At 49.5% G+C, this 70,763-nt stretch overlaps 1 protein-coding gene across 1 annotated transcript; it reads left to right on the forward strand.

The window, feature by feature from the left end:
* The first annotated feature begins 11,493 nt into the window (after positions 1–11,493).
* On the forward strand, positions 11,494–38,581 carry LOC129214685 (heparan sulfate glucosamine 3-O-sulfotransferase 3B1-like). The gene is made up of 2 exons (XM_054846725.1): positions 11,494–12,110; positions 37,611–38,581. The coding sequence occupies exons 1-2, from the start codon at positions 11,659–11,661 to the stop codon at positions 38,227–38,229; spliced, it is 1,071 nt and encodes a 356-aa protein (XP_054702700.1). The 5' UTR covers positions 11,494–11,658; the 3' UTR covers positions 38,230–38,581.
* The last annotated feature ends 32,182 nt before the right edge of the window (positions 38,582–70,763 follow it).

A 70,763-nucleotide genomic window follows, 5' to 3' on the forward strand; every position in this document is an offset into this window, starting at 1 on the left:
AGGAGCCCCCGGGTCCTGCGTGAACCCGCCTGCGGTACCGCGGCGTGACCGGCGTCCCAGCCAGCCGGGCAGCTCTGGGGCTCTGCGCTTTGCTCCAGCGTGGATGAGGAAACCCAATCCCTGCGCACACAGCTCTTTCCCTTCTCGTTTCCCCTGCTGGATTTTGTTTTTTTCTCGCTTCCTGTATCAATCTCCGATATAATCTGCCCCAGCAGAGTAACACATTCACACTCTCCTGGCTCCAGCAGCGTTTCCCACTCAGCCAGGCCACGGCGTTTCAAGGCTTACACAAAACACACGCGTCCTTTTCAGTTCCGACGATCCCGCGAGAGTAGGAATGGAAACGGAGTGATACGATTAGAAATCATTATCATTACAGATAGAGAGCGTGTTGTCCTGGTTGCTCTCCAGAGGTGATTAGATATTCCCCCTTCCTTGGAAATACAGGCTGTCTACAGAGCGCTTCGCTTTTAAAACAGAAATATCGGCACTGATTTCCTACCGAGGAGCTCTGCCGGAGGTGGTAACACTAGAAGCTCCGTTGCGGGCTGTCCCTGGTGGCATTTCTGGTCATGGTATTTCTTACCCAGGCGAAGAGCCGGCCCTGGCGAGGGCTCGTGGGATGCAGGATGCCACTCGTGCTGGCGGCGTGGCCTTGGGTCGGTCGTTCTCCTCGTGGTGCTGCTGTTTCTTCTTCCAGCCACGGAGAAGGTCGGTCCTGCAGGGCTTGGCCCCTGCCGGTGCGTGTCCAGCGCTTGGCCCTGCCAAAGACAACTCAGAGTCTGGTTCCAACGTTCATCGTCTCCCAAACAGCACGTCGTTAACTTGGAATCAAAGATGATGACTGAGTTGTGAGGTCAGAAGTGTCATCGGTGAGGACACTCCTCCATGAGAGTCCCTCAGACTGGGATTTACTGGGTGGTTCCGTCGATGTTTTTTAGTCCTCTCTGAAATAAACGTACTACAGACTTGTAGGGCTTCAACACAAAGCTTAGCAGGCTTTGGAGCTGCCTTCCAAACCCTTCTCTCCACTGAGCTCGCAGTATTTCTTCAACGCGAGACAGTTGCTGTGCTTGGTCTGGATTGCCGTGTGGCCGGGATGCCTGCCCCTCCGAAGAGCTGTTGTCAGCCCCACAGCAGTCAAATCCTTCCCGACCCAAGGAACAGGGGTTCTTTCGAGCACAGCATGTGTCCCAAAGCCATTTAGACCGCCGTCAGAAGGACACGTGTTTAAAAGAGCTGGCAGGAACATCCCTCACCAGCTCTGCCTTGAACGCTTTCTGTCACCTCTGCTTTTCTGCTTCCAGACTCTAACTGTTCGTGCTGAAGATTTTCCAGCCTGGGTCAGTGCCTCAGGCTGGGGTTTAGTTTCCAGTGTTTCAAAAAAGCACGGTTCGACTGTTTCACAGAACAAGGTTGGCAAAACGAGCTGTTTTCCCACAACGCGGAGACATTTTTCCTACTGCTCCTAACCAGTTCTGGCACCTCCAGGCCTTGGAGCGAGAACTGACGATTTGGCAGCCGGCTCGTGCGGGTTCAGGTTGGTGCATTTATCCGCTCTGGGAAGGTACCGCGTGTTTCCCCGAGTCCCGGAAAGGTTACTGCTCCCAAATGCGTGTTCAAGCATCGCTGCTGACACCTCCGGAGAGATGCTCGGAGCGTGGTGGGCACAGACCGTACGGGGGAGCTGCCGTAGGGAAGCACAAGCACTGAAAGGAGGTGCCTGAAAGGAGGATGCCTCATCCCCCCACCCCCCCGAGCTGGAAAAGTTGTCCTAAATTCATACCTGTATTACCATTTTTCTAGCAGCCCTGCTTCAGTGCCGCCCCTTGAGCGAGGCAGAGTGCGGTACCCGACGGGAGGTTTTCGCGTGTCTCAGGTGTGTGGTCCCAGGGGCGATTTGGTGCTTGAGGGCTTTTTCCCCTGGTTTTGCTGTCCAAGACGCACGTCAAGGTCCTTTCTGTCCCCTGCTCCCCTTTTTAACACTTTCTGTTGTAACTACGGCTTTCCTTTGATACAGCTTTTTCATGAAATGTGTGCTGTAAAATACATCGCTTGTACCCATCTAACCTGCAGCTGCAGCCAGAGTGTCTTTTCCTTAAACAGAAACACAGACTTTGGAGAATCGCCCTGAGTGATTGCAAACAGAAGGGCTCCGATCTCCCAGACTGACCAAACCATCCCTAACTGGGACCAGTAAGGACATCTTGCCCATCTTCCTCCTCCAAAAAGCAAGACGGAGGCAGAGGGAACGAGGCATCCCTGGGGGGTGGGGACCAGACTGTGGTGCCAGGGGAGGACCGAGCCCCAGCCAGGCGGGACGGGCTCGCTTCGTCTCGTCCGGAAGAACGAGAACTGGCTGCCCCGATGCGGACGGGCGCACGGCAGTCAGTGCTCACTCACGAGGAAGTGCCTGGCGTGGGGACTCGTCCTTTGTTTTCTGAGCAACGAGAAAGATCAGGATTTGTGCTGCTGAGAAAGGCTGGGAGATGTTTGGGATTATTTTTTTAATTTTTTTTTTTTTTTTTGGCCAGGGAGAGGAGCACTGTATCAAATTAAACTTGAAACAGAGATGCAAACGAGGTGATTAAGGCATTTCCGCCGTGCTTCCAGGGGAGCTGCTGGACGGCGTCCAAACCGGGGAAGGGAGCAGCCTGAGTTTATCAGCTGAACTCGGAGGTTCGTGCCGATACTCGCACCGCAGCCGAAGGGCTGGGTGACCCACACGCTGCCCCGTGGCCGTCTCTGCACCGAACCGCTCCCAGCCGGCGCAGAAGGGAAACCGAGGCATGCCGAGGGGAAACGGGATGCCTGGGGCCACGTAGTTGCTCAGCGGCAGAGAGAGGGATATTATTTCGGTCTCTTCTCCCCGGTCTGATGCCTCTGGCCGGCTGCTTGGGGCCACTGGCTGCTTGTTACGTGCGCTTGGCTTTCAGCAGGAACCAGGACTGGCAGGGGCTGGCGATATGTCAGGAGTGAGGCCGATTAACCCTCCTCGCTTCGAAAACGAGCAGTGGGAAGAGCGTAGCAGAAGCATCTGCAGGCAGACGCGGTGGCAGCTCTCCCCTGCGCTCCTCTCTCACAACACCGCGTGGGGTGCGGGTCCAGCCACCCACCGTGGGAGCCCCAGGGACCTCGGCCAGCCCAGGCGCTGCCTCCGGGACTTGCCAACAGATGCCAAATGTTTCCGTTTGGGGATGGGAAGGGGTCTGTCCCCTGCGCTGCCGCTCCGCTGCCCGGCAGGTCTGGTCCCCAGGAGTCACCCAGCATCTGCGGCGGCATTTGTGCTGCATCCCATGCTGCTGCTCGGGAGCAGCCTCGCTGGGCTTCCTGTGAGGACGGTACGGCGAGGACGCTCACCAGCTGCCCGTGCGTGAGGTGAGGAGCCATCACGCTGGAAGAAGCTCAACGGTGTGAACTGCCTGCAGGGCTCAGCCTTGCTGGGCTCTGTCCTTGGAGCTGTGACACGGTCTGACTCTGCAGCTCGGAGCTAACGCTGCTCCAGTGCCGCCGGCCCTTCGTACGCTTTGCTTATAGTGGGGACCGCAGGAGGGCCGTGCTGGACGGACAGACAGACCAGACGGACACGCAGCAATGTGGGCCGCTGGCAGGGACGTGCGGGCTGTGTCTCGCTTGGCCGCGATGGCAGTGAACTCCCTCTGTTGACTTATCCTGAAGTTGCACCCCTTAGTCCAGCGGTGTCCCTGTCTCTGGTAATAAATAGCACCTTCGGTAAACGTCTTCAGCCCTCGCTGAACCGCAGACCGGACTGATTATTGCTGCTTTTGTAGCCTTTACAGAGCTGTTTTTATTTATAATTGCACCCCGCTGGTGTGTTCATAATGATTTTCCCTGCTGCGTCCCATGCGGTCCGGTGCTACAAAGCCACATTTTCATAGTAGCTGTTGTTGGTTTTAATCGCTTGTTATTCGGATGATATATTAATAGCAGTATCTCTATGAGGCTTTGGAGTGTTTTCTTTTTCAAAACGTTTACAACAAAAGCTAAGTGTTAGCCCTAATGAAACGTGTGTTTCGTTTGGCTCCCTCCTCCAGCGATGAATCCAATTAACGAGCGCTGAGCGGAGAGCCCATCTCACCCCATCCCGCCCTGCCCGAGCCCCAAAACCTGCTCCTGGACCTCTGATTAAAAGGTGTTTTGAGACTCCAGCGGGAACAGAGCTGCCTGAAAGGCCCCGCGTGGTTGGAGGGGTGTGAGTTTGTAATTGCCTACATGTAGACCATAGAAGCCTGTAATAATCCAAAATAGACTTTGCAGATGTTCATTTGCGCCTTGCGATTCTCCTAAAACCCAAATAACCCGTTATACCTTATTTCACAGAGAGAAAGGGCAACGAGGCCGGGTGGTTTGATGCTCTTGGGATGAGAAAACAGGAATAAAAGCAGAGCAGCCCGTTGCCTCCTGAGCAGAACGCTCCGCTTGGAGTGCGTGGGGAGGAGCGGGGCGATGCTCTTTATTTTAGCCATTTATGGAGGGCGGGGGGAGGAAAAACCCAGCAAAACTTATCTGGAAGCGGTTTAAATGAAACATTTAACTAGCTGAGGCCGCTGCCTTTAATTTCATTCAGAAGGGGACTGTGAATGGACTCCTCGCCCACTTCAAAAGGCCGTGGCAGCGTGTCCGCTGCGGTGCGGGTCATTCATGGACACTACAGGAGATGTGAAAACATCTGCTGGGTCCATGCCTGCTCCTTTCAGTACAGTTACTCCCCTTGCTAATAATTGTCTGTGTTCTGTCATCTAGAAAGGGACTTTGTGTGCCTCCCAGGTATTCTAATGCTAATTTGTTTAGTTAAAAAGGAGAAGAGGCTAAACAGATGTGAACCATTTGGTTAGGTTGTAGTTCATTTGTTAGGAAGTGCAAAGGATTCTTGGCAGGATATTAAATATTACCTTGGCTGCTCACAAACACTTCATATTTCAAGAGAGGAAGGGAGGTAGGGACTGCACTCCATAAATCAGCCTTTTCAAAGAGACAGAAAAAGGCAAACATTTGATAAATCTGTGTCATTATACTTAGAGATCAAAGGGGGTTTTACATATGTATTTATGCAACTGGCAACCTAGGAGACAATAATAACAAACATAGATCTCTGACAGCTTTACAAAAATAAAAATTAGCCGGTTCTAATCTGTAATTATCTAGGAACTGTGCAAGGTAGGAGGTTGCTAGCAGTAGAGCTTTAAGTTGCTAATGTTGAGACGGTGAGCGAACGTTAAGTCATTCATAAGTACGTTAGGAAGTTCCATGGGCAAGAGATTGCAAAAGCCGCCGGGTTGTAACCGGGCATGCCCACTGCATGTGCAGACCTGGGTTTATATACCGAGCCCAAAACAGGCAGGCAGTGGTTACCAGAACCGAGAGGCACCAGGGAAAGCCGTGTTTCACCGCGCGCTCATTGCCTTTATGATTTTCCAGCAGGTGATCTACCAGGAATCTACCGGAAGGATCCCTGGAGATAGGAAGATTTCCATCCCTGGTCTCTCTCCCGCTTGCCAGTAAGTCACAGATCCGTGTCTGATAGCTTCCGTAGCCCGGCGCACCTCTGTGTTCGCCTGGATGAGCCCTGCCGCTATTCCCAAATCGGACTGACTCATTTCGTACAGCTACATAAGTACAGAACTGGAGCCAGAGACCCAGGTAAGGCAGGGAAGAAGCTTGAAAAGACCCCAGAAGAGGTTTGCAAGCAGCAGGAATAACAGGAGGACTAACGGGGGCTGCAGTGGGTATTGCTTTAATCCAGGACAGAATTGAGCGGAGGAATTGAAACCTCTCCAGAAGCAGCAAGGGCCGGCGCATCGCTCAAAAAACAAGGAGAAATCCAGTTGTGTGAAAATAATTCCGTGGACAAAGCAATGCAGCCACAGAAATTAGAGAAGGAGGAGTAGCATTATGTCATCTCGCCTTTCCTTTTGGCCAGTCACTGGCCTGATTTCCTATTCTCTTGTGCCGTTTTAAAATGACTTCAGCAACTTGGTTTCTGCTTGTTCCCATGGGAAACTTCCACAGTCTATAGATTTTGCTGGTAGGAAACTCTTCTTGACAGTCAGACTGTATTTTCCTTTACTCAATTCCATCACATCACTCCTACTTACGCCTCCTTGGAGCACCCTAAACGCTCTTCTCCATTGAAGTCGGTGGAGTTATGCAAGCAGTAAATTTGGCCCGTGGCACTTGGAGAAATAGATATTAAAACCCCAGGGACGAATTAGGGGGCGAGGGGAGGGAGGGCAGTGGGGGAAAGGAAATGGTTTCAGGTTGAGAGAAACAAGATCTCCTCTTACATCTGCACAGCGGTGCTGCCCGCTGTCCCGGCGGGAGCACGCCTGGGACTCGGCAGCAAAATGGTGCAAGAGGCAGCGACGTCCCTGGGGTGTCCCTGGGCGCTGGTGTGATTCCAAAGCCACATCTGAGGCCCGAGGGCAGTACATGGCACTTGGGCTTACGTGCAGCAGGATTGCGTGAAGCCCTGGGCGTTTTCCCTGCCAGTGGCTGACCTGTTTTGTGTTCCAGTGATGCCACCCGCAGTCACCCTGCTCCCTGTCACCCCCAGGGTGGCCCAGCCCCAGTGTTCGGCTGTTTGCAGCTGGGGTGGTCGCTGGCTGCTGCTCTGCAAGTTGTGTCTCCGCGGGTTAATACTAACCTATGCATTTTCCAGGACAAAATCCCAAATGCCACGAGTCCTTTCTCCCAGCTCTTACCTCACTATCGTGACATGAGTATGAGTCCAGCAGATGTGTGCAGTGATGGAGCTGCTGCGGTAGAAAAGGAGAGGAGGCTGCTGACAGACGCACGAGATTTATACACCGGCGATCCTCAGCTCCCCTCTGCTCCGGAATAGCCCACAGGGAGCACAAACAACACGCGTGGCAGAGAGGGAGAGAGGGGACAGCACCGAGGACTTCTTAGGGTGGAAGAAGTGGAATAAAGATATGTGAGATCTCTCTGCCTGGGACCCCGCAAGAGGGCAAGGGCTGGGGACATGGACCCATCTCAGAGTACTGCAGAAGACCAATAAGGACAAAACCCCCCATTTATATATTTTTTTTTATATATATATATGTATGTATGGAAGAGGACACACGTCAGCATGCAGAAGCCCCGCACTAAAGCCCTACATGTCAGTGTGCTGGGTGCTGTACGCTCCCCAAAAGGAGGTGGTGTTGGCTGGACACCTCTCTGGCCAGGGCACTGTATGCCACAGCACTCCAGGGTTACACACTCCAGAACACCTTATTTCCCCATGAACGTGCACTTGATTAGCATCATGAAATGGTGAATTACTTTTCTCCAAACAGAACTATGACCGTGTCAGGAAAACGGCATCCTGTCTGGATTGGGACCAGGAGCACCCTGGCTTGATTTTGGGTATCTGCTCCTATTCATTGCCCCCGCAGGATTGGCTCCTGCAGATCTTTAAAGAGCTGTGTGTGCCCTGTCACTGACACACAAGTCTTCATCCTTCAGAAGAAAGAAAGAAGATGCTGAGCATTTCAGAACTGGCCTGTTCAGTGGCAGGAAAATAGGACATACGGATTTTCTAGCTGGGAGGAGATAAAGCAACAAGGTGAAGCTCAGCATCAGGCCAACAGGACAGGATCAGCACTGGGAGATGCTGCCTTGTGTCAGACTCCAAGAAGATGCTGAGAAGCCCATGACTGCAGCTGCAGGGTGCGTGGCCTGGGAAGAGTCCTCCAGGGCGGGTGCTGGCAAGGTGAGCCCACAGACCTGACCCTTCCTCTGTCTTTGCCGGGGACTTTGACCATCTCAGCTTGAAGGTGTGCTGGGTTCTCTGTTTTCTGCCCTCTTTTAACAAGGGCGTTTTGCAGAGTTAGGCACCCTCTGGGCTCATCTCGGCAGTGCTCCGCCACCATGACTCCTTGTCAGGAGCTGTACCTCCCCAGTGCTGTCTGCGTGATAAATCAATCATCAAGAAATGGAATCCAGGGACTGTACCAACGCAGCTCAATTAGTTTATTGATTAACCAGCTAGCAAGACAGCTACTATTATGATTCAAGGGCTCTGTAGCAACAGCACAGAGCAAAGCCAGTCTTGCATTTCTGTTTGTGCCCATTTCTTTCCAGCGCCGGTTTCTTCCCAATGTAGCTCCCATTGCTCTGTTGTCCTCATCAGTGGGGCACGACACGCATGCCCCTGCCACGACTGCTGCGTGTGGGACGTTAAACCAATTGCAAGAGCCAAGAGCAAGTGTGCAAGCCTTGCTGGAGCCCTGCTCTGGAGGTGGCAGTGGGTATGGAGGAGACCTGTGCCCTGCCGAGCAGACGTGCAGGCTCCAGCGGGAGGCAGGTGGGTCAGTCTGGAGGATGGAGCCACAACTGGTTCCCAACCTGCTTGTCAAAACCTGCCTCACTTGCACCCCCTCCTCCAGGGAGAGCTCAGGCTAAGCGGGCTCAGCCCTCCTCCTGACCTACCTTTGCTCGGACGCTGTTTCTGATCACTTACCCGTTTGCCATTCCTGGGGAAAAATCTCCTGACGTCCAACTGTTGGAGATATGACTACAATAAAACCTATCTTGGGGCTATTTTTCTTAAAAAGCCAATCCAACTTTTACAAGCTACAGCTGACATATATTAAGGGCTTAAACCAAACTTTCTGTGACAATTTGTTGATGTTATCCTGGCTGGTGCTGGTGGACGTAAGGAACAAGAAGAATTATTCCATCTGAAGGGTTTTCCTCTTACTTCATGGGCATAGGAACGTGCAATGGAGCAACCTCTGTGCGGAAGCAGCAGGCTGTTTTGAGTTGTACAAAACACTGAGTAAAGAGGTGAGTAATTCTAGGTCCAGGAGAGCCAGCCTGTGTCACCTGTGGAACGATTGCTGCCTGCAGCTGTGATTCATGCGTTGCCTAGAAGTGTCCTCTGTACTTCTCTCCACAATTGCCAGTCTGGGGCAGCTGGCACAGCTTTACCAGCACGCAGAAGGAAGCTAGAAAGTGATTCCTCCTGCAACTGCATTTCCTCTCTGCTCGGTTCCTATCACCCTTCGTACCACAGAGAGCCCAGCAGTGCCGTCTACTTTATGTCACAGCAGAGAAGTGCTTTGGAATTGTTGGCTATTTGACTCTGTAGCTGAAGCACAGATCTCCTTGCGTCATCCCAAAATCTGCTTTGCAAATACCTAGTCCCAGGAACGATGGGGACCAGTGGCACTGGTACCAATGGGGCTTTGGGTGGCCCAAGCGCTATTCTTAGCTCTGTCTTAACCCGCTGAGTAACTTTTGGAGAAGTCACACACCTCTAAGGGTCTTATTTCCCCTCTTCACTCTGCCTAGTGTAATTAGTTTGTAAACTTTAGTTTGTAGCAGGGATTATTTTACAAGATGCTCGCACAACATCCAGGGTGATCAGAACAATTCACTCTTGCGCAACGCTTTTCGCAAATTGATGTAAAGCTGATATATGAAGAAGTCAGCGTCATGCCATTGCTTCTGACACACAAGAAAATCAAGGCCCTTGGTGGAGAAAAGATTTCCCTTTTGTTTGGTGGCAAAAGTTAAAAATAAAAAGTAGAGATTCCAGCAAAAACTGGCTCTGCCCTTAAAGCAACAGTGCTCTGAAAGCAGGCTAATTCAGTACCAAATTTTCATAGAATCATGGAATATCTCAAGTTGGAAGGGACCCATAAGGATCATTGAGTCGAACTCCCTGCATCTTTTATTTTCTGCATCTTTAAATAATAACATGGTTATTATTAAGCTGCACACACGCATCAAAGCTGCTAAGTTACATTCTTGCTGGATGAATGTTGACTAAGGTGCTTCCACAGAGTGTGCAAAATCCCCACCGGCTCCTTGGAAAGCGCTGGCACAATCTGGCCCTGGAAAGGAGGGTCCCAGAGCTGATGGTGGGAAGGATCTCATCAGCCAAACACCCTTAATTTGGCTTTCACAGGCTGTTGTGTTGTGTTTGGTCTCTACATGTTACTCCTGGTATGTGAAGTGTGACCAGATATTTGTACAGGCAGGGATTTCAGAAAATACAGTGCTGCAAAAGGTGTGGCTCATCAAAAAGCCAACGCACGTCGAAAGAATAGATAAATCCAAATATTTTGGGGAGGAGGAGGAAATGACTGAGATGCCCTCAACACCTTGATGTCCCGGTGCCCAACTGCAACTGGCAATTCCCTGCAGCTATGGGGGGGACGGGGAGCAGGAAATGCTGGGGACAGGCAGGAGCATGTGGATTTTCTCACTTCTCTATCTGTCCTGCAGCCTCCAGAGGAAGGATGCAGCCATCACGCCAGGCTGGGCAGCTGTAAACTCTCCAGGGATGTGCCCGCCAGTTGGGAAGGTTGCGTAGCCATCGTCCTAATCTAGTTGAGACACTAAAGGAACCGAGGGTAATGTGGATTAACAGGTATAATCCAGAATTGCATTATCTTGTCTTATGGTTCTCTTTCGTGTCTGTACAGCAGACAGACCTCTGAACCCTTGTCTTTAGTCTAGCAATTAAACTTACTATTTCATCATTAAATCTTGTTTAGGGATAAAGCCGAGCCCGATTAACATTCTTGAGCGGAAGCCCAGGGGGATGGACAATGCATGGGGTGTCTCAGCCAGAGACCACGGGAGCCAGAGTGCTCCCCATGTGAATCTGGGACCCCACAGGGTGGGGAGAGATGTCCCCATTAACGAACATTAACCAGAGCATCTTAAAGCCCAGCCGTGATCTCTAATTAAAACTCTCTCAAACGTCCTTTTCTTTGTGGTTTTACAGCGCTAGATGATGCTGGAGACCCACTTTGGTTAGGCAGAATTTACGCTTGGGTAATATAATGTATCAGACCTTGATAATATTCCACGGATAGATGCGCTGGCCAGGGGACTGTGACAGGGACACCTCTAGACAACACCTTTCATCCCAAAAATACTTTCCAGAAGTGGGGAGATCTGTTTCTCTCCAAATCCATGCTTTATCCTGGCCGATCATCTCCTGTTACCCGCATTTCCTTGGTGTTTTGGGTTTTTTTCATATGCAAATTCGCGTGGGAAATGTGATCTTTTAGATGTTCCAGATAGCGACTATCGGGAAAATGCATTTGGCTAGAAATAAAAGGGTTTTTAGGAAATCAGAGACGGCGTGCGGGATTGGACGGAACTGGAAGGCTTCGAATCACGATCGTAGAATCCTCATCGCCCTCCCCGTACGGGCCCGCGGGGCAACGCCGGGGCAAGGGAGGGCGATGGAACCGGTGCTCCGACGGTGCGAACCCCGGGACCGTGGTATATCGCTGCGCCCCCCCGACCCGCGCCCGCAGCCGCCTTATCAGCCAATGAACGCTTCCCTTTCCCTCCTTCACCCCACCCCCGAGCGCCAATCCGTTTTCTGATTGGTTCCTCCTCCCGGCTCATTATACGGCAGAGAGAGGTTGTGATAGGTTGAAGGCGCTGTCCGTCGGTTGGGGTTTTATTGCCCGCCCCCCCCCCCACCCCCCCGTTGCTGCCTTTGCCTGCGCTGCCGGCGGCGGGAGAGCGGCGCGGGGGAGGGCAGCGGGCGGCCAGGAGAAGAGTTATAGGGCCGTGCTGAGGCTCCGGGGTGTCCATGAGGCTCCGGGTAAAGCCGAGCCGAGCCGGGAGAGCTCCAGCCATGCATCCCGGTGAGCCCGCGGGCACATGGGGCAGCGCTTGAACCGCTGCCTCGATGTCCCCGTCGCGTTACCGCCGCTGAGGCGGAGGCTCCTGCTGATTTTCATCATGTTCTTCCTCTGGCTTTATATGTTTTACTCTTGCGCCGGCTCCTGCGCCGGGCTGGCGACACGCGGTTCTCTCGGACCGTCCCGTACCGTCCCGCCGCTTCCCCAGCTGCTACCGCCGGTCCCGGGGGAGCCGGGCGAGGAGAGCAGCCTGGAGGAGCAACGGGCAGCGCCCGACTCCGCCAGCCCCATCTCCAGCTTCTTCAACGGCTCCGGTACCAAGCGGCTGCCGCAGGCCATCATCATCGGCGTGAAGAAGGGGGGGACCCGGGCGCTGCTGGAGTTCCTGCGGGTGCACCCCGACGTCCGCGCCGTCGGCGCCGAACCCCACTTCTTCGACCGCAACTACGAGCGGGGACTCGCCTGGTACAGGTAACCGCCTCCCCGCCTGCACCGCGGGGGCTCCGAGGGGTTGGTGGGGGGGAGTAGGGAGGGGGTGGGGGGATTGAGCGGGTGGGGGTCCCCCGTCCTGCCCTGCCCGGCGCGGGGTGCGCCCCGACCCGGAGCCGCGGGAGGTGCCGGCGCTGGGGCTGCGCGGTGCGGGGGCTGCGGGGGGAGCGCCCGGGGCCGAGTGTGAATGTTCCGCTAAATACATCACACACACACACAACCACCCCCCCACCCCCCCCCCCGAAAAAACAGCCCCCTAATCATAAAAAAACCCAAAACCCAACCAAACCCTGCGCGGAACTTGCTTTCCCCGTTAGTCCAAGCGGCGGCAGGGGTTTTGCAGCCTTTATGCTAGCCAAACCGTATTTAATCTTTACATAAAGGTTAAATATTAATTTAATTTGGTTTTAACACTCTTATTTCGTTGTGCTTTCAGAGCTTTTGCCCGAGCGTCTATTTTTCCTTCAGCTTGGGGTGGTGCAGAGGGATGGCTGGCGGGTCCGAAACGCCCCTCGGGTCGGGGGACAGGGCGCTCCGGTGTAGTTTTCCCAGCAAACGCAGGTTTTTGGGGCTTTTTGATCCGTTCTGGGAACAAAACGGCAGCCCGGGACTGGCAGACGGCAGCTCCGCGTTAGAGATAAAACTTCCTCGATCGCTCCATACGCTCTTTCTCCCGTTAACTTTCTCCTACCACTGTAATCAGCTTTATAGCTGATAAATTGCTGGGGCTCGCGATTTCCAGCCCAGCGCCGGGGATAAGACGGTGGTGTGGTACGCGGTGGTGTAACGGGTGCTTTGGGGACGGGATGAAACTTTCTGGCCGGGGGAGGGGGGGGAATTATAAATTAGGGGATTGCATCCTCCGAGGGTGGATGTAGCTGGAATTTTGCGAGGAGCAAAAATTCCCTGGGCGTGATGTCTGGGTGCGGGTGGGCTTCAAGAGGCAGGAGGAGAAGTCGGGTGTTCCTCAGCCCTGGTGGGACACCGTGCGCGGGGCCGAACCGCATTTAAGTTTCTTTTCATCCTTTTTATGGTTAAAAGTTCCTTTATCAAGACTGTTGTGAATATGTCTTTCTGCTGAGTGTTTACAGGAATGCTAAAGGAGCAGAGATGGAAACTTTGAAGCTAGATTGGAGCTGTGAAGTTCTGAATTTTAACCTCTTTGTAGTCTTTGAAACTCCCACCCTGCCAGTCCGATTAGGTTTACGTCTCTCTTTTTTTTTTTTTTTTTTTTTTTTTTTTTTTAATGTTGCCATCCCTCAGCAGTTAGTGAAATGAATGCAGGATAAGATCTGGCAAGGAGGAAGTCTTTTCTGAAAGCACTTTCGTTTTATGAAAATCTGGAATTTTGGTGGAGGATGCAGCATGTGGTCCCATAGCGACCAAGATGAAATCTTTATAAATTCAGTTGGTTTAAAAAAAAAAAATTAATCTCACATTTTTGAAAGGAGAACTTGCGTATAACAGAGCAGAAGACCTGTCAGGATTTATTAGCAAAATGGTGTCGTACGTGTTGAACTCTGTTTTTAATTAGGCACCTAAATTAGACCATAAAATGGTTGATTAATCTTTTACAAGTACGAGGTGGAAGGGGAGAAGGAGAGAATAATGCTTATGATTACATTAATCTGTTATCCCAGATGCAGTGGGCAAAAGTCAATATTTAAAGGCTGCACATTATTTTTTAAATTTGGAGAAGCTGGCATCAAAGTTGCATGTAACTTCTTAAAGTTTCACCTTATCAGCTGCTTAATTTTAAGCAGCACGGGCCCTATCCCTGCAAACACACTGCTACAGTAGTAAATAGCAGCTTTGCAAAAGGGGAGTTTTAACTGAAATGCAACAAATCTTCAGGTCTGAACGGTGACGCTCCCAAGCAGCGAGTGTAAGTGATGCTGAAGGTCTCGAAATCACTCGGGTACGATTCACCCTGAGGATCGGAGCGTGTTTGTCTGGGACCCAGATCGATATGGCGGGGGAAGACTAAATAATGCAAAATAAACGGGGGAGGAGAATGCATTTGCTTAAATCAACAGAGAAGTTGTTTGGTAATGGTGCATTATTTCAAAGTTCAATTTGAATTAGATGTAGAAGTTTGTTCCTATAAATTTCAGCGTTAGAAATCAGATACTTTATAGCTCAAAACTCCCACTGCCTTCAGTGAATCTTGGTTTCCCAGCACTCCTCAAGAGCATGCTTATTTCTGCAAACCCTAATGAGGCTTTTATTTATTATCTTAATATCGATAAGGAGATGCGTTTGTATTTTTATTGTTAATGGCCCAATAAAATCAGATTAAAAATGCTGTGAAATATCTGCCATGCCAGCCGTCGCACAGAGAGCTGGGCAAGCCTTGTCTCTGTTTTTCGGATGCTTTTGCACAAATGGAGTGAACTTTGGAACAGAGGGAGTTACTCGTGTGCTCAGCACCCGGTCCTTGCTGTTTAAATCCAATTGCCTGGCTTTGAAAAGATGAAGATGCCATTTTTCACCCACGTCTCTTTGGAAAGGATATTTTATTCAGCTGGCTTCTGCCTAAATTTGGTCATATCTATTAGGAGTTTTTGTTTAAGTTGTTCCTGCCATATAATGAAGTGTTCCATGTAACGTTTTTTTCAGATTTCCAATGTAACGTTTTTTTTCAGATTTCTGAGAGGCAGAAGGCATCGCAAATTTGCTTATTTAGCTTGATGAAGGCTTGTATTTTGGGGTATTTGCAATTAATCATATTTATATTAACTACTGATCTCTGTCTAAAGTTTTCACCTATAGAAAATAACTTTTGAAGGAGGGAATACAAACTTTTTTTCGTGCTCCATTTTCTGTCAAGTGAAATGAATCTTTTTTTTTTTTTTTCCTTTGTGTGGAAGGCAAAACAGCATCAAGTGGTGCTGACCGCCATTCCTAAAAAGCAGAAGGAAAAGAGGGGAAAAAAAAAAATTGATTTTTCGATAGTGAGATAGCTAGGAATCTAATGGAAATAACTTCTGTACGCACATTGCGGGGCTTTCCCCCCAGTAATGAATACAGCATGTTAACTGCTTCAAGTGAAAATATGTACCATGACAGAGGAGAAACGGGATCCAGCCACTATTGCAAACTAATTTTAAGTAGCGCCTGGAATTTTTGGATAATAAAGAAGTTTCCTCTTCGCGGCAGTCGGGAGTTGGGCTCTGCAGCCTGTGCACACATGCGTCCGTCTGCCCGGATGATCAGCAGCCTGGCAGCCCCTTGGGAAGCTGCTGTTTTCTTACGGGTTCAGTCTGTGGGTTGGGGGGAAAAAAGTGTTTCTTGCAAGCCTAGAAAATCAGTTATGGAGATTATTAATTTTTATTTTTATTTTCCTTATTTAATGCAACAATGATGTGTTTTTAAATACGCTAGGGACTTGAAAGCCTTTTGTCCTGTAATTACTGTAAGGTAAGAAAAAAAAGATCATGTCATTAGCATTACATGTTTGGGTTTTTTTTCTTTTTTTTTATAATCGTAGGCCCAGTGGGCTGTAGTACCCGGTCCCTCCTGCCATGGGCTGAGCATTCCCAGCCCCACTCCGCATCACTGATTTATATTTCGAGTCTGTAGCCCTCTGCTAGGAAACGCTGTGCCATGGCTACGCCGGCTATAATCTCGGTTGCAGTGCTAGCCCGAGCTCCTCCGCCTCTACCAGCTCAGCGGGGAGATCTCTTTTTCTTTTTCTTTTTCTTTTTCCTTTTTCTTTTTTTTTTTTTAATTTTTTTGTTTGGAGGGGGAAATTCTGAAAATGCTGGGGCTCCATCTTCCCGCTATTGCCACGCTGCATTAATTCATTCTCCGTGCTGAGGCTGTGGGTGGTTTGTGTCGGCAGGATCAGGCCCAGTCGTCTGGTGGTGTGCAGTAAACGGCTCCGAACGTGCGTTTCTTAGACTCCCCAAAATAAGCACTGGGGACCTTCATGTGCAAAGTGCTGCTTCACGGCAATTCCTGAACTGGGAGAAACTTCCTCTGTTTTATTTTAATTTATTTATTTTTCCCCAGGAGCCTCTTTTTTGTCCCAAGGAGTGCGTGGGGGTACGAGCAGTGCGGTGCTGATGCTTGCAGCGGGCCAGGCTGGGAGCAGGGGAAGGATAAGGCGATAATGAGTAAAAGTTCTGGGGTGAAAGTCCTGCTGAACCGAGGGCAGATCGCGCCCCTGCGTTGGGCTGTTCTCTCTAAATCCTGATGTTTTGGTGGTGGCGAGGGTGTAATACCTGCCACTTAATTGCCACTGCGCTTCGCAGCCTCCCGAGCGGGGCACGGAGGTGTCGGCGCAGACGCAACCGGGTGCTTGCAAAACTCAACGTGTTGTTTCCACCGGGTGTCGCATGGTTCGTTGGCCTCAGGAAGTTTGGGAACGGTCTTGATTCTCCCAAGTGAGCTTTGGGTGCAAATGACCGTATCTGAGCAAAGACCGATTCCTCCAGCGCGTTCCCGTGAGCTGCGTTTGGTCGGAATGAGCATATCCTAAAGGACAGTTGTGTTCTCTGGGGTGGCTTTGACAAGCAGCTTTCTCATTGAGAGTTTTGTTTAAAAAAAAAAAAATTAAAAATCAACTATTGACCTTGCATTGTGTCACACTTAAGCGAGCGGGGACTTTTAACAGTCCCCTCGACACGCGCACAGGGTTCAGTGCCCCCTTGGCCCTTCCAGCGGCTCCCCGTGATGTTGCCCGAGCCGCTGTGCAAAGTTGGGAAGAAAATGGCCCCAAAAGAGAAGGGCTGGGCTGCTATAATCAGTCAGCAAGGCCCTTGTGTTTGCATGGGATCATTCCTTTAGATCTGAGGAGGGTTGAGTTGTTCAAACAGATGGCAAAGATTATTCGTGTTGCTGGGGTTTCAGCGCGCTGCTCCGTTTCAAGCATGTTGCCCGATATGACGCACGTGACAAGTTCTTCCCAGCACGACGCTGGGGGGGACGACATTGTCTGCCGTGATCGGGTTTCATGGCCTCACCTGTTGAGCTGCTGAACTTTGCAAAGTTGACCATGCATTGGGGGGGACTTATTTGGATGGTGGATCTGCCCGGCTAATCGCATTAGCGCAGCGCCGCGCGGCATGCCGGGGAACGTTGCGCTCCTTCTTGGCATGGAACGATGGGAATGAAAACCCACGGGCACGACTCTGGGTTTGGGATTTATTTTATTATTTTTTTTTTTCTTTTCAAGTGGGCCATGGCAAATGTCTGTAACACACACCGAGCTTTGGATACCTCAAGGCACTTCCAGTGAAGGCTTTGTTTTTAAAAGCATCCAGTGAGCCCCGGATGCGGTGGCTATAACAATTCTACCCAAGCTGCCGTTCTTTTGAGCTGTATTTCCGACCTGGCCTGATCCTGGACTTGTCTTGCCATCAGACCTCACTAGTGAAACTGCTCTGTCTGCCTGAGCCTGGATTTGGTGCTATTAATCCATCCCGAGTAGGAAGAAGTCTAATTTAGTGATCATTCAGCGTGAACGTTCATGTCTTCTGCTGGTGTGGCCATGGGTGATCAACGGGTTCAGAGGATAATGAATTGGCCGGGGCCGTGCAGGACGGTTAATGTATGGGCTCAAAGAACAACAAATAGCGGGGCACGTTATTTCAGCGGTGTAATTAGGGGGTCAGGGGCTATCGGCTGCTACCTGTTGTCACCACGTGGTGTGCGAGGAGGGGCTGGAGGAGAGGCTGCTGTTTTGGTTTGTGAAATGACTAAGTGCCGTGTTGGGTCCTGACTTGCTGCTGATGACTGTACCGGGGCTTGCCCATGCCGCTGCAATTTCAGGTCTTTCAGCAGCTCGCTGTGTGTTTCTTAATTAGATCGCGAGAAACGCCGTGTGTTTTTTCAAGGAGCTGAGCCCAGCGGCTGTCATCAGCGACCGCCGGGAGGCAACCGAGTAAATGGACCTTATCTTGACTTTCTTAATGGAAACGAGGGCTCCCATGATGAAACGTATTGATTATCAGCAGGCTCAGAGGGAAGGTGGGGTTAACTCAGGGCAGGGATTTACTCTTGGCCATTAGGGAGTTGCTCCTGGACTGGAGGTGGTTGCAAGGTGCCCACAAACGGGTCTGGAAGGGCATCGCATCGTGCCGCTGGTCAGGCGAGAGGAGGAAGCCGAGGTCAGGACCATGGTCCCGGTGTCTTGAGCATCTTTCTGCCTGGGGATGGTGGGGACTGCTCAGACGTGATGTGCGACAGAGCTTAGTTCATTCATAAATGTGAAGGGAAGGCGATAACCTCTCCTGGTGCCACATCGGCTTCAAGTGCTCCCCACAGTGGTTTTCCTCTGAAGACAGAGGAGGCAAATGGACTCAGTGCTGGTGATTTTGCACGCGGTGGTGTCGTACTGGGAGGGGTGAGGAAGCTGTGCGCTGCCTACCTTGGCTGCTGCCCTGCAAGACCTTGCAGCCCGGCTCTGCGACCGCGTGTGCTCCTGTCTCGGGGGTCATTCAAGAGGCTCAGAAACTTGGGTGGTTGGGGGTTTAGGTGATGCTGGTGGGAATGTTAGAGGAAAATAGGTGTAGAATTGCTGCTGGCAGAAGACCTCACGCTGATTTCTAGTAAACGAATAATTCACTTTCTAAAATTTCTTCCTTTAAAATATGTGAGCACGGCAGCGCCCTGTCACATGGTAGGTAGCAGGGAAAGAGGACTTTATTTAAAGAAAATAATGCCATGTTCTTCTAAATGCTTTACATCTGCATTAACCTCCTCAGAAACGCCCTGGAACTAGCCTGCTTTAAAATCTATTTTGTTTTTTCCTCTCCCTACAGAAAAGGGATGATCCCTACTGAGGGATGCTGTGACTTAGCGCTGGGCATTCATGGCACTTTATGGCAGCACAGGATTGACCCAGAATTTATTTTGCAGCCGGTCTCGGATGCAGGGCCACGCGTGGCTACCCCTGCTCTCGATGTGGCTTTACACTCCTGCAAATCCACCAAAGTGGCTTGTTTATAATAAAAATGAGCAGTTGTAGCTTCTCCCTTGAATTGGCACAGCCTCTCCCCTCTGGTGCGCGTTCCTGGCAGCGCGGCAGGCAACTCTTCCAGAAGAAAGTGAGAATTGTGCATGGGCTTTTATTTTATATGCTGATGTATAATATTATAGGTGGATGTTATATTTTTATACATCCCCTGCTGAATGTGAATGCAAGGCCAAATCCTTCATTGCCACAACCACGGTCCGGCAGTACTGAGTGCAGCTGGAGTGAAAACATTGGTTCTCTTTTGCAAAAAAATGTACTTTTCACGTGGGAAGTTGGCTCTGATGAGGAGACGAGCCTTCAGCAGCGTGCTGGTGGCCAGGACCAGACCAGGTCCCCAACCTTCACGGTGTTTAATGCAGTCCGAAGTCCTGCCTGGGGGAGGGCTCCAGGATCGGGCCCTCGGCACGTGTCCGTGTGACCGAGCGCTGAAAATGTTTCCTCAGGACCCCAAATCCGTGACAATGGTTAACTTGGATAAAGCAGCCAGACAAGCTTTATCTTAAAGCCCCAAGCTTGCAGCCTGTCTCAGGTATCGAATACGAACTTGTCTTAAAACTTGTCTACGGAGCACCGGCGAATGGCATGGGAAGGTGTTGGAAATCTTTAGACAACTGCTGATTTGGTGAAGAGTGATTAAACGCGGGAAAAGCAGAATAACTGGCATTACGCTGAGGTTAAACTGCATGAGTATTTTTGATTCGGAGCGGAGTCCGTCGGGCTGCAGTGGGCGGCTGAGCCCGGGTGATGCTGCAGCTCGGTGCAGAGATCTTCCCGTCACTAGGGGGAGGACAAAACCCCGGCATTTTATTAATAAAGTGCTTTGCTGCTTCATTCAGCTATTAAATATTTGTTTTAAAACTGGCAAGGCCTGCAGCTTCGGCATGCCTTCGGTTTGTTTTTTGTAAAGGTGTGTTAGACTTGGAATGGAAGCAGGAGGTGGTGAAGCAAACAGCAGGTGTGTCCCAGCCCTTGGGTCCCAGCAGTGGCTGGATGCGGTCCTCGGCACGGTTATACGCGGGGCTGGGGACACAGCTGCTAAGTGTGCATTGCAGAGGGACCCTGTGGCTTTGCTCTGCCCCGTGTCTCTGCACGTTGGGATGAAGGCGATGCCAAGATGCCGTGCCTCTCTGCTCTGAACCCCCTGCACCCGCCTCTGGTGCCACGTTTAGGGAATTGTGCCGGATCGGAGCCGGTACCTGCAAACACCCGGGCTGTCCCCATCTTCTGTTGGCGGGTTGGGATGGGGGAAGCTCCCGAAGGTCTCACCTGGGAGCAGCGGGACGGTGGGCTTTGGTGGGTGTCAGCAAACATCCCCAAGCATCTGCCTTGGCTTCTCCATGGCTGGAGTGAGCAAACTGAGCTGCCCAAGAGCCAAACAGCCTGAGCATTGCCCCTTCGCGAGGAAGGGCTTAGCAAAGTCTGTCTCCTCTCTTTCCCAGCACTTGAACTTGTTGCAGCTTAACACAAAGCTTGTAGGGTTTTTTGTTTGTTGTTCTTTGTTTTGTTTTTTCTTTCTAATTTCCCTCTCGAGCTGGTCTGGTAGCTAACAAGCCTTGGGCTGTCTGCATGGCGTTTTGAAAAGCAGAGGGAATAGCTAATAGGGGGGTGTTGAGCAGCGAACGAAGCCTTGGGAGAAGATATCGGCCTTGCCAAAGCAGAAGTGGAATAGCCGGTTAGGGTTTCAACCTGGGTTTGCAAGCCGAGAGGGGCCGGGAGCTGCTGTCTGCTCCGAAGCCTCTTAATTACAGGCTGGCGCTGCCCGGACAGCCGGACGCGCGGGAGGAGCTGCCTGCACCGCGCGAGTGTCTCGGCGCACACCGGCGCCTTGGCTGGCTGCCCTGGCTGCACCGTGGCTGCTGGCTCCCCCCAGAGACCATTGCAAGGTCACACTGCTAAATGCAGTGTAATAATTAATTAAGCTATATATAAACAGCAAGCTCATATGGTCCTAAAGCAGATTAAGAACCCAGCAGTTTCCTCTCGCCTGCCTTCCTCCCCATGGTCTTCTTCCTCAGTTCCTCTGTGGGTGAACCCTGTGGTTGTCGCATCCTCAGCCGTCCCAGCAAGGCTTACCAGTTGGGTTTAGCAGTTGCACAGCTGGGTCTGAGCCCAAAACCGATAGGAACACAGCAACGCCTGCTCCAGGGGACTCCCCAGCTCACCCAGTTCCCCCATCAAACCCAGTCCTCTTCTTGCTGGTGCTGGAGGAAAGGACACGTGCAGCATCTCTGCCTTCCCGGTGGGGATCGCTTCACTCTGTATCGGTGCCTGATGCTGGGAATAGCTTAGTGCTGGGAGTAGCTACTGGGGTTTGCCTTCGGCAACAGGCGTTGCAAGGCTCCTGTTGCTTCAAGGCTCAGTATAGTAATAGCTGAGCTGTGTAATTTCTTTAACCCCACTTCGGTGTGGGGCTTGCAGCATGGAGGTGGAAGAATAAGCTGGGCTGGGTTTCCTGGAACAGCTACAGCAACTTAAAGTTTGTAATGAGGCTTGAGACTAGAGCCAAACGAATACTTGCCTTGCGACTCCTGTGGACTTGAGATTTCTATGGTATCAAAACTGATGTTTATTTTTTTTTATTCTCTTGCATCTATCCAAAACTGGTCAAAACTCACTCACTGCAAACCCCAAAAGTGTAAAAAAAAAAAAAAAAAAAAAAGGGTATTAGGCTTAGTTTAAACTCCAAGTTACTTTTAATGTAGCTGCAGAAACACCCCAGGAAAATTAAAAATCATGTATTTTAATCAAGTGGAGGTGATGTGCACTGTCAGATGTCGGGGTACTTGAGGAAGGGCAGAGCAGCTTTCCATGCGTCCAGATCAGTCTGGGTTTTGCAGTCTGGACATGTGCATGCCACGAACCCATCAGCAAAGTCTCATCCTTGGGTTTGCACAGCAAAACCCTTGGAAAACCGGACAGACCCCATCACCGGCTCCAGGAGGATGCTTGCTCTGGGGTCTCTTCCTGGGGCCAGCTTCTCACGTATGTCTAGTTGCCCGAGGACAGCACCAGGGATGGGGGCTGGTGGGAAGAGGTGCCCGGGGTTGATGGGCTCCCTGCGAGAGGTTGTGTTTGGGTAACTTGGGTTGGCCATCTCCAGCTCCCTGGCTCTCCGAGGCAGAGCTGGCTTGTCTCCGTTTCCAAGTGCCAGGCTGTATCTACAGCCAGGAGATGGAGGCAGAGAGAAAAGGCTTTGTGAGGGCTCACAATGGAGTCCCGAATCAGTTCAGTCCCGGTTGGAGGGGGCCAGGCTGTCTCTTTGGGAACCCAAGGGTGTAGAGATCAAAGGTGCGGGTGAGTCAATTACAATTCACATTTGGTTCATCCATATGTTTGGGTATTTGAAAGGCTTCAATGGTAACCCATTTTATATCTCTTATGCCCATTGATTTGTTAATCTGACACTTGGTTTCATCTGAATAACAATAGCTCTTATTCAGAGTCCTCAGTGTTCAGGGAAAAGTCATTTCACTTGGGTTGTGCTCCAAGGCCTTAGCAGACCGGCCCACTGTGCTCTTTATGTAGAAGGGCTTGAAGGACCATGGGTTAATTCAGCCCCGTCTCTGGCTCTGGAAGGAAGTCGGCTCCTGATGGAAACAGGGTGGGATGCTGGAGGTCGGTGGTGGGTTTTGGCACGTGTGGTTTTGCTCCATGAGGTCCTTTCTGGTTGCCACCGTAGCCACGGACCTGCCATCACATCCTGCAGGGTGTGAAGAGGTGGGCAGGGTTATGAAGAAAGACAACCCAAGTAGTGAGAAGTGGAAAGCAAGCATGGAGAGCCCTCTTAAATACAGCCTGAGCAAGTGTGCTGGGCTAGATCAAATCATTGGTATGGTGATTTGAAGTCTCTAATTATGTGAATACCTTTTTAATTAGAAGCAGTGCTTTGCATCTGTTGTACTTGCAGCAGAGCATCTCCACCAGCTGAGTCTGCTCTTTAAAGAGCTCTTGACTGCATTTTGTTGACTGTTTATGGCCACGTCATGATCCCACGTAATGACTGGGGCAGGAGGGGAGTCTGCAGACAGACCTGCTCCTTCATGTTTCCTTAATTGGTGCCTGTCTCCCTCCTTTGCTGGGAATTTAACTTCTTCCCAAGGCTGGTGTGGTTCCTTCTGCTCTACCCTGAGTCCTGCAGCGTCTGTGAGGACCCACCTTTGGATGCAGTGGCACCATGCACCCGTAGCTCGATTGCCTCAATGGGCATGCTTCTTTTTTTGTCCTGGAACTTAATTTTCTTTTCTGTCTTTGATGATTGGTGTAGGGGGTAAAAAGGATGAGGAGAGACTGGGGAGGGTCATAGTGGCCTGATGGGAGATTTTGGGGGAAAAAACCTATTCTGGACCTATTCTGTGTCTGTCTCACTGCCCTGGTCTGTTTACCATGGAGCGATCTTAATTTCCAGTGCTACTCCTTTATGACCGTAAATCACAAGTTCATTAACAAATGAGTTGAGGTGACAATCCCATTTGTGTTAAAATGCATTTAGGGATCAGTACTGAGAGGATCACCGGTGTGTTAATTTGCCAGGCTTTTTGTTCCAGCGGGTGGCAAATATAGCTCATCCCAATGGGGGGGCACGCTGACCGGGCCAGTGTCCTGATTACCACCGGTTTGGGTCGTGGTCAGTGCCTCCCCTCCCTTGCTGAGAAGGAAGCAGAAGACCTTTGGAAATGAATTGGGGGGTGCTTAGCTTGGAATAAAGTCTAAACCAATTTTAAATTCTTGACCCACTTGATGGGATGCTCAGGGTATGGGACATGCGAGCTTGGCTGGGCACCTTCCCACGTAGCTGGTCCTCCTTTGATGAGTTTGTTCTTCAGTGGCATTACTGGCCACCGGAAAGGTGACCTGGTCAGAGGGGGCATCCCCTTATCTTTAAGACAGTCGAGGAGGAACCTTGGTGCTGCACGGTTATGTGGCTGGTTTGGGTGTTGCTGAAGAGGCAGGTGGAGTCATGCAGCTGGGGTTTGGCAGCAGTTTGCTGGCATCACTTGGCCTGTGTTAGGAACATGCATGCATTATCAAAAAGGGCAGGAAAAAAAAAGTAACTTTCTTTTTTCTGTATTGAAAATGGAAAGCTGGCTGCTTTCTGAGCTGTCGTTTCAAAGGCCTCTACTGTTCAGGTGACGCTGGATGCCTGTAGGATCCCTTTAGGTGCAGAAGGTGGATTCCTGGAGATCCTGCATGGCTCTTTTGAAGACCTGTAGATGTATATCTGCCTCCAAGGCTTGTTTCAAGCCTGCCCTGGCCCTGCCACCCCGAGAGCTCCCTTCCCACCTGCCGCAGAGGAGCTGGCGGGCTCCGGCTCAGCTGTCACGTGGAAGATGCTCCGAGGGCTGTCGGTGCCCGGAGGAAAGCGCTGCTGGGTGAATAAAGCCGTTTCCCTGCTCCTCCCCTGCTTTGCTGTCCCCACGGTGAGGAAGAGGGGCAGGAGCTGCTGGCACCCATCCCTTTTGGGGCTCTTAACGCAGCACAGTAGTTTAAGCCCCCCTTTGGCATGTCTTACCCCAAGGGTTGACGAATCGCCGGGGATGCTCCCCCTGCATCCGTCACAGACCAAGGGGTGGGAGCTGGGGTGTCGCTCAGGGCAGAAAGGGGCTCTGGGGCTTATCGAGAGGCTTTTTCCTCTAATCACAGCTGTAAAGCCCCAGCGCAGAAAGGCTGGGCTTGATTAGGAGAAATGTGTGTCAGAGTGGCAAGCACAGCCCTCCCTGTGCAAACGCTGGGCCGCTCACACAGGCATTTAACAAAAGGCGGCATTATCAGTGGGACTTGTTACCTGCCCGTGCAGGCACACAGATTAGGGCATTAATTTCTGTGTTGGGGTAAAACACAAAAGACCTCTCAGCGGGGCTGTGATTTATGAACATGGCAATCGGGGAACGTGGTCCTGCCCGTATCTCGCTGGGCTGGGTTTTGTTCAATGGCTGTTGACTTGTGCAAAGTTTAGTTTGGGGTTGGCTCTCTGGTTTGTGGGTTGTTTTTTTTTTTCCTCTTCTAGCAAAATCAGAGCAGGTAATACATGGTGGCTCGGCAGTGCCCCAGGGGAGAGGGACAACGTGGGAAAGGGTGCTGAAGTTCCTCTTCTTGTAGTCCTGTCCTGGGTTGAAACTTGTTAGGTGCTTCTGAACCTTCAGCCTTGGTGTACTGGGATTGACCACCAGCTGCTTTTGGTGGTTAGAAATGTCACTGGTGCGTGCTTATTTAACCAGAAACTTGATTTATAAGTATGTGCCATAAAAATCCATGTCCATGTAAACTCTACAGACTGCCATCCTAAACCATACTCAAGGAGGGGTTGCTTCTCTTTTCTGGGAAACTTCTGGCTAATTGCAGCATGGCTGCAGAAACACTGCAGCGGTGCGTAGTTGCCGTACAGGCGACGAGGGGGTACGCGAAGCGACCATCTCCCCCTGCATTAGATGCAGACGTGACCTTTGGGTCCAGACTGAGATGTAGGCTGGTAGGAATACCTCCTGGTGTCCTAGCTGGGGGCAGGAGCCCCAGGGTGCTCCGATGCAGCAGGTCATGGGTAACGGAGTGTCCCGTGCAGGGTCCAGCCCTATGGCGCATCCCTTCAAGGGAGCCAGGAGGATGCTCTGCTCCACGTGCAGTGATGGGTGGTTCGGCTCTTGGATGACTCATGATGCTGCTTGGTTTGGGCATCTAATTCTTGAAACATCTGGTGCTTCTGGGGCACCAGCTGAAAGCCGGCAAGCCCTACGCAGTCTGCAGTGCCGGCCCTGCGCACCTCAGCACCCGCTTCTGCCTCCATCATGTCCCAGATCCCCACATCCATGGGGTTTAACCCGATGGAGATTTCTCCTTTTGCTTCAAGGAAGCATGTTCCCAAGACCTGTGAGGAGGAGGGATGTCTAAAAGACCTGTGAGTAGCAGTGCCTGTGGGGTTTTAACATCTTGGAGAGGATTAGTGCCATTGCTGCAAATTGAGAGAGCAAACTGGTGGGTGTGGGAGCAGTGTGGGGCTACGGACTCTCTGCTGATGGCTGAACACTGCCGGCTGATGCTCCTGCCGCCCTGATGGTCGTGGCTGAGCCTTGATGGCAGGAAGGGGCGAGAGGGAAGAGCCAAGGGAAGAGGCTGCGGAGCAAGCAGCGGTGTCGCTTGGACATGGCCGAGGTGTGGCTGCGTGGCAAAAGAGCTGACGGCAAGCGGTGGGTTTTGTGGTGGGGGTTATGGGAACAGCCTGGTCGTTCTCCTGCTGGAACTGAAGCCAAACCCCTGAGATCTGGGTTCTCTGGGGCTGGCTGAAGCCAAGTGACCGCCGTGTTGGCCCCATGTCCTCTGCCCCAGGGGACGCTTCTGTCACCTGCGTGTACCACGGCTGTGTTTTGGATGTCCCGCCAGCTATGATTCCTTTATCTGCTTTTAAGCTTCTTCCAAGACAGGCTTCCTTTGCTTAAGCCTACCCTGAGCCTTGTAAGAGCCGTGTTTTGGGGTTTGCCTTTTTTATTTCTTTCCACAGTTTAGCTGATCACTCCAGACCTTGACTCTCTTGCTTGGCCTTTTTTTTGGATGGGGACATTACTTCTGTGCTTGCAGCTGCTAAGCCAGTCCAAGCTCAGCAGAAACTAGTTCCGACTTCCCGCAAAGGGCAGGATCGGTGCTACCCAAGTAAAGCTGAGTTCAAGAAGTAACGTCGCTGGAAGTGTTAAAGCAGCAGTCTCTGCAAGAGGCCCCAAGAGCAGAGCTGCTTCTTGCAATGAATCCGTAAGTGGATCTACCAAATCTTTGCATAGCAGGAGCTTAGTACACATAACGTTAACTCAAGGCTATAAATTTTTGAGGGAAGAGAAATGGCTGGTCCTTCTGGTTGCGATAGAGTAAGAAGCAGAGGCAGTCTGGAGAATTTATTTTTCCCCAGGAGTGAGTTGTGAGCACTGAAATCTCTGCAGATGCCTAAAATTCTTCCTCTTTCCTCCCTTTCAGGCTGTTGTCTGTTTAATTTATAGAGAAAAATTGTTTCCACCACTTTGCAATAAACTCTTGGACACGGTGAAAGTAATCCTGGCTTGTTCCAGCACCAGTGCAACTCCGGAGTAGCTGCTGACTTACACCCACGCTGGGTGAGCAGAGCCGAGCTGCCTGCTCCTGGTGCCGGAGGTGAGGACTTCACACTGGTGGCCGTCAGGTGCCAGAAGAGAGGGAAGGAGATTACACCGGTGCAACTGGGGTACTCCCGCAGGGATAAATTCCAGTTAAACACTCCAGCGGGGTGTACGAAGAGGCGACATGGAGCAGGAGTAAAATACGTGGCTTGGCAGAGACAGTTGGCCCTGCTGGAAAAAAGTCTTTGGTCCCAGTTTGCCAGTTAGCTCAGTCATGTTTCCTGCTGGGTTTAGGTTTTCTTTCCCCCCTTAAATCATGAGTTTCACAGAACTGCCCCTCCTTACTCTTCTTTTAAACAAAAACGGTCTTTTTCTCCTTCTTTTTTGGGAAACGGAGACAGATTAGAGTACTCTCACATGACTTGACCAGTGGGCAGTGAAGTCCGGTGATGCTGGGTGATATTCCAAAGAACTCACCCATAAACAGCAATTAGCTTTTAATCGCGGTGCTGCTCCCGGCCCCCGCGCCCGCAGGAACAGCAACGTGTGCTCTTTGTTGGCCGGAGCAGCACCGGGGGGACCCACGGCAATGAAAGGGAACTGGGGGTGACCGAGAGGAATAAGATGCTCATTTCAGCCCCACCCCCTGACTGCGCTCAAAAGCTCTTATTTTCAGAGCAAAGCACTATTGAAGCATGGGGACAATGGAGACCAAATCCTTCTGGGGGAGGGGAGGTGCTGGCAATTGCATCTTTTGTTGCTTTTACTTCTTTACTCGCCTATGGCCTCCTCCATCCCACCCCTCCAAGAAATCCACATAGATGCTCGCTAGATGATAATGCAATCACTTTCTTGGGACCTTGCTAATAGGATTATAATTATTACTGGAGATGAACTGGAGTGAATAGAATATTTACCACTTCATCTTAAATTATTGTAAATCCCTCCAAAGCAGTCCTTTGATATGTAAAGTGGTGCCCCCCCCCCCCCCCCGAAGATAATTATTTAGTGGAAGTTCAGAGCTTATGTATGATGGGGGAACAGAAAGAGGCTTCGGTGTTTACATAAAGAGGAGGGCCTATATAGTGAACTGGTGGAGTTGATGAATATCTTGCCTGGCTGCGGCAAAGGAGGAGGGAAAGTTCTTGCTGAGCAGTTGTAACATCTCGGGCTGTTGTTGGGGGAAGAGGGAAGGAGGTAAATGGAGACTTGGCCCTTCCTAGTCCAAAGAAAGCCCCACATATCCGCAGCCCATGTTCAGTCCGTGCACGAGCCCACCAGGTGACAGCAGCAACGTTTTGGGTTTGTTCTTTAGGGCTGGAGGAATTTCTGTTCGAAGAATGATGAAGTAGGCTGGGAGACCTCAGCCTGGCAAAGAGATGTCTTGGGGGAAGGTACATTACTCTACAAAGTCAGAGCTGGGCTGGAGATAGAGGGAGGGATGGATTGGTGTCACGGTGCAGGGACTGGGGCTATGGCATGAGGCCAGGACCTGGTGCACAATGGGCACAGCAAGGACCCGGGGCGGACCGTGCACATGGAGGGTCTGCGTGGGTTCAGGAGAAACCTGGACGAGGGGCTGGAAGAGAGATCAACTGAGGGTTATTAGGTAGACAGATTGCATCAGGCCCAGGAAGGCCCCTGAGCTGAATTTGGGTGGAGGCTGGGAGAGTGGCGGGGGCCAGGGCGTGCTGCTTGCCCTGCTCCTGCTCTGCCCTCATCCTCCTATGGCCAGGTTGGAGATCCCTAGGCCACAGGGGCTTTGGCCTGGAGGAGAGGGCTGCACACTGTGGGCGCATCCACGTGAGCATCCGCAAGCAGGATGCATTTCTCCCAAGCTTTCAGGCTGGTCCCCATCCCCGCAAGCCCTTCCTCCCAAAGGCTGCCAGCGTGGAGCGTCAGGGGTGGGAAGGGGGATTGCTCCAGCCAGACACCTCCAAGACCAACTTTGTGCCTTTGCAGCCGTCGCCAAGGACGGGCATGTCCCAGGAGTGACGGCCACGTCGCCCTTTGGTCTCAAAGGAATCTTTGTGGCTCTTTGGCTTCTTTATTATCCTCTCTGGTGAAAGCACAAACCCAGTTCCCATGCAGACAAGGCTCCCATCAAGTGTTTCTGCTCCTGTAAGTTATTCCTCCCCTATAGGCTGCATCTATACAGTGCACCATATATGGCAGTTATACAAGGCGGCAGCCCTGCGAGGGATAACATGTCATTATCTTGGTTATGAATCTGTGCTTCTAATTAAGCCACTTAAACCCGTGAGGCGGGGGAGGTGTTTGGGAGGGAGGTGGGTGGTGGCTGGTGCGGGGCGGGAGGCAGCCTTTGCGGCAGAGGCTGGTTCTGCTCATCACACCGATTGCTGTTCCTGGAGACACAAACCATCCAGATTTTGTCCAGGTTGGGTGCTCAGACGCTGCTGCAAACTCTCTGCTCAGCTCTGTGGCTGTGGCCGGGCAAAGCACCCCGTGTCGAACCTCTAGGTCTGATCTGAATGCAGTCCCTTTGGGGGAGGTAGATAAAGTCTTCTATACAAAAAAACCCAAAATCCCAACCCCTCGTGATTGCAGCAGCACGTTGTCCCCTCCTTGAGGCACTGTGTGCTTTGATTTGCTGGGGCCGTTTGGTTCAACCCGGCTCTGCCTGCGTGGAGTGGGGAGCAAAGGACCATCTGCCGATGCCCCACGTCTCCCCGCTCCCCCCGGCCTTTGATGGGATTTTTTTTTATCCACATCAAAGGAACTTAGATCAGACTCCACGGCCGGGCCAGAGCCTGTTCCTGTGGGGTGTGTGGCGATGCCACCCGTGGCCACCAGCTCTTTGGCCCCATCAAAACCCCAGAGCAGCTTCGCGACGGGGACCCTTTGCATGCTGTCACCCTCCTCTGCCTCCTTTAATCCCCGAACTCCACAACAGGTGAAGGGCACCTGGCAGATTTGGGGGCAGGGAGCAAGGAGGGTGAGAAAAACATTTTTTTTTCCCCCCTCTCCCTGCTCCTTCACCTACCCCTTCCTCACCCCCAAAGTTCATTAATTCCCATCATCTGGTTTGTGTAAACGTCGTGGCGAGTGTTTGACGGAGCTGGATAGGGTTACACCCGTTTCAAAAAGGCCGAGGCTGGTTCCCAGCCATTCCCTTTTATTGTTGTATAATTTGCCAACCCAAACAACGAGCTCCGCGCGAGACAAAGGCACACATGTTGTCCTTACCGCTGGTCATAAAAAGAGGAGAGGCTGCGTGCAGTACGGTAGTACAGGTCCTTGGTGCAACGGCAGCCTGAGCTGGGGAAAATTTTGGTAAGAAAAATGTGATGTATCAAATAATAAACCAGCAAGTGCTTCCACGCCCAGAGAGGAATTTGCTATTGCCTCTTCTCTCTCTGTTTCTTCCTCCTCCTTCATCTTCTTCCTTCCCCCCTCCGGAGCTGCTGCCACCAGAAAGTGGAGTCAAAGCCAAGTGGGCAATTTTGAAGGCAGTTGGCCTTGATGCTGGTGGCAGGCTCCACGATGTAATCAAAACACTTTATTACTTTAACAGTCCTTCCCTGGGCTTGTCAGGTTCTTGCTTTTAAGGAGTATTTCTGAGATTTGATGATTTTGTGATCAGTCCCGTGAAGAGGAGAGTGGGGTTGGGTTGGGTCCAGTGTGGTGGCCTTGGGACCTGAACTGGGGATGCTGGTGATGCTCTGGGTTTTTGCATCCCAGAGCATTGCAGAGCTCTTGCTCACTGTCATGTGCCGGTGCAGGGCTACAAGCGTGTGGTTTTACTCCAGCCCTTGGCTGCTCTGATCACCACTGAACATTTTTCCTGCTTTCTGACAGCAACGTGCTGCCTCGGAGACCGGGAATAACTGGCAGAGCGGGTGGGCTGGAAGACAAAGCTGCCAGCAATGGAGATGCCACCCCCATCCTTTACTGGGTGTCTACAGCTCTTTTTCAAGATACTAGATTTAGCTCAATTGACCTAAATTTATTTATTGTGGTGGGGGAGGAGAGGAAGATGCAGAGAAGCAAGGGGATTTAAAATGAGAATTGGCTGCGCAGGGCGGGAACGGCAGTAAAGCCTTCCTCAAGTGTGTTTGATTTGAGGCAGTGGACGGACAGACTGTGGTTTTAAACAAGTCCTTTGGCTTTGGTGGGATCCTGACCGGAGCAGAGCTGAGCAGGACCGTGCTGGGATGGGGACGGGGTCCGAACTGGTCCTGGGGACGGGACAGGAGAGGGTGCAGTGGGCTGGAGAGCATCAGCATGGGAGGGGACGAGGCTTCAACCTGCCTCATCTTCTGCATTTGTTTCCTTTTAAGCTTTTCCGAGCTGGTAACAGCGGGCTTACTTGCTTTCCAACCTGCAAATTAGAAATGCAGCAAAAGTCATAACAAATTCATCACGTGCACCAAATTGTACCCTGTTCCAGATCGTGCTGCCTGGGCTTGTTGTCAGCTCAGGTTTTCAAACTCACTGTCACGACTCTGGAGGCTAAAAATCCATCTCCTCCTGGGATGGGAGAAGAGCTTTTGTGTCTGCTTTTTCCATTTCTGTTCACCTTCTCACCATAAGCTTTTGATCTAATCTATGTGGTTTCTTAGACAGCCTTTAGGGAAGATTTGGGGGCAGAAACAGTCAGGTTGCCAAAATTTGGTTTTCTGGGAAGAAACTGCTTTTTGTCTTCTTGAAACACCAGTCAAGAATTTGGGTAGAAACTGGCCAGAAATAGGTTAGATGCTCTGCTTGTGTACCACTGGGTGGCAAAGCAAATGGTTCTGGATTACAGGCCTGAACTCGGCATGAATGTGGCTGATGTCCAGAATAGTTTGACTTGCTTTTTCTTCCCTGTCCCCTGTTTTCCTTGCTTCTAGGGAACAGCTGGGGGGGAAGTGTAGAAATTCTGCACCAAAGGCGATTCTTGCTGTATTTGCTGGCAGAGCTGCTGCAGGGACTGCTGCGAGCGCTCCCTGGTCTGCAAATCATAGCTGCATCGTTTTGTCCGGACCGTAACAACGCTTCTCTCGTTTTTACAATACCCTACGCCTAGCTGTCCATCTCCTCTAGGAGAGTGTTGTCATCCTTGCAGAGGGAAACTGAGGCAGCTCAGAGGATTGAGCAAGGGGGGGTGGTCTGGAGCGGAGGGGTTTGAGACTGAAAGGTGCCGTCGCTGCGGCACAGGACACCCTGATTTTAACACTTACCAGTGGGACTTCAGCTCTTGAGCATGCCGGGGTGAGGGGAACATCTCCAAAAGTGATGATGCTGGGTGGCTCCGGATGCTGGGTGGCTCCGGCTGCTGGGTGGGAATATAGCCGGCACAAAACCCTCCCCAGGAAGGAAGACTCATCACCCGCTCGGCTCCGGGGCTCCTGTTCGGCAGCAGGAGCACCTGAGCGTGCCGGGTCTCGGCTGGGCAGCCTGACGGTGACCTCCACGCGGGCAGACGGCCAGGGGCCATCGTCTCCGCAGCCCCCCCCCAGGCTGAGCCCCACTGCGGGGCTTTGGGCTCTGGCAGACCCCAGAGGGGTTTATCCCAGCGGGAAGGTGCGTGGGGGGGGCTGACAGATGTCCCTGGGGATAAAGTCAGTTACGACTGCCGTGCTCTGCCCTGCGCACCGGTCTGTCCTACCTGCGGTGAGTAACGCGGCAACAGGTTGCAGAGGTCCCCTCGCCCCCCCCGCCGGCCCCTCGCCATTCCTCCTCGAGAAGTGGCAGCAGATTAGCCCAGAGCCCCTCTGCGCAGACAAAAGCTGCCACAAAGGGCATTAGGCTTCAGGATTGGATTACCGTGTGGCCACCTGTCATCCCCACTTTGTAAATTTATCTCGCTCTGGGTCCGGTTTTCACATTGGAGAAGTTTGCACTTAAAAAGAAAAATGTATTTCCCCTCCCAGTGCCTCTCCAAGCAGCAGCCTGGCGGAGTTCGTTTTAGCATCCCTTCTTATTCCAGGCTTCGGAGCTGCGTGGGGCTGGGGATTAGGGCTGTTTGAATAACGAGAGCCTTTATTACATTAGTCTAAGTGGTTAATAGGTAAAGTAGGCCAATCCATCTTTAGACTAAGCCTATCACTTCGCCTACGAAGGGTGCAGGCTTCACTGAGGAAATATTCATTAAAGGAAAAGCTTTTCCTCTGTCCCTCTTGACATGTTAATAGCCCAGGGTTAGGGGCTCTGCTCTCCGCCTGCGGAAAATTCATAGCTGTGCTCACGCAGCAGCTCCCTCCTCTCGCCGGGACACCCGACGCTGCCGGCAGCTCTGCCGAAGTCAGCAGAGTGGCGCTGAGCCCCACCAGGGCTTTGCAGGCTGGGCTCGCCGGGAAATAAGGCACGCCGGGAGTCTGGTGGCACTCCTCATCCTCGCTTTCCTCTTCCATGCTCAGAAAGCAGGTGCCTCGTCTCTTCCCAAGCAGGGATGTAGGGAGAGGGTTTGAATGACGGGTAGAAGCAGTGCTTCAGTGCTGGGACTCTCTGCTGTGGGATGTTCTCAAGGCCAGTAGTATTCCTGGGTTTGAAAGGATCAGACAGTTCACAGTCACTATGAAATGGGATGATTTGGATGCAGATGCTGGCTCCAGAGGTCTTTGAACTCCAGGTTGCCAGAAGGCAGGAGGATAACACAGCAGGAGGGACTGCTTGCCAAGCTTTTCATACTATCTTTATTTTCCACTACAGTATCCGCTACAGCCCTCAGTGGTGTCTCCATCCAGCCCTGTCCCAACTGGTGCAGCAGCTTTTGTCCGAGGGCTCAACTGAGCTCCCTGTTTCCCACAGCCCGACTCCCTTTATCCTCTCCCTTTTCTCTCCCATGCGCACGATGGTGGTAGCTGCACCTCTACCGTTCTTATCTTGCACCAAACAGCCCTGGCAGAAGCTGCCCAGGTCTCTAGCGTGCCTGTGAAGCTTCCATGGAAATAGAGGACTCCACAGCTGTCATGAGCTGCCCCAGGGCTGAACTGTGTACGCACCATTGAGCTGAATGTGGGTTTCTGCAGTTACTTTTGCCCAAACGGGTTGCATCCTGCCAGGACACAGTGGCTACAGGTCTTCTGACCGTTTCAGCTCCTCTTTCCCCCTCCTTCCGCAATGGCTGTCGTTTATTGCAGGCCTTGCTGTCGTGCAGCCCCAAGAGCAGATACGTTCAGAGCTGGAGTCTGGTCCTCCTTCCACCAACATGTGTGCCCGGGCATGTTGCGTTGGAGCTGCAGTGCTCTATGTGGGCCAAGTTGCCCTTCTCCAGTTGTGGTTTGAATGGGAATAAACACTTCTGGGTGACTTTTCCACCTGTGTGAGTTCAGACCAGCCAACTTACAATTTCCTCCTGTCCCTGAGGCTCTGTTGTCTCTGGCTGCCAGCATGACGATTGATGCCTTTATGGGAGATTATGAAAACCATGGGAAAGCTGCTCACAACGGGCAAACTCATGCAGTAAAACTTTGGTTTCCTGGATGTGGTGCTGTCAGAGGTTCAGACCGCATCCATGGGCCACAATATTTGGCTTCACTTGCTGCTGTCTAGCTTTTATGCAGCCACTTTTCAAACAAGGCAGCATCTGACACAATCTGAAAGATCTTGGTTTTGAGCTGTGCCCAGCACCCGTCTGGGCACAACGAAGGAAGAGAGTGCTAGAGCTAGGGCTGAAGGCTGGTTTTGGTGGATTCAGTTCTCATTCTTGGGCTGAAGGCTTCATTTCTATCTCTGCTCATCTTACCCCGTGCTGACCAAGCCAGACAGCAGTAGCAGCATCAGTGATGTGCCTTGTCTTGCTTGTCTTGGTGTGATGGGTGACCAGGAAGATGTTCTGCAAATGCCAAGGATTCAGGTCCTCTCCAAAAAAAAATACAATTTTTTGGGGGGGTCTAGACCTGCATGGAATGGAGTGCTCTCATGTTGGATGTCCTCAACCACAAATCAAGAGTGTGGCATCAGGTGCTGACTGGTTGGCAAAGGGGCTGACACTGGGGTGGTGGATGCCTCTTAGATGAAGAGTTGCTCCTTGCTGTCTTCCACTTCTGCGGTGCACTCCTCTGTGTTTGTTGAAACACTAATTAAGAGCTTATGTTTCCCAACCAGATCAACTGACTCAGCACCTCCACCCCCAGCAATTTCCTCCTGTTTCACAGCCCAGCCCTTTTGTGCAAGGAGGAAAAAATAAGCCTTGTGTCATTCCCAGGAGATGGATAAATACTGACTGTGGTACTCCTGGAGGAGAAGTCGGTCTCAAGGTGCAAGGCCCCGCACAACAAGCAAGCTGATGGACCTGACCTGAAGCCAAAGGGCTTCAGTGCAGCGCAGCCATCCTGAGCACGTCTTGGGAAGCAGTCTCCTCTCTAGGCGGGTCCCAGCCCATTAAGGACTTCATGGGTTGAAACCAACCTCTTAAATCAAGCTGGAAAGCAGTCAGTGGCCAGCGCAGGATGTAGAACTCGGATTTAATGTGGCCATAAAAAGAGACACCACTTAATGAGTAGACTGTCGAAATCTACATCAGCCCACGATAGATTTAGGAGTTGCTCTCTGGGCCTTATTGACTGGCTCCATTCTGCGATGGCGTTACGGGTTTGCAGAGTTGGCCAGAAAGGCAAAGGATTAGTCAGAGTGTTATTTTGGTTACTGGTTTTTGGCACATGCTGGCTCCTGACTTCCCGAAGCTCTCGTGTCCCAGGTGTCTGGTAGACCAGCGTGATTTTTCTCTGCATGTGAAACTCCACTTGCATGGCCTTGAAATCGCAGCCCTAGGGGTTGCCACCACCCTTGGGCATGGCTGATATATATCACAAACTGATATATATCCCCTTCCTCCACAGCCCGGCCACCTCTCCCAGTGACCCGTGCAGATCCGGAGACCCTTTCCCACCATGGTCTATGGAGAAGGGGTTTTCTGGGCAGCCCTGAGCACACCTCACCTGCAGTGCAGAGGTGTAGTCACTGGGTGCCCCTTGCCAGTAAACACATTGCAGAAGTTAGGGCCAGAAGCTGGTGAAGTGAAATACCAGGTACAGTGTGAGCTAAATAGTAGTTGCATAAATAGCTACTGACCAACTTTCATAGGCAGGTGGTGATTTTTGATTCAATCAGACCTCTCATTCCTGGTTTTCCTATTATTTGGCCTCAGAACAGATGGGTCAATTTTTCCCCCTTGGCTTCTTAATGAGGGCAACCGTTGGCTTTAGCACAAATTATCAGCGGCTTTTTTAATTGCAAGGGCCCATGGTGATCTTTGCTGTAGAAGCATAAAAGCGGTAAGGGAGGAGATGGGAACAAACAGCCTCTGCGTGCAGTGTCGTGCATCCGAGGGAAACGCTGTTTGAGGCTTGCAGATCACTGGCTGGTTATTTCTCTGTGCTGGGTGGATGCTTTGAAAACTTAATCAAGTTTTATAGCTTTAATTTTGTGGCTGACTCCCCTCTTGCCTTTTTTTTTTTTTTTTAACTGTCTCACAACCCAGAGCAAATGAGTCCCATTGGGTTATAAAGGGAAAGAATTGGCAAATGGTCTGAAATATTGAGGCTTGCCTAGTGAATGATAGGAAAAAATTACTCTTTGTGCTGCTTCCATCATTTCTGCAAGCTCTCGAATTTTTCCCCACATAGTTAATTAGAAATAGCCAGGGAATAGGCTGGAATTGCTGAAGGATTTAGGTTTCAAGAGTGTTTTGTGAGGGTACATCCTACCCGTGAGCCGAGGTCGCGTTCTCCATGGTCGTATCCTGTATCCTGACCTGCTGGAGCCTGCGTGGCAGTGGAGGGGAGAGGTTGTCCTTGTTGGGTGCTGGGCTGTGCTGAAGATGCCACCAGCAGCTCTTGATGCTCCTTCTAGTGTGTATTAGGGAACAAGTCTACACAGCAATAGGGATTAGTAAAGCAATGGGTGAAGCTGGGTGCAAGAGGACCCCTGAAGTTGGGTGAGGTCCTGCTGTTGCCAAGCCAGGTACAAGCTGGGGACAGATTGCACCCTCTCGTCTGAACTGGGAAAAGCGTTGTGTTCGGGATGCTAAGGGAAAGCAAGGTGGACGTGCTCCGGTGAGCTCTGGCTTTTCTGCTGCGCTGTTCCTCTCATTCCCCTGGGGAAAACAAGCCCTGGGCTGGGGCTGAGGGCTCTCTGGCATTGACCTGAGCCAGGAAGGCTGCCCGGTGCGGCTCAGGACTCATCCTGACCGGTACATGTGGCCACACCGCAGGTGCAGAGTGCAGCCCCGCTGATCCACTCATGGATAACTGGGAGATTACTCAGCTGGATTTCTAATACAGTGGCCTTTAATAATAATCCTCCCCTAATCCCTAAATCAATGGAAAATGGATTTATCTGTACGAGCTAAATGAGCTGTGTAGGCATTTTAGGAAGAAAAATTCTTGTGTATCTATGTGTGAAAATATATATATGTGCATATGCGTATTTTTGTTCCTGTTACCTGCCGTTCTGACCCACGTCTGCGTGTTTTGCCGGCAGGGACCTCATGCCCAGGACCCTGGAGGGGCAGATCACCATGGAGAAGACCCCCAGCTACTTCGTCACTAAGGAGGCCCCAGCCCGCATCTCCTCCATGTCCAAGGGCACAAAGCTCATCGTGGTGGTGCGGGACCCGGTGACCAGAGCCATCTCGGACTACACCCAGACACTCTCCAAGAAGCCCGATATCCCCACCTTTGAGAGCCTGACCTTCAAAAACAGGACTACGGGCCTGATCGACACCTCGTGGAGCGCCATCCAGATTGGCATCTACGCCAAGCACCTGGAGAACTGGCTCCTCTACTTCCCCATCGGGCAGATCCTCTTCGTCAGCGGGGAGAGGCTGATCAGCGACCCCGCGGGGGAGCTGGGCAGGGTCCAGGACTTTCTGGGCCTCAAGAGGATCATCACCGACAAACACTTCTACTTCAACAAAACCAAGGGGTTCCCGTGCCTGAAGAAGGCGGAAGGCAGCAGCAAACCCCACTGCCTGGGGAAGACGAAAGGCAGGACCCACCCTGACATAGACCAGGAGGTGGTGCAGAGACTGCGGGACTTCTACCGGCCCTTCAACATGAAGTTCTACCAGATGACGGGGCAGGACTTCGGCTGGGACTGAGGCTGGCGTGGGAAAATCCCCTGTAATTACTTGCCCAGCACGGTTTGCGTATATAAAGAGATATATATGTATGTAAAATGTACAGAAATCTATTTTATAATAATTTATTTTTAATTCCTAAGCAATTAATTCACTAAGCTGCCTAACCGCACTGGCTAGAACGGTAGCCTGTAACCTGTTTAACATTCCACGGTGTTTAATTCTAATATGTCTCTCCTTTTTTTGGTTTGTTGTTTTTTTTTTCCCCTTATGTTTTATCCTCTTTTTGGTTTGGTTTGTAACAGACGGTGCTTCCATTTTTCCTAAACAAAATTTGTATTTAAAAAAAAAATCAAAAAAAAAAAAGTGAGGGTGGCAGGGGAGGGGCGGGGAGGGAGGGAAAGCACAAATTTATTTTTGTTACGGGTATCTGGCCTTTATAAACACTTGCTTTCCCTATTCCGGTGTCCCAGTCTCTGCTCCTGCGTTGTGCTCCCTCGTCCCACAGCTTTCCAGTTGGTCCCGTGGCCCAGGGAGGGGATTCTCTGGGGTGGGTGTGGGGGGAGGCTGGGCATCTCCCTGCAACCCACGTACCTCTGTGAGCAGCAGCGTGTTTTACCGGCGGCTGTAAAGCGCAGGGAACCCCAAGCCATACAGCTCCTGCCCCGCAGCCAGGGCTCTGCCGGGAAGGTACCGTGCTCTTTTTTCCAGCGGAGAAGCCGCAGAGCCTGTTGCATGGGCAGAGCTGTCTCCTCAGTTCAGTTTTCCTTCTTGCCTTTTGTCAGGGAGGCTCTTTCCCACGATCCCTCTATGCATTTTAAATCTTTACTGCAGGACAAATGTAAAAATACACGTATCCGCATGCGACACGCTCGGTGCTGGTCTGAATGACTTGCGAGAAGTGTCGCTCCAGAAGTGCCCAGGCACACAGGGTGCTGCTGGGGGATGGCTGCGCCTGCAGAGCGGGGAGCAGTGTCCACCCACCAAAGACACTGGCGGAGCCCCGTGAAAACCCCAGGTCTCTGCCTGGAGCCGTTCCCACCATGGAGGGTGACCCAGGACACGGCGCAGGCAGCACTACCTCCAGCCCCACAGCCACCGGAGCAGCCCCCGGTGCATGAGATTGGGGAACATCAGCCTTGGCCCTCTTGATTCCCATTACTTTTTAGTCCAACACCCCATCCATGGTCTCTCCCAAGGAGCAGCGTTTGCCTACAGCCAGGAAGAAGTGCTGCTCTGCCACCCAGGATAAATCTGTGGAAAATCGGGGGGGTCTGGGCTGTACGTGGGTTGGGGCGTTGCTGGCAGCCCGGGCACAGCCGGGTACGTCCCTGATGTCCCAGGCGAGCATCGGGGTAGCAGCCAGACAGGACAGGAGGCCCCAAGCACTTAGCCATCAACCCAGGTACAATAACCTGGAGAACATTCCCCTCAGGTGGAACCAAATGCTTTGGGGCATTAGGACAGGTTGGGGGCTCTGCTGAGAGCTCTAGCCATGTTTTGTGTGCTCAGGAGGTTTGGATAAATACCATGTGTGTCTGATGCCTTATCGTTACTGTTGGAGGTTCTGCTAGCTCAAGCGGGACATTTTCAGAGCAAGGTGGCAGCAGAAGAGGTTTACTTCTTGAATTTTGAACAGAAGCAGGGCTGAGTTGTCTTTAGGCAACAAAAACCCCACACACCTCACCTGCAAGCACTGAGATGATGTCCTGCACTGAGCGTGGAGCTTGCTGGATGGATCTCGTGATGTTACTGTGTGAGCACGTGCATAAACCAGGCAGTGTAAGTAAAACTCGAAAGAGCAGACCCACCAACGGGCAGAGCATATGTGAGTTGAGTTAATGCTCTGGTTTCATATGCATTGCCTGTATAAACGCATGCCCTGCACCTCTCCCTGGTCACCCATAGCAAACCACCTTTGAGCACCACATTGCTGAGCCATGCCCAGCTGTGGTGGGGTGTTTTCAGTGGCATTTCCCAGATGTTTCTCTTACTTTGCAGCCTCCTTGCTCTTACCTGTCCCTTACAGCTCTCTGCTGTGGCTGTTTGGTGATGAAAAGGCTCTTCGGAGCCTGGACTGCCCTCCCTGGGTCTGGATCTGGTCCTGCTCAGGTGGATACAGTGAAGAGCAGACCCATTTCTGGGTCCGCTGGAGGGATTTGCAGGTAAAGTGCTGCCTTTCAGTGCTTTGTTTGGACCTACGGGCTCTTGGCTTGGCTCAGCGGTGTCACATCTCCGAAGGGATTTAGGGACTCGCACCCCTGTCAGTGCCGGTGAGGTGTGTGTGGGTTAGACATGAGGTGCACCGCACTGGGGTGTCCTCCAGGAAAGGGAGATGCTAAGCATGACGTCAGGACTGAGCTGCCCAGCAAACCTGCTGTGAGCAGGATGCAAATCCCTCCTCGGGGTTTGCCTCCAAGGACATCTGCCTGCAAACAGGGAAAGTTGGGCAAATCCTCTCCTTTTTGCCCTGAGCCATTTCTAGCAGCGAAGTGATGCTTCGGACCGACGCAGTCCCACTTCCAGAGCTCACAGGCGCGAGTGTGGGACCTGCTGGGCTGCGCAGGTTGGCAGACCAAACACACAACCCCCATCCTGCAAACCTCAGCTGCAAACCTCGAGCGGTGGTCAGATCTATGCATGTTTGGGGGCTTTGAGTTTAGCTCCAGCCAGGTCCCCGGCTCTGTTCCCTGCTGCCAGGACAGATGATGAATGCACGAGTGTGTCTGCTTTATCACCAGCTCTGCTGCTCTTGGGGGACTGAGGGAAAGGGGGAGAAGAAAATACTTCCTGATGGAAAAGTGTGATTTTTACTTCTCAAAAACCTCAGTCTTCCTACTAGCCAGCTTATGCAATGTATGGAAAGAAGCTCATCCTCTCCACGTGGCCTTCGGGCAAGCCCCCAGCCGCGACTGCGCTGCTTGCCCAAGCAGTTTTGCTGGCTGAGCCCCTCTGGGATCTGCCGCCTCGGCGTGGCTTCCTTTCCATGGGGATCCCTCCGGAGCGCGTGTGCCTGCCTGCTTGTGAGTGCCGGAAGATTTCACATCCCCTATGTCTTCCTTCTTGCTTTCTTGGAAACAACTTTTTAATATCCCAATGCCTTCCTCAGCTATGCAGCAGAGCGAGGGCTCAATTTGTATAATCAAGCCCTGCTGCGAAATGCTCTCGTGAAGCAATCTTGTTGGAGAGTAGGAATACGGAGAGTGAGTAATAACTTTTCTAACCTTAAGCAAATTGTTAGCCCTGGCTCAATATCTAGTCTGCACTAGACTTTTAATGTAAAGGCCTTACCTAACAAATAAGACAATGAAGGTGAATTCCCCGTGGTGTACATCTGGCTGCTAATACTGGAATCAGTGCTATTGTCATCATTTTTTTAAAAAAAAAAATTTTTTTTTTTTTTAAAGTTAAGCCTGGAAGTGTGATTAGAAGTTCTTTTGGTTTGGCTTTTTTTTTTCCACATTGTAACATTAATTTATGGCTGAGTTTCATTCAGTCCTGTATTCAGAAGTGCAGTACAGGTATTAGTGATGTGGTGTCTGTAACATGGTACTATAGAGTAGCCATTTGTAAGAAAAAGAACAAAATGGAAAGAAAAACAAAAAAAAAACCACAAAAAATCTGAACAAAAATGTAAATCGAGTATTTTGTGGTATGTACAACACAAATTAATTTTACACAAAGATGTTTCTAGGAAAATGAAATTCTGATAATTCATACTATTTGTATGAACAAATAAAAACTATATTTTACCAAGCAATGGACACGGTTCTATTCATTCAACACTGTGGAGGTGAAGGTGGCCTCCCCATGTGAGGTTGGCAGCGCTGCCCCCCTGACACTTCCGTGTCCACCCCGTTAATGTCCATGCAACTGTGCTGGCCCCACGGCAAAGCCCAGAAGTGCGTGCTGAAGCCAGCAGGATTTAATCATGTTCGTGGTGCATTTAATCATGTGCTGGGATGCACTAAGACGAGCGTGGCCAGCAGGTCAAGGGAGGTTCTCCTGCCCCTCTGCTCTGCCCTGCTGAGGCCACATCTGGAGTTCTGTGTCCAGTGCTGGGCTCCCCAGTTCCAGACAGACTGGGAACTACTGGGGAGAGTCCAGCGGAGGGCTGTGAGGATGATGAGGGGACTGGAGCATCTCTGGTATGAGGAAAGGCTGAGAGAGCTGGGGCTGGTTAGCCTGGAGAAGAGAAGACTGCCATTTGTAGATTATAATTTCACTAAAACACCTATTCCAACACTTACAGATATCTACAGGGTGGGTGTCACAAGGAAGGGGCCAGACTCTTCTCAGTGGTGCCCAGTGACAGGACAAGGGGCAACGGGCACAAACTGGAACACGGGAAGTTCCACCTGAACATGAGGAAAAACTTCTTCCCTCTGAGGGTGACCGAGCCCTGGGACAGGCTGCCCAGAGAGATTGTGGAGTCTCCTTCTCTGGAGAGATTCCAAACCCGCCTGGACACCATCCTGTGCGACCTGCTCTGGGGTGATCCTGCTCAAGCAGGGGGGTTGGACCAGATGATCTCCAGAGGCCCCTGTCGACCCCCACCAGTCTGGGATTCTGGGACTGTGAGCTCCTGTCCAGCACAGGGCTGTGTTTGGGAGCTGGAGGCTTGGCTGGCTGGTGGACATGAACATGTTTTGCTCAGTCGGGTGGTTTGGGGGCTCATCTGCCCCATCGAACGCACCTTCGTCAAACACCGTTTCAGGGTAGGAAACCTGAGGGATTGCCCTCAGCCCTGCTGCAAAAGCTGGATGGTCTTGGTGGATGGTGAAACCATCCTGCTGTGTGAGGGATACTGGAGGACAAAGTCAGTCCTTTATAGCTGGTGGTGGGGAACCTTTCCAGTGCCAAGTTTCTTTTCAACAGCATTGCACTTACGGTAGTGATGCTGGTCCAGACCTCTGGGGCCAGCGGTTGCTATTGCTCTCTACACACTCAGCACTTTAAGATATAAAAATTCATTATCATTAAATTCAGAAGAGTCCCAGGCCAGTGCTATACAAAGCAGCGCCTAAAGAACATTACAGATTTATGTAATGTAGCAATTGCCACTTAACTAAACTGAATTAAAATAATTTAATTTTTCTTAGTAAGTCTTGCATCCGGTGCAGAGTTAATTGATGGGAGTCTTTCAGATTGCCCATTTTTCAGAGACTGTCTAGAAAAGGAGTCAAAAGTAAGCACAAGATTTAATATAGCGATTTAGGAAGAAGTCAACCTGGAAACTGCCAGTTTGTCAGGATTGTAATTAGCTGCTCCCAAACCCTGGCAATGCTTAAACTCTATAGGTGCCTCATTTTTAAAAGATATATACATAGATTTTACTTTAAAATTCCCATGTACCTTTTGAGCAGCACCGCTGGATGTGCTGTGAGCTGACCTCAGCTTGATGGACTTGAGCAACTTGTTACGTCATTCTCACCTCACCTCACCTTGATTGCATTCAAAACCAGGTGCTCCTCTGATAATGCCCCAGCAGATGTCAATCTTGTAGGTACCCTAGGTCTGAGCTCAACCTAGTTTTGCAGCAGCTCACAGAGTGCTGGCCCTCGTTCTTGTGTTCTGTAAGAGCTATGCAGTTCTGGAATGGGAAGAGTGTGGATGCTTTTCCTTCACAGGGGGACTGGTGCTGCAGAGGAAAGGGAAGGTAAGTCTTTATGGAGTTCAGCATCTGCCCTGCAGGCTGTTCCCAGTTGCACCTGGGCTTGTGGATACTGGGGATTCTTCCCCCAGTTTGGGCTGGGCCTCATTCTCAGGTGCTGTTTTGGCAAGAGCACCTAGAAGATAAGAATAAGGGTGTCTGTCTGGTTGATGGGATCATGTGCTGAGTGCAGGGGAGTGTTTGCTCTGAAGGAGTTGGGCTGAAGGGTTTTCTAGTAGCTCTAGGGATTTCAGCTAAAGGAGGAAGACCTTGAAGGAGGAGAATGATTTGATGAAGAGATAGGTGAGGCTGAGGCAACTGTTGAACGGTTGCTGCTAATGATGGTGATAGCTAAGGTTTCTAGGTTGGTGGAAGAAAGGTGATGAGCTATTGCTTTCATTTAAGAATCAGCCAGGTCTCCAGGTTGTGTGAATGAATGTGACATTTCTAGTGAAGGTACTTGGGGTCTGGTGCTGAGATAACATCCCAGAAGGGTGTCACCTTGCTGAGATGCAGATGTTGGGGATGAGAAAATACAGAGCAGGGAGGAATTTGTCAGAAAGGGAAAGGACTGCTGCTGTGAGCACTTCCATGTGGCACCTGGAGGGTGTGGAGACCTCTTTGAGGAGGGTGAAGGAAGGTTAAAACCAGGGAGGAAAGAGCTGAGGTAGCCTGTAAGCACTAAGAAAAGAGCTGGGCAGTATCTGCGAAAGTAAAAAAGAGTGCTGCTAAAGCTTGGAGTTGAGTCCATGCTAACAAAGCCATTGAAAATGTTGGTGGGTTTTGTAGGTAGCTCCATGTTTATTGTGCTTTAGGCCAAAATGATGCATTTAAAAAAACCTGGAAGCTTCAGAAAGTTTTTACTGGGGCCTGGTTTCAGGAAGAAGTCATCATTATATGATTGGTTTGGGTTTTTTTCCTTGGGACTGGTATACAGATGGCTGAGAGTTTGTGCTGCTGGCAGTCTTGGTTCCCTAACCACTGGGATATTGCAACAGGAATTGCTCTGCTTCTCTTCCTAAGCTTATGTTATTTTCCCCCCCTTCAAAAATCTTACTTAGCCACTAGATCTGTCCATTAATAGCTTTATTTAAAGTTAAACTTATTATCCTCCAATTTCTCTCTGTGGTTAAGAACCATGGCGTTAACTCTTTTCCTAATGTATATATTTAAAAAGGTAGTAATACCAACTAATTAGTTATAAATCATTCAAACATTTCCATGCAAGGTAAGTGTTCAGCACCTTGTTTAACGGCCTCTTTATTAGAGAGAGGAATTCCTGTGTCAAATGTTAGTGTTGGTACCTTCGGTTGGGATAAAACCTCATGGCCATTGCAAGCCCTCAGATCTTCCTCTCAGTCAGGGTTTCTGCCATTTGTAGATTATAATTTCACTAAAACACCTATTCCAGATCACTGCAGGGTCCTACACCCTAATTCACTGGGAGGGAGCAACTGGTACCAAAGATGCAATAAGTTGGTTGATCTTGCTGTTTCTAATCTCTTCTCACTGAGCTGTTTGCTCTGTTTACTGCTGCTTTCCCTTATTTTCCAGCAGACCATGATTCAGTCCTGCAGGATTTTTAATCTTAACTTCTGCCTCCACAATTTCCCCCTCCCTCTGAGAAGGGGTTTACAAATAGCATTGTGAGAATCGGCCACTATCACTATAACAATTCAGTTAAAAACTGAAGAGCATCCTCCAGGAATATTATTTGCAACTATTTATACAGTCAGCTATAATTGGGAGGCTTAATTCATGCTCATTAAGTCCTCTGAGGTGCTTGATGAGAAGCACTGCAGCGGGGCTAAGTATAACTGGTTATTCAAGCTGCTTACAGCAATGAAGGCATCACCATTTGTCTTGGCTTGATCTTCTCCCCATCCCACCAGGAGCTGGTGGGGAGGACATTGGTACCAGCTGTCCTCAGGAGCACAGTCGGATCTGGATATTGGGCTCTTGCCAGAAATTATGTGCTGTGCCCTGGAAGCAACCAAAATCCTGAACAAAGGAATGAAGTTTTGAAATAACATGCTCAAAAAATGGCTTGGCAGAGAAGATGCAACTGGCTGCTTTGACATCTAGGTTATTTAGCTGGGAATTTATGTGTCAAAAGCTTAAAAGCTTCACCAAAGAAAATTTAAGAAAGCACCATGTTTCCAACTAATTAAGTAATGTCAGCCAAATATAATTTATTTCTCACCATCACTCATGTCTACAACAGAATTATCTCATTTTTGATTTCTAATGACTTTCTCTCTCTCATTAATCTGGCCATGAATTATTTTTATATAACTTTTTGGCACTGAAGCAAAGAAATTTTTTTCTTTTTAATAAGAACAGCATCCTTAGATAATTCTGCATCACCCTTGAAAGGGGGCAGGGAGTCTAGTTTGAGTTTCATGGCCTGACTCCAGCCTCCCTCCCTCAGAACCCTGGTAAGCTCTACCCCAGGTCTTCCTCAGGACCTCAGCTTATCCTTGCTCCCTGAGGCCTCCCTTGTCCTTCTAGTGCCAAGTTGGGTATACAGGTTCTGGTTTGGTCTTTTATTCTAAGAAAAAAAAAAGGGTCCTTTTCCTGCAGTTCTCAGGGAATTTTGTCAAGTGCTTTTCAAAGTTCATCACTGGCTTTTCTGTTTCTCACAGCATCCCTGGCTCTTCTCATAGACACAGGTTGTTGCAGAGGTTTTAAATTTGGTTCCTCCACCTATCATCTGTGGCTCTGTCCCAGGCACGTGTGTCCTGGTTATTGGAAGCGTCAGTCTTCCTGCTTTACCGCTTTGGTTCTCATCTTGGTTTTTACTAATGGTTTGTTATCTGAAGTTCAGCTTGTTTCCAAGTCCCTGGAGAAAGCTCTGAGGATGCTCCCATACAGAACTGGATCACACATGTAGTTTGCATCCCATATCCCATCTGTGATCCCAGGTAGCTCCAAGGGTAGGGAACTGGAGAGTAACCTTTCTTTGCTGCTGCTCATAGGTGAACAGAGGTGAATCTGTAATTCAGAGGTCCACGCTCTGTCTGGGTTTTCTCTAGCAGGACATCTGAGTCCCTTCCATGGTAAAGGCAGACCCTGAACATAACCTAAAGAGATTAGCAAATACCCTTTCTTGTGAAACTTCTGGTCCCAGCTGCAGATCAAAGTAACTCAGGTAATTTAGAAAGGCATCCAAGTATTGGGTGCTTTACATATATTGGCCTGAACCTCCAAACGATTCCACTGCAGAAGCAGAGCCTGCTACCCACAGTCACCAAGAGCAATCCTGCTGCATCTCCCGTGGGAGGAACTGCTGTTTCCAGCCAGCCTGGGTTGCTGCAAGGTAACCTGGTTGGCAGATGACCCGGGCAGACAGCTATAGCTGCTCCAACACCTCCTTGGGGAAAGCAGGAGGGAGCGCACAGCCAGAAATGCCAGGCAGAGCCTCAGCTGGCAGCCTTCAGTGGGTGAGCCTGGGAGGAAGCTGCAGGCAGTAAAGAGGTCACTGAAGGGTGATAGGGAAAATGGGTAAGGTAGCACTGTCTTTCAAATATTGTCTTTCCGTGCCCTGTGCATGGCCTGGGATTGCTTAGAGGTACTTCCTATGTAGAGTATTTCTGAAACCCAGTGGGTCATGCCCACTGAGACAATAATGTGTCATTTAAGTTGGATATGACTGACTAGCCACAGCTCTTGAAGCTCTCATCAGGACTGAAGTAGCACTGCTGGTTAGTCTGGGATAAGAGAAGTCACCTACAGCTCAGCGTTTGCCTAGTGCTTCACCAACAGCTTTCAAGGGGAATATGGTTACAGCTGGCTTGGATCTACCATAGTCTTTCTCTCCCACCTGTGTCCTCTTGGATGACCAGCCAGGCTCCAGTGCTGAATTAGCAAAGCTGAGCTCAGGGAAGAACAGGGGCAAAGTGAACAGGTGAATCACATTCATGTGGTTGCAGCCTGTAAAGCTGGAGGACTCAGGTCAGTGCATGACATGTCACTGCTGAGGACCAGGAAAGGGTCTGGCCAACCTGCTCTAGGTCCAGGGTCCCACATCTCTGTGGGCACAGAAGACACTGAGTTGTTTACAGCCTGCTGTAGAAGATGCGGAGCTGCTCTACTCTGTCTTACTCTCCCCTCCTCCTAAGCCAAAGTAAAACTTAAAAACCCAAAAATCCTGAGAAGGAAAACTCCCCTAAAACCCAAAGGAGTTTTTTGACTTGTTTCCCCTCCCCAGATTTTCATTATTTCCTATGGAAAATCCACTTCACCTGTGGAAAACTGCTTTGCAGAAACTTCCATGTAGTTAAAAACTAAGAAAACGACTTCTTGGAAAATGGAGTGGCACTAACACTTTTACTAGTTCTGACCCAGCATACGGCAGCCAGATGGGGCAGTGGGGATCACAGCAAGGACCTGGATGTGTCTCTGCAGCAGGAGGGGAAGTAAAAGCCCAATGTCCCAGCTGATATCTGAGCAGACTTGCAGATGGAGGTCTATCAGGCGGATATGGAGATGTGCTGGTGCCACTGGGCTGTACTGGCATCCAAACCCACGCTAACTGCCGTTCAGTGATGGACTAAAGCAGAATCGACAGCAGGAGTGTCAGACTGTGCTTGGCTTTCTTTAATCACAAGAATAACGGAAAAAGTAAACTTCAAGCCAAGTACAGATCTCCAAGGGCCCAGCAGCACCAAGAATGCCTGGGAAGGACAGCTCTGCTGAAGTGCAGTGTCAAATTTAGCGGATACCTACCCAAAAGCTGAGGCCACAGTCATGTGCAACTGTGGGTGCATTGCATCTCCATCTGCAGTGTGGGCTGTGGGCTGCTCAGGTGATCCTGAGACATGAACAATTCAGGATTGTCTTTGAATAATACTGTATTAATTTTTTTGAGGTCTTAGTGTCAAATTCCAGTGTGGAGGGTCAGATCCTGGATTTAGTGTAAATTAGCCTCACTTCGCACACTGAGGTTATCCGAGTGGACTTCAGTGGATCCGCCAGGCTTATGGCATCCAGTGAGATCTGCTTCTAGAGAGCTTCTAGGCTAGGTACAAGTCTTCAAAAGACAGCAGCAAATGGCCTGGGCAGTCTGGTACTTTCTTCCCGCTCCATCCTGAGCAGCCCCGTGGTACTGGTGGGCTTTGACTCTTATTCTGTCTACCTTGACCTGGGCACAGGTGCATGAAGTGATACAGTTGTACAAGAAATCCAGATGGCTGTCAGTTCTTGGGGAAATTCATATGCCGTGTGTCAGGCTGGCATTATTCATGCCTGGAGGGGTAACAGTACAGGGATCTCATCACACTTCCTCTGTGTATATTTGCTTTATACTGCTTTGTTTGAGAGCATGCTCGGCAACTCAGTTGTTCAAGTATTGTGCTGGAAAGTATACAGTATTTATGTATCAACAGTGAATAGCAGTCTGCAGACAATCAGAGGGATGCGATTCAAATGGTTCAGCGGTATGGGGGATGGGGTGAGGGGTCTTGCACAGGACCTCTTGGAGTAAGGAGGTCAGTGTGCTGGGACTTGGGGTGTGAGGACTGGACTACCTGTGGAAGTATATGGAACACTTGTTGAGTGTCAGTGTTGCCACTTGTGGCAGAGCCCACAGGTAGTCACCAGTGAAAGGGATTAACCCTTGTGCTCACGTGTAGCTCTTTAAAGATGAAGCCAACAGTCCCTACTTGGGTCTGCACCAATGACCAAACCAAGAGGGGACCAGGTTAGGAAAGCTAAAGCCTTGATAGAATTAAATCTGGCCAGGGATGTCAAGGGCAACAAGAAAAGCTTCTATAGTGATAAAAGAAAGACTAGGGAAAATGTGGGCCCTCTCTGGAAGGAAATGGGAGACCTGGTTACCCTGGATATGGAGAAGGCTGAGGTATTCAGTGACTTTTCTGCTTCAGTCTTCACCGGCAAGTGCTCCAGCCACACTGCCCAGGTGTCAGAAGACAAAGGCAGGGACTAGGAGAATGAAGAACTGCCCACTGTAGGAGAAGATCAGGCTCGAGACCATCTAAGGAACCTGAAGGTGCACAAGTCCATGGGACCTAATAAGATGCACCTGCAGGTCCTGAGGGAACTGTCAAATGAAGTTTCTAAGTCACTCTCCATCATATTTGAGAAGTTGTGGCAGTCCAGTGAAGTTCCCACTGACTGGAAAAGGGGAAACATAACCCTCATTTTTAAGATGGGGGGAAAAAAGGAAGATCTGGGGAACTACAGGCTGGTCAGTCTCACCTCTGTGCCTGGCAAGATCAAGGAGCAGATCCTCCTGGAAACTATGCTGAGGCACATGGCAAATAAGGAGGTGACTGGTGACAGCCAACACTGCTTCACGAAGGGCAAATCATACCTGACAAATTCAGTGGCCTTCTATGATGGGGTTACAGTGTTGGTGGGTAAGTGAAGAGCAACTGATGTCATCTACCTGGACTTGTGCAAAGCATATGATACTGTCCCACATGATATCCTTGTCTCTAAATTGGAGAGACATGGATTTGATGGATGGACCACTCAGTGGATAAGTAATTGGCTGGATGGTCACACTCAGAGTTGCAGTCAATGCTTCAATGTCCAAGTGGAGACCAGCAACGAGTGGTGTTCCTCAGGGGTTGGTATTGGGACTGGCACTATTTAACGTCTTCGGTGACATGGACAGTGGGATTGAGTGCACCCTCAGCAAGTTTGCCAACAACACCAAGCTGTGTGGTGTGGTTGACACCCTGGAGAGAAGGGATGCCATCCAGACGGATGTGGACAGGCTTGAGAGGTGGGCCCATGTGAACTGCATGAAGTTCAACAAGGCCAAGCGCAAGGTCCTGCATGTGGGTTGGGGCAATCCCAGGCACAACTACAGGCTGGGCAGAGAATGGATGGAGAGCAGTCCTGAGGAGAAACTTGACATGAGCTGGCAACGGGTACTCACAGCCCAGAAAGCCAACCAAGTCCTGGGCTGCATCAGCATGACCAGCAGGTTGAGGGAGGGGATTCTCCCCCTCTACTCCACTCTGGTGAGATTCCCCTGCAGTACTGCATTCAGCTCTGGGGGCCCCAGTACAAGAAGGACATGGAGCTGTTGGAGCGAGTCCAGGGGTGGCCATGAAGATGATCAGAGGGCTGGAGCACCTCTGCTATGGAGAAAGGTTGAGAGAGTTGGGGTTGTTCAGCCTGGAGAAGAGAAGGCTCCAGGGAGACTTTATAGCACTTTCCAGTCTCTAAAGGGACCTACAAGAAAGCTTGAGAGGAACTATTTACAAGGGTAGGGAGTGACAGGACAAGGGGGGAATGGCCTGAAGCTGAATGGCCTTAAGCTGAGATTTAGATCAGATATTGGTAAGAAATTCTTCCCTGTGAGGGTGCTGAGGTCCTGGCACAAGTTGCCCAGAGAAGCTGTGGCTGCCCCTGGCTCCCTGGCAGTGTTCAAGGCCAGGTTGGGTGGGGCTTTGGGCAACCTGGGCTAGTGGAGGGTGTCCCTGCCCATGGCAGGGGGATTGGAACTAGGTGATCTGTAGGGTCCCTTCCAACCCAAACCATTCTATGATTCTAGTGAATGCCTGCAGATAATGAATCCTGTCTGGAAATCTGCAGAAATTTATGAATATTTGTGGGATAAAGATGGTGTTAAATGGGTTACTATAACCAGCTCCAGGCATGACTTGATGCAGGGCAATACGCAGCCTCACTCTGCTTGCTGAGGCATCCAGTGCTGCCAGAGAGACCCTAATTTGGCCGTGGACAAAGCTGTTGCAGCTGCTGCTGAAGGTGGATTTATCAAGTGAGTGATTGTAGCTTGCTGCTTCTCGTTGTGTGTGTGTCACATAAACATCTATTATCTTCATTTGTAAAATTTCTCTGCGGCTCACCTCAGGGCAGATACTTCTGAGAGCTCAATTACAGGCAGTTAGTTGCTTGACAACACTTCTGGCAGATGCTAGCAGAGTGCAGGCATTGTATCCCTGTCAGACAGCAGATCTCTCTATTTATTGATGTACTGTCATCAAGCAGTGCCTGAAGTCACCTGGGAAGCTGTTGGGTTTCTCAAGGGAAGGGAGAGGGATACAGCCTGGAGCATGAGGTCCTTGTGGTTGTTACAGGAGGTCCCAAGAGGTCTTTGGCTGCACTGAGCCTCATTGGGATGGACGGGCAGCATCCCTGTGTAACACTCAGTCCTTGTCCCCAAACACTGTGCCATTCAGACACAAGAAATTTCATCCCTGCGCTACCAGTGCAAAGGGGTAAAGTGATTTACCCAAGGACATGCAGGAAGCCTGTGGCAGAGCTTACAATCAAAGGCAGGTTCATGGCCCTCAGCCTACAGTTCTTGTTTACATCATTAAGGCAGATACAAATCCCATCTGAGGGCTGGACCTCTGCTCTCCTGAGGGATCAGAGGGCAGAAACTCTGTCCCTGTGCCAGAGCCACCAACTGAAATAGTCCCTTGATGCTTGAGGGGATGGTCCCTGCTGTCCCTTACCTCGGTGTCTCCCCACCTGGTGGGTGACTATGGTGAGGAAGGATCTCTGTAGGCTTACAGCACCCAAATGATGCTTTTTTGAGGCAGCTCCCTAGCAACCTCCTGCTCCGCTGACTGACACAATGAGGGTAGGAAGGGGCTAAGAGTCTCCTGATAGTGATCTGGGATTTTTTAAAGTTTTATTTATTTAAAGAGACTTTCATTCCCCTTCTAAAAGGCAGTGGAAGGGCTCTGCATGGCCAAATGGCAGCTCGAGTGATCAATCAGTTCTTCCTAATGACCAACATCCTGCAGCGGTGAAGGGTCACAATCAATCACTACCTATTATTATTACATGATGAAATTGTAATTATGGGAGGGAAACACTGCATTACACTTTCACATCCATCATCCCAGAGCTGCACGCTTAGGTGGCACCTTTCAGTCAAGTTCTGCAAAGTACTTAACGAAGGTCCATTAGCCTTCTCTTCCCTCCCTGCCAACAGGCATACCTACCTCCTGGTTTGACACAGACAGGAACTGAGGCAACAACAAGGTGAGGGGAAAAATGTGCACAAGAGAGTTTATTGCACCAAAACTCTTCCAAGCAAATCCCTCAAATGTCCTTACTGCTTCACTGGTGCCACAGTATATCCCTTAACCAACTCATGTCCTTGGTCCTAGATGAATGGTCCTCGCATCTGTGCAAATAGGAATTATTTCTTTTTGCTGGCAATTCTAAACAATTTTTTAAATGAAAACAACTTCAATTTCTTGGCACATCACAAAGCTTAAAAACAAGAGAAGAATAACCCTCTGGAGTTTTTCTTGCCCCAAGATGAATTATTTTACTAGAAAGAATCTAAAAGTTCAGAAGTGCCTCTTTTGATCAGCACATTAAAAAGAGTTTGATTCTGTTTTGAAAATACCTGGGAAAAGGGCCTTCAGAGACTTTTTATATATGGGAGAAATGAATGAAGTATTTTGTAGTCAGCCAAAGAAAATTTTTGTTTAACATATTGGTCAGAAGCTTCCCTCTTATTTCGAAGGGGTCAAATATCTGTCAGAAATTAACCTTTTGTGGGGCAGTTGGATGGATTTAGATGACCTCAAGGTCCCTTCTAGACTATCTTCTGTGACCCTATGACATTAATCTCTGTTCTAATGGCCTGATCATCAATTATCACTGGATAAAGGAAAATGTCATTTGATAATACCTCCCTGGCCATGTTTGCACAGGATGCTCTCTAGCCCTCACCCCTGCAATGCAATGGAGGAAAGGGATCTGGGCTGCACCTGTACTGAGTTTTGGTTTCCACTGTGGATTTTTGGAGAGATACTACAGATTATGTTGGGGCTGGATATGTTCCTGTACTGTCCTGGAGCATGGGAAGAATAAAATACCTGTTGCATTTCCCAGCCTAGGTCTCCCCAACGAAGCGAATTGGTGTAGATGAGTCCAGGTGCCTTGCTCTGGCTAGTGAGGGTAGAGGGGCTCCAGGTCAATTATCCCCCTGAACTGGGCATCTCAGGGGACTGAGGTGAATCTGGACCAAAATAACTGTATGGCTGATCTCTAGTCCCGGGGCAGATCCCGATAAAGCGAACAAGGGTGGTTTTCCCTGCAGCAAAAAGCAGTAACTTGAGAGCTGCTCCAGTAGTATGTACATGAATAATCATTTCTCTCTTCTTCAGAAGCCCACAGCCAATGCAACATGTTTTTTGGGTTGGGTTGGGTTTTTTTAGGAGAATTTAGTCTCCAGCCCTGCTGTTCCCAATGTAGGGGGCTCCCAAAAATGGAGCAATGGCAGAAGTCTTCCCTGCCCCCATGGGGTGACCTTTGATTTTTCCTTCCCTTTCTGACCCCAGTTGCTTTTATATTCACATGACCAACCTTTCCACTGTCCTGTTAGGTGCTTTTGGGATATTCAAGGGTACAATAATTTTTTTTTCTTATCTTTTCTTGATTGTTTCCTCCCATCTCCCTCAACTGTAATTGAAGAAAACTTGTTTGTGAAATCTTCAGGATGAAGGTAGCAGGGCTGGGTTGGAATCAGTGGCTTTCTGCTGCAAAATATCCAAAGTGTCCCATGTTTGGAGTAACCACATGTTGCTTAAGGAAAGCTAGTACTCGGGCACTTAATCTATTTGTCAACTTCTCTTGATCCTGAAGAGACTTGGACTGAGCTCCCAGTAAGCTTTGCCTCGGGGTGGATGCCATTGGGCTGGAGAAGCCCTGAGCTGCTGTCCAAAAAACTTCTGAAGTGTTTCTTCTCAGAGGATAAGAAACTTTCTAGGCACAGAACAAACAGGAGGGGAGGAGGAAAAAAAAAAAAAAAGCATCACTGAGACAGTCTTCCTCTTGCAACAGACTACTGAGAGTTACCATGTCCCCTGACAAGGGAGTCTCTCCAGTTATTCTTAGACAGACCTTGTTTATAAAAATGTTAGTACAGAGTTCACAATAACAGAACCCTGATCGACCTAGAGTGTGTATTAAATAAATAATAAATTGGAATAAAGTATCAATGAGTGGTGTCTGCAGCAGACATCTGTTTTCTCACTGGCCTGCAGCCATACCTCTCTGGGCTGTGATCTCATCAGCCAAGTGAGGTCAGCCGAGTTCAGCTCTTGGATGAATATAAGCACGTGGATGGCAATGCTAACGCGAGTTGTGGGCTTGCTGTTCTTTGGTACCTGCCCTGCCTGAAAGCACAGGGAATGACGGGTAGGTCATCAACCTCCTTGGAATCCTAGACTCACTGACAAAAATCGGTGGGTTGGTGTGTGCAGCACGTGGATTAGCAACAGCTTCTGTCTAAAGATTGGTCCTGAAAGTTATGATGTACTCCAATGTTTTTATGGGGTGCTGAACAGCAGAAAGGTGCCAGAGTTGCTTCTTGGCAAGCGAAGAGCATAAACACCCAAACAAATGTTGATTGGTGCTATTCCCAGAAAGGACCCAATGGTACAGCAGATTTCAGAAGGGTTTTAATAAAAAGGAAAGTAGAGGCGTGTTTTCACAGAGATAAAGCAGTTTCAGATGGTGCTGACTGATGTTAGTGGGATTTGGCAGAGAGCGAGAGGGGAGCAGCCCCTAAGATGACCACGTGTGGGCTCTGAATCTGCCTGATCTACACCAGGAGAATTTTTGGTTTGGAGAGCTAGATTCTCCTGTTTACAGCACAGATATGAATAGATGCAAAGGCCTTTTTTGAGGTGAAGAAGCAGTTTTTTCAGTTTTAGCCCCTTATTCCTAAAAGTAGATTCAGCTGTGCCTTCAGTGCCCTTAAAATTGCAGAATTGCCCATCAAAGGAGGCCTCTAGCTGTTAGTCCAATGTCCCTATTCTGTACACGCTGTGAGCAGAGCTGAATGCATCTTGCAATGTGAAAAAACCACTGTCTGAACTGCAGCTGAGTGGGGGGAAACAAATCTGCAGTCCCAAACAAATTATCCCCTTTCAGGCTAGAATTCCCCTTCCCCGGTTCTCGTGGGTGCCCACTGACTGTGCTGGCTTGGGGCTTCCCCTGGGCTGAGCAGAACACTTTGCTGCTTAGCTCCGCTTCACAGTGCTTTCCCTTCCTGCATCTGCCATCCCTATGGCCATCAGCTACTCAAAAACAAAATTTTTTTTTTTTTTTCCCATCGCAGAAGGCTACTTGGGAAAACTTGCCAGAAAGGCAGCATTCACTGGGCTCAGCCTAGAAACCCCTCTTCTCCTATCTGGTTATCTCTCCTTTCCAGTTCTTTGATTTGCTGGCACCGCAGCTTGCCTGAGGCTGTGTGTTTCCTACATAATGCTGATTTTTGGGGCAACGGATAAAACACCTGCCATAATTACACTCATTCAGCCTCTTTGGAGAAATGCTTTGCTTTTGTGAAGAAAGGACGTGTCCTTGTCCAGCCAAGCTCAGTCTCTCAGGCTGTCCCAGCACGCAGTGGGACGTGGGAGATGGTACAAGGTCCCTCCGTGCTTTTGGGGGTTTAGAGCTGTTTTCAGTGGATTAGCTCCAGCTGGAGCCTTGTTCTTGACATATCACTTGAGCTGAGTAATATCTTAAGTGATGCTGAGTCTAGCTTTGCTGTTGGAAATGAGGGCACGATGGCAGGGGTGGGGGGAGTCTATTTTGCTTTGAATTAGCTGCTACTTCTGAGGCCTCAATTACACTCGGGTCACGATTTCTGGAGTCTTTTTTTTTTTTTTTTTTCCTTGCAAGCATTAATGGTAGAAATACAGTTAAATTAGAGAGTCGAGAATTGCATATGTAACAGTGTGCGTCCTTGTGCTAGGGACTTAAGGGAAATGCCAAATGGATTTCATGATAAAAACTGCAAAAAAAGGGTAGTTCTGTGTGTTGACAGCTCCTGGAGTGGAGCAGAAGTTGTGTTGATGTTATCATCTACTTAATTAGATGTTTTGAGCCTGAAAGACTTCAGACTGGAGATGTCATTGGCTGCATGTATTTTTAAGGGAGGGTTCATAAGTAGTATTTGGCCTCTGAAAAAGGCCAATTAGTCTAAATGACATTTTAGCCAAAATGACAGAACACGAGCGATTGCCTGGGAGACGGGTTGCTAATGGGTGGCTTTCAGTCCGTGTTTGCCTGCTTAAAAGCTGTCAGAAATCTTATTTCGAGACAAGCAGTTTCTTGTTTCCATCTCCTCAGTTATTGTGGGGAACAGCCGTTCCTCTCCGGTTGGCTCCAAAGGGTGCAGACACGTACCTGCCTCGAGGGGGTGGGAACAGAGCCGGAGCCCTTCGCCCGCTGTCGATGAAGGGTCAGGGCAAGCTCCGAGGGACTGAGCAGAGAATTACCCAAAGCTCCGTCAAACCCATGGTATACGCAGTACTGTCATGATGAAATACCTTCCCCTTCTACTCCATGGTTTTCCACCTTCAGCCCAGATGGTCCCACCTCCGCAGCCCCTTGGGGAGTCAGTACCAGAAGTCCATCCTCGCCAGGCATGGGGTCATCCTGCAGCATGTACTGGCAGGGCACACAGACACCAGTACCTAGGCTTCAAATTCATCCTCAGGTGTTTATTGCTACTGGTTTCCCATTGGAAGAGGTCAAAATGAGACAGCTTCATACCTTGGAAGACCTGGGTTGGAGCCCATGAGCAGGGCAGTACTGGGAGAGGTGGTCTCTCCTGGCTGCTGAGACAGATGGCTTTGGGAGTTATGAGTCTTAGAGATGGACATCTAGGGAAAATGCAGGTCTTTGTTTTGCCAAACTGATGAGAGGAGGAGCAGGGCAGCTCCAGGTGCTCCATCTACACTGTGTATCAGGCCAAGAGGTGCACCTGTGCTAGATTTAATTCAAAATAATGAGCTAAGGAGGCTCACCAGTCTATGAGGGAATGTGAACACTCTGACCTGCAATGTGGTCACCGTTTTTGGAGGAAAGCTGTCACAGGCTGCTTCACCTTGATGGGAAACAGCAACCCAGCAGGACTCGGCACCTGAGAGTCCTCTGCAAGAGCAATGCTTCAGCTCCCAAGCACTGCAGAACTGTAAACGAGTGGGAACCTCAGGGCTGATTTCCCCCTGCGAGGCTGATAAAACTCCTCCGAGGTGGAGCCAGGAGAGACAGCACTGAACCCTGGGGGGAATAGAGCCAGTGTTCCTCCAACACGGTGTAACAAATACAGCTCAGGTGGGTCCTTTATCTTCCTATGCCACTGTGCTGAACTCCATAGCCCACCACTTCTCCAGGAACTTGCATTCAGGCCTAATCTTCCTCTAAATTTATCTTAGTTATTAATGCAACACATCTGTTAGAAATCATATAAGCTCAGAGTAAGGGCAGGGATTAGGATAAGGTTTTGGATACATTTGAAGTGCCTACTGTATTTAGTATTTCTAATACTGAAATGTTTAAATGAACAGAAAGGTTTTTCCAGGGCCCTGAGTCATCAGCTCATTATTGAATTTGAAGTACAGTATGACTAATTAGGATTTAGGAGATTGCACCGTCTATGTAAGTGCCCTTCCTGTGCTTGCACGTATGAAGAGACACAATGTCAGAAAACCTTCCTGGGCTCCATCTGCCTGGGCCATGAGCTGCGGTTTCTGTACACCCCCCCGCGCCGGGATCAGCCGCAAACCCACCCGAGGGGGCTGCGTGTCCGGTGCATGCCCTGGGACGGGGCTGGGGGTCCCGGGGAGTGCGTTTCAGCCCCAGTTCTGCCACTGGCCTTGGCAAATGGCTTATCATTCCCAGCCCTGCCAATGGGAGTTGTTTTTTAGGCTGTCACAGAGCTTTTAAAGGTTCTTGCCTTTTACCAGTGAAAAACAGCTAGAGTGTAAGGGTGGACAGCACAACCAAAGAGGAATTGTACCTCCAAAATACTAAAGACTGAGACAGAAGCGATTTTGTATAGCTGCGGAGTCCTAAATCCATGCTTAGGCTCCCTCGGCAGTCAGCGGAAAACTGGGGATGCTTCCAAAATGTGGCTGAGGTTAGCTGACTGTGGAAGCACAGACACAAATGTTAGGTATGATACATCTAGGCCAAAGCTAATTATCTCGAAAAGAGTAATTCTGTTGGGTGCAACGAAATACTGTTTGGCTTGCATTTACATGTTGTCTGAAATCATTTGTCAACAATCTTCTGTAATTAGATCTTGATTTAGGCTAATCATTACATGCCTTGTTAACTCAAAGTGTGTATTTAAATCCCCATTGAATGTAATAGGACACAAGCACGTGCTGAAGAAATACGAAATACTTTTAGTGGCTTCACAAAAACGCTGAACTGAAATACTCAGCCTTTTTGCTGTTTCAACCATTCTTTCCACTGGTGAAAAAAACCCCATTAATCAAATATTGTGAGCTGTCTCCAATTATTTTGCCAAGCTGGGAAATTAGTGAAAATTCCACTCTGGAAATCTGAAAGTAAAATGTGCCAGTACATTAAAGCATTTTAAAGCCACTGCAGGGGAAAAAAAAAAAAAAAGTGGTGACATGATGGCCTGGTTCCAATTCTCTATCCATAGTTTTGGGGTTTTTTTTTTACCTTTTGTCCCTACAGAAATTCCAGGACTCAGTCAATTTTGCAAAAGTCACTTAGATTCTGCCAGGACTGAATTTGCAGCCTTGCTAATGTAATTAACATCTATTAAGCGAGTGTGTGCCCTGAGCAACTTAATAGGAAAATCTAATAATGTTTCCTATTGGAATGTTCCCTGTTAAATCGTCAAAGTGCTTTAGTGTATGTTTTCTGTAGGCAGCATTGTTTAATGGAAATGTTACACAAATTAGTATTAGGCCCTTGGTGAAGTGGGATATTTAATTTAATTTGATTTTACAGCCAGGACACAGAACGATTGCCGCTTTGGCCTTGCCAGCATGCGGCCAGGCAGAATTAGGTTTTGCTGGGATCACCTTTGTAATGACTCCTCCATCGCTCTCGCCTACAGCGCGGCCGAGGCTCGGTTATTAGCCGAGCTGTAAATGGCATTAATAATGTCCTTGTGGAGCAATTGCATGGCAGGATGGTCTCCATAAAAATAGGAATCCTGTGGCTGACCAGTGTTTTGTTTTATTTTTTTAAGGTGGGTAATAAAAGAACAAAATGGAAAGCTTGTGCCTTTGTTTTTGTTTGGCCTGACGGGTGATGGGAGCGGAGGTGCAGATGTTTGTATAAAGCCCCGCTTGTTCCACGGGCGCTGCCGCCCGCCCCGCTTTCTGTTTGCTGAAGCCCCTGTTGAGTTTGCTCGGGGTTTTAGCCACGGTGGTTAATGGAGCAGGGCCAGAGCTCCCCGGGGACCCTCCCGCCGAGTTCCCTCCCTGACCTTGCCCACGTCCCGGGGTTGCAAACAGCTGGATCTCCCGCCGAGGAGGGACGGGCAGGGTGGGAGAATGCAGCCACTGTCTGCGCTGCTTGTGTGGTTCCCATCGCCGGCCATGGGCGCCCGTACCCAGATAACGTCTGTCGTCCCTGTTTCACCCCTGGGGAAAGTGAGCTGCTCCCACCCCCTCGAACCTGGTGAAATCCCCAGGAAAAGGAGGTGCTTCTCTTTTCTGTAACTGCACAGTCTCCTTGGTTAGGGAGTCGGCTGGCTTAAGAGGGAAAGATGCCAGGGCTACTAAATGCCCAAATTTAGCCTTTTCCTACAAAATCAGAGTAGCAAATGCTAACGCTGCGTGAGGGAGATGCTGGGATTGGCTTGGGCTGGGGTGGTGCAGCTCTGAGAGTTCAGTTTCAGTAAAATATTAACTAAAGAGGCAAGTTTTCTTCCTCTTTTAGTTGTTTCTCTTCTGAGAGAGGAAGGGATGAAGATCCCCCTGGATTTGAGGAGAGCATGGAGGGCAATTTGTTTAGGAAACTCACTGAGATGGTGCAGCGTATCTGCAGTTTATATGTAAAGGGAAGGGTCTGCCTCTCTCTTCAGGCTGCTGCTTTAACTCTCCCCAGGAGGAAACTGCCAGGCCAGGGGTTCTTAAATTTTTTATCGTGCAGGCAAAGCTGTTTCCTTCCCTAGGAAGGAGAATCTCTTCTTCAGAGCTAACTGATTAATTCTCTCCCATGCACCACCTTGTACTTTGGGTCTCGCAGCACGGTTCCTGCGGTCCCTTTTGCAGCGTCGGGCGCTTCACAGACGTGTCTGAAGTCGAGGTCTCCTCCCGGAGTGGCTCCCGGTGTAAACTGGGCTGATTGTGCCGCAAGAATAGCAAATTACTGAACGCCTTGCTGAGCAGCCCTCCCCAGCTCTGCTTCCCTTAGAGCACCAATATGTGTGCAAGCAGCTAACCCTGGGCTGTCCAGCCAGTATCCAAGCCAGCCCTGAGCCCAGGATAGCCGGGTTTGTTTTGGATTTAATTGTAATTTCCCCTAAAGCACTGGCCCAGCAATCCACCCCTACGTGCTACAGTGTCTGAGCTTCCCCGGGACCCTCCGTGTTCCAGAAAATCCCCACGAGCAAGGCAGGGGCTTCCCTGGGTACCGATACCCCCTGAGCACTGAGATGCTAAAAGAACCTGGGAGCTCAGGAGCAGGCACAGGGTTTCTGGCAGAGCGAGCTGGGGGTTGTGAGCCGGCTGTCCCGATCTGTAAGAAAATTGGACTTTTCTTTCCAAAAAAGTTGATCGGTAGGAGAATTCTGTCACAGACAACCTTCTCTCCCTGGCTTTCAATAGCATTTAAACAAAGCTAGATGTGAATCTATAGTGTTGGTATATAAGGGCAGGGGAATAGGAAAGGGGGGTAGAGAAGGCAAATATTTTGGGTGGTTTTCAATGGAAAATGGTTTTAACAACAGCAACAAACCCATTCTGCCTGCCCGTAAAACAATCAACGTTAAATCCTGTTATCTTCTGAGAGGAAAGCCCCTAAGCAGTGGCTACTTTGACCAAAATCATTGAATAAGGAAATCCGTACTTCTTTGTGTGGTTCCCATTACCAGCTGCGAGTGCTTGTACCCAAGTCATGTCTTTATCGTAGATTTCTGCTGTTGCAAAGCAGAAAAAAATAGTTGTTGGTTCCTCATACTGATGAGTCTGTAAGACCTTTGCTTGGTTTTGGTGGTGGGTTTTTGGTTGGTTGGTTTTTTACCCATGAATATTAAAGAAGTTTTTGGAAGTTGGCTGGGCTCACTTCCACTTTAAATTAGGGAAACTGAGGCAAAAATGGGGCTGTACCTTGCTCAAGGTCATAAAATAAATAAATGACAGTTTGGAGTAGAACCTATTTTTTTTCTGCTTCAAGCTGGCTGTGCAGAGACTTGAGAGGGCTCTAACGATGCTTCCCTGGCATCGCAGGCTCAGGACCATTCCCTCACCTGTGAGCCAAGCTTTCTTCCAGCAGCGGGGCCATATGCCCCACTCCATACAGTTTAACGTAATGATTTGTATGCTCGCTGGAAGGCTTTACACGCAGGCAGATCCGGCAGTAATGGTACTTGACAAAATCCTTCCATTTTTTTGATTTGCTAATTGATGTTAGCAGTTTAATGCCTGCACGGAGCATGTTTTCATACTGTCAGCACGAACCATGGGGAAATGATCAATGAGAATTTGGGTCCTTGGCAGGGGTAGGGTCAAGAGAAGAAGCTGCCTTTCTCTTGAAGTGTTTGGCTCTTATTTGCTACCTGGAAATGCAAACAGTCAGGCTGAGGTTTCCTTGGTCATGAAACCACTTGGTCTAGGAGCAGCGTAGAGATACACCTTATCTCGTGCCTGTGGTGTTGCTGCCTTGGGTCCTCACCCATGTTATGCATTTCTTGGTTCAATATTGCTGCCCAACTAAATTTAAATTAATTTCTATCTTGTGGGACTTCATGTTCCCTGAGAGAAAGTTTTTGTGAGTGCTGGGTGAAACAGGGATGGTGGGTCAGAGGAGAGTGTGATGGCAGTGTGTGTGCATCCTCGCTGGTGTCATCTGGGCCTACTTGTCCTTGCCGCACATCTCCTGAAGGCATGAAATGGCTACAGAAACACGATCTCTGCAGGACCTCTGAGTCACTTCCATTAATATAAGAAAGTTGCTGTTCAGGAAGAAAACTAATATAAGCTGTTGTCTGGGGTGGTGGGACACAACACACCAGCTGCATCCTAGCCGTGGCACATGGTGTGGCTGTGGTTAAGGCTCTCCAAGGAGATGTTGTTAGTGTTTGTCCTTGTAGAGGTTGCAGCTGAACTTCCCGATGCATGGAAACTGCCATGGTTTGAATCTTCCTGTGATCTGGGCAGTGAAACTGGAAGTAGAGGATCGAGGAAAGAGAGGATGAAAGGTGGAAAAGAAGACAGAAAGTGGAATATTCTGCTAGCTGTTATCTAGAGCAAGCCCATTGTGTGTGTGCTGTTTGATTTTGTCAGAGATGTTCTTGTCACAAAGACCTTTTTCTGCAGGGACAGTATCTGGGTGATGCTGATACGAGCAGCAGTTTTGGATTCGTGATGGGCTATCTGGTTTGAATCAAATAAAGAACCACTCTGAATCCCTGCCCAAAACACAAATGAAGCCTGCAGCATGTTAACAAGATGAGAAAGTCTGGCCAATTCATTTAATCTGTTCCAGGCTCCTCTTGGCTTCCAGGTGTTCATCTCGGAACACAAGCCAAAACATCCTGGGCGAGGCTCTTGCTGACATATTTCCAGCCCATCTGATAAGGCTCGTGCCTCTGAGCCGGCATGCTGCTGCACGATTCCCGCTCTGCCTTAGCCAGACATGTCAGGTTAGGGCTTCAAGGCCAGATCCAAAGTGTAAATGTAAAAATACAGGTTGTGTCAACCAAAATGCCTCATCAACTCTAAAGCATTTGACCTCATAGCTCTCCTTTGGGATGTGTGCTTTGTTTCACAGATGGGCAACTAATTTTCTTGTCCAAAGTCGTACCAAATCCTCATGGAAGTTTCTCTGTTCAAAAGGATGTAGGGGGCTGTGCCCGCAGGTGGGCAACCCCATCTACACATCAGTCAGTGCTAAGAGAGGTCCAAGCTCACCTCTGGCCCCAGATAAGTCTACATGGTAGCCACATACCACCTTGCAGACAGAGCCATTCTAGGACTGCTCAGGTATGCCCAGGCTCTCAGGTGGACTTAATGAAGCAGGGAGAGCCCCAGGCTAATGTGGGAAGTGGTTTGGGGCTGGTGATGGTCATGCTCATCAACTTCAAGCATGTCACGTCCCTTACCAGTAGAGCAAGAAGCACTGAACTTGGACTTCCCTGCTCCTCCCTGGCTCTCTGAGCTCTGACTTGCTTTGGAGACAGGAGAAGACTTTGTGGTGGGGCTCAGCAGCCCATGCTGGAAGGAGAAAACCCCCTGAACTGTGCTTAGCCTCCCCAGGAGCAACCTCCTCTGAGGGGTGGTGAAGGGGGAGCAGAATTAACGAGGAAGGGGGCAAGACTCATCCCCGATGACCTTCCTGAGCACTTGGCGGGTGTTGGACTGCCCCAGATGCAGCTAAAACTCAACCCAAGGCACTTGTTCTTGCCACAAAAGCTGGCTTTTCTTATAGTTGAATTGAAGATGTTTCAGACTGGCTTTTCAGTGTTTCTCTAAATTATCTGTGTATTCTCCTACCAACGCTAAAAGTACTTGCAGGTTTTTTCCCCCCAAAGAGATGAATCTAGTCACTTTTTTCCTCTAGGCTTCAGAGGAAATGGAAAGGTACTTAACTTATGTTTTATTCATTGCAGTCACTATCTCTTGTTAATTTGCTTACATTATTTACAGAATTTTAAAGTATTTTGTGTGTCAGGCAGCATCCCAGGCCCTATAAAATGCTAATTTTCAAACTGTATCAGAGGCAAACATCTTTCCTGGGCCTCTAGGTAGACAAAGGGTCATCCCCATTCTTAATTTATTTTTCATGATTCTATATATAAATGCAATAAAGCCTGCTTGAATGGCAGATCTCAGGCAACCCAGTTCTCCGTGTGGTTAAATTTTATGAAGATCCATTGTGGTTGTGTTACTGGTACAATAAATTTAATTTTTGATCTAGTGCCCTTAATTACTAAGGATGACTGAACCTGGTTTAAGTACAGGAATAACTATCTTGGATCTTTGCCCTAGATGGGAATGAAACATAAGGTTCAGAAAGTTCAAGTAACTTTCCGAAAAGAAACTAAATTTTATTTTCACAGTTGCTTCTTTGCACTTCCTGATTCCAGCAAGAGAGGAAGTGGGGGGAAACCCAAACCCCAGAAGGCTCTTAATGTTTTCGGTTTTAATCTCATGTCTGTGAGCTCTCAGCAAATTGGTCCTGTTCCCAGCCTTGGGATGTTTGAATCTTTCGAAGTGGCGGGATAGTTGACACCATAAAATTGGGCAACACATGAAGATTTAGGGACATTTTAAGGTAGTCTAAATCATTGTGACATGCCTGAACCATGTGTTTCCTGCTGGTCAGTGGTCTCTAAAGGTTTAAGGCCAGTCAATAGGCAACACGTGATGTTAGATTTCAGTGGCGTTTAGCCTGGCAGAGCATGGCCACGCGTTTGTAGTCACCATAGCACATCCTATGAGCTCCTCTGTCTCTCGGCCACAGCGGTTATTGCCACCGGTGTTTGCTGTACTTCACCTAGATGTCCCTTAGTGCCTCAGAGGTCCTCTGCCCAGCTAACAGGACATGGGTGGTCTCACTGTTGATGGGGAGCAGGGCTTATTCAGACCTCTGCTAATGGATCTGAAGAAGTCCTAGGGGAAAATGAGATATTTTGATGTGAAGCATTGCATTCCTGCTTGCTGGACGTGGGAACAAATAACCCTGCAGGTCTGGATTTGCCTCAGGAGAAGGGACAGGTTTGGGAGGTAATGCCAGGACACTGCAGCACCAGCAAGATGTCCTTTGCAGACAGACCCCTGGGCTCCTGCTGTTGTTCACAAGGCAGAGCATTTCTCCTCTGCTCCTCCTGAGGTCTGCCTGAACGAGGATGCCTCTTCTCGATCCGTTTGGTCTCCAGCAATGCTGGAGTGTCAAGGCAGTGGCTCCACCATTCTCTATGGATGTCGTGTCAAGGAAAGGTCAGATTGTGACGAATAGGGTGACTTAATTTCAAAATTAATTTAAAGATGGAATTGTTCTGGCTTTTCCTACCTGAGGCGGATGCTCTGATGTAGTGCTTCTGATCAAAAAATGTTGGCAGACTTGAAGACTTTGTTTGAATTTTGTAGCCACTCTGAGAAGAAAAGCAGGATTATCAAGTTGCAAACACATGGCCTTGGCAGTTATTTTTCAGTACTTGGAGTTTCATGAAAGTTTTAAGATTTTTCCAGTAAATGCATCATGGTATGTAATGTACACTAGCTCTGTCAGCTGCCTGCTCAATTAAATGCAAAGTACAGGGCTTTATTGGTGAGATGATCTTGCATGAGGTAGAGCAATGCAACCTGCAACCTAAGCACGGGCACCCTGTGGCACACCTTCAAACTCTTGCTCCTTGGAGGCTGAAGCCAAGTTCCCAGCACCTCACAATGCAGATATCTATTGCTACACCTAAAAAAGTACCTCAGTGACATGAGCACACTCACCAGCCAGTGTGTATAATGGTGTCAGCTGCACCTGCATGCAGCACTCATGATATATGGTATTGTGATATGAAAGAGGGTGACTCAGCCCCAAAATAGCACTGGGGCAACCTGCAGTGTGTGGGCAGCTGCTCCTGGAGTTCCCAATGGCACCGCTCTGCCAGCAGCCAGGCAGTGATGGCCATCACTGGGATAGGGTAGACCAGGACATCATCTTTAAGGCCTAGCTTTTTCCCTCCATACCACCTCTGCCATTCTTGAGGTTGGTTTAGGTATAACTGGTAAAGTTCTGGAGAGGCTGGTTAAAGCTCCAACACATGTGTTTGGAGGGAGCAGTTGTGATGTTTCCAACTATGATGATATCTTTTTTTTTTTCTTTTAAATGACAGATCCTTTTTTTTTTGGAAATGACTGGGAAACCTTAGAGGTTTCCTACTGCTGAAAGCCAGAGAGGTCTTATGGTGGGGCTGTTATGTCCTTCCAGCCTTCCCTTCAGAAACAAATGCCTGCAGAACGGTCCAGTCCAGTCGACGCTGTGGTCCTGACCACTGTCTCCAAAAGACCACAGCTAAACTGCTTTTGCCACTTTGAAATTAGCTGCTGTGTTCCCATGGAGGTGCACACCTCTGACGGATGCTAAGAGGACAAGTAGTTCCACTGTGTTTAAGAAGAGCTGGGTGAAGTGCAAGGCCTTGCAAGACTGGGGAGATTGTTAACAATAGCTAGCTCAGGTTTGGGGGTCTGTCCTTGATGTTAGACTTTGTTTTGGAGGAGGTTCTTTTCCAAGTTAGCAAACTGCATGCATGTGGCATTGCACTGCTCAAAAATTCTTTGCATGTGCACTGTAGCTAGAAGGAAGGCACTTAACATACAAAAGCTGTCATTCTTCTAGGGGAAAAAAAAATCCTATTTACAAGCTTATTTGAAAGATTCCACACATACACACACCCTCCTTTCATCTTGAACAACAAATTGGCATGTTAATAAATGCAAGCCCCAAGAATCTGAATGCTGCTCGGACATGTGTGAATGGGTTTCTCTGCAGCTAACGTAAGCCTTCCTGGATGCAGCTCACCCAGGAGCTCCGGGCTGGTTCTGCCTAGCTCCGTTCAAGTCAGTGACACAGTCCTGGCTTAGGATACATTTGATTTATCTGCAAAGCAGAACTGGTTGAATATGAACTTTGATAGGAATTAAGGACATGATATTTTTACAAGTCATTCTGTATGGAGTCATTACAAAATGGGGAAAGGCATCAAAAGTTGCCCCATTGGAAATTCCTGACCCACAGCAGGTACATTTAAATGTTCCTCTTCTATCCGCAGACTTTTCGCCACCTTGGTGCCACGTTCCAGTGAACCCATGGAGCTACATCACCACCCATCCACCAGGCCTTCTTTTCTCCATAAGTAAAACCACCGTCTTCTCCAAATATCCACTTCAAATTGACTTGAATATTCATTGCCAAAAGTTCTCCCTTTTCCCCAGCCTCAGTTTGTCTTTTATTCCACTATGAGGTGAGAAAAACTTTCCTGAGGGTTTGGCAAATACACACCACGTGGCGTTTGCCAACATTGGTTAAATCTGAATAAATAAATCCATCTGTTCCCAAAAGGAACCTGCTCATTCTATGATGTCACAGTCTGGCCTTGGTGACATCAGTTAATCATCACAGGAATTATTGTGACGCCTCAGGCAGTTACTGGCTAAAGCAGACGGGAGCTAGTTGCTGAATGGAGGAAGAAAAAGATTCTCTTCAGATAAGAGCATGGGAAAAGAAATAATGGAAATTGCATGATAGGTTAAAGGAGCTTTTTATGTGCAGAATGTAATATTTCCCTGTCTGTGGCAGAGATTAATTCTTTTTTGCAAGGTAAAGAACCTCCAAGGAAATACACTCTAAATAGGCTGATGCATCCAGATACGATAGCAAGAGATTGCTTTTTTAAATGGACTATAATTTTAAATCCATGTAGCTGGAGATAAGTGAAGGGGGGCCACTGTTTCTTTGAGGGCTACGCTGGAATGTTTCCAGATCCCAGAAACCTGCTTTATACACATGAAAGCTAATGTATTCCAAGCTGGATCCCCCATCTGATTATTTCCACTGCACTTGCTGATGTGTATTATACTTCCAGGATGTAATTTGCTTTAGTAAAATTGTCATTTTTATTCCTAAATAGCTAGTGACCACTGGGCTAAAGACAGCTCTCCAGAAAGTGACCTTGAAGATCATACACCATTACCGATGCCTTGTTTAAATTGCAGAGAAATGTGAGGACTGCATAATAAGATGTTGATTGTCAGGCTAAGCAAGCAAGTTGAGATGAAGAAGACGTTGGGAACTACTGCTTTGCCGTCTTAGCCTGGACTATTCAAAATGCTTTTCTTGATTCTCTGTTCATCCACTATCTTTCTTCTGCAAACTTCCTGCAGATAAGTTTCAGCTCTTCTTGGACAAATATTGTTCAGAATAAATAGGAAGGCAGAGGAAAAGTGTTTGGTTTATACCTTGGTGGAGCGATAAAGAAAATCTCTGGGTAGGCTACAGCCCCTGGACCATTGTTCCTTTGTGGGTTTGGCAGAAACAGTTTGGGCCGTATTGATTTCTTGTGAAATGAAATGTTAACAAATGTGTAGCAACAATGGAAGATGTTTCCTTCTCTCGCTTGTGAATTTTCTGAGCCCTGAGGACTTTTTAACCTTTGTTCTGTAAACCCCTGGTTAGAAATTTAGTGAGTGGGAAAATTTAGTGCAACAATTATCTGCATGTTCAGCTGGCTTCTCCTCCCAGATGCAGGCTGCAGTGTCTGTGCTGTGCGAGCCTGCCTGAGGTGTCTGACAATAACAACAATTAAATGGCCATGAAACTCTGGACACAAGGCAGCATCGAAATAATGCTGCCAACTTTTTTTCCCCTTAAAAATCCTTATCATGTTAAAATTCATTAACAAATATGTTCTTGACAGGGGGGAGCTCCTTGGCAAGGAGTCTCATTCCTGCCTTTGTCTCGGGTTTTTTTTTTTGCCATGCTTTAAGGCCACACAAGCATTGCAGTACCCTGCAAGCTGGGGGAGCCACTGGCAACGCATCCTGGGAGCAGAGCTGTGTACCACACTGTGCTTTAGAGGGGCCAGCAGCTGTGGGGAAGAAAAATTTGAAGCTTGCTTTGCTATTTTCCATCTCCTAACAGGAAAAAGGCTAGTAAGGAGAAATTAATGGGGATCAGCCCCTCCTGGCATCCACCGAATGCTTGGTTTTAAGTGGCAGATTTCATCCAAATCTCAGTAAAATGCATCTAATCCATGTACTTTGTGGTGTCGTACTCAGCTCATAAGCTGCCCTCCAGCACTGCTGCTGCCTACCGTGCTCTGATGCATCAATCCCATAATATTCTGCTTCTCCATACGTGACCTCCCTGCATTGTGTGGCTGTTTGCAGGGTTATCCAGGTGTGCCGCACTGTCAGTACAAGCTCCCAACACGCTCTCCCTCCTGTAGTTTACGGCTTTCAGTGTTCTGGATCTGACCTTCCTAAGGGCGAGCAGGGAAGTTACTAAATAACCAAGTTCTCCCTTCCCCAAAAGGCTGTAAATTGTGCTGAAATAGTGGTTTCACGATATGCCAGATGAGAAGCTGTTGTAGGCCACCGGATGATTTTTAATTGGACATGAACCAGAGGAAATGCTTTACCCTGGAAAACTCCCACCTTCCCTCTCCCGCAGAGCACGCGTTTGCTGCCGGCTCACTCCAACCACTCTCTTGCTGGAAGCACCGGCAGTGTCCGTGGCTCTGGGAGGACCAAGGGCACCTCAGGAAAGGACACCTCTCCTTTTTCCCCCTTCCCCTCAGGCACAGAGATACCATGCAACTCTGGAATCGCTGTTAGCTTCTCCTTTGAAATGTTGGGGACAGCTCAAGGTCTTTTGGACTTGCTGAAGATTTGGCCGTGTGGGAAGGACCTGCGTGCTGGGATCATGGTGGGCAGTGTGGGAAAGCCCACAGCCTCTTCTGGATTTCGGTCAGTTGGTTTTGGGGACAGGTCCTGTGAGCTAGAGAGGTGAGGACAAGCGGAGGAAATAACTCTGCTCCTTTGGGAAGAACTTCATAAACGGTAGAACAAAGCCAGCAGGTGAATGAACTGGTTTTGTGCCACCTGCCCTTCAGCTCACATTCACATCCTTGCCTTTCTGAAGAAGGCAAGACAACAAGCACCACAACAGATTTCTCTTTTTGCCTGTCTAACTTTTATTAAACACCATAAAATCTCCCCGTCTTTAGAATATAGTCCTTCCAAAAGGACTCTTACACACTCTTTCTCCTCTTGGTTACTTTTTCCATGGTTTGACATTATTATGTGCGGGACATTACCGAGCTCCTAACTGGAAGAAATGGTTCTGAGCCAAAAGGTACTGCTGAAAAAAAAAAAAGGTATTTTCCATGGCTCCATCTAAATGCAGCCAACTTGATTTTCTGTAGCTCCAGTTT

The sequence above is a fragment of the Grus americana genome, chromosome 18 (genome assembly GCF_028858705.1).
Source record: "Grus americana isolate bGruAme1 chromosome 18, bGruAme1.mat, whole genome shotgun sequence".
NCBI lineage: Eukaryota > Metazoa > Chordata > Aves > Gruiformes > Gruidae > Grus > Grus americana.

Bases quoted from the DNA above. Each gene is read 5' to 3' on its own strand.
- LOC129214685 (XM_054846725.1), top strand. From the start codon at position 11,659: ATGGGGCAGCGCTTGAACCGCTGCCTCGATGTCCCCGTCGCGTTACCG. The intron at 12,111-37,610 runs GTAACCGCCTCC...TTTTGCCGGCAG, and splicing joins CGGGGACTCGCCTGGTACAG to GGACCTCATGCCCAGGACCC.